Consider the following 71772-nt stretch of genomic DNA (forward strand, 5'->3'; position numbering starts at 1 on the left):
TCTAGGACTCTGGCTGTAAGAGGAAAAAAGCAGTATGCCAGCAAGGGAAGGCGTCGAAGGGCCGGCTGGTTGATGTAGGATGCCCGGGTGGAATATTTATAAGGAGCCAGTGAATAAGGAGAGAGACTGAAAATTAAAGAGAGAAATGGGATGACCAAAGGGTAATCTGCCGGGAAGACAAAGGGGCAAGGAGGCTGGCTCTGGCAAGAAGTCCACCTCATCCTTAGCATCTGAAGCCAAAGGGACCGGGTGATTTTGAAGGGACTTGTAGAGCTGGAGAGAAGCCTCACTTTTTTAGGGAAGTATGTGGAAATCCCAGCGAGGCTTGGGATGAGGATACAAAGGGCGACAAAGACAGACCGCCCCTGCAAAGGAGAAAGATTTCCGGGCGTGGGAATGACAGGGAGTCAGGCAGGGGGCGTGGCCTCAGAGCTGCAATCACGCCGGTCGGAGGCGGGGCCTGAGCTCCGAGGGGACGAGGCTGCGGCGGCTCCGGCGGGAGGCGTGACTCGGCAGCCGGCGAGCCTCGAGGGGCGTGGCTTGGTTGGCAGTCCCGCCCCCGGCGTCCTCGCGGCGGTGGCGACGGCCGCTGGTGAGGTGGGCAGTCGGTTGGAGGCAGCCGGTGTGTCGGTTGGAGCGATGGCGTGCAGCGGGCCTGTGACGGGCTGCGCGGCGCGGCGGCCCCTGCACTCGGCCCGGGCCCCGGACGTCGCCTCGGCCTCCAACTTCCGCGCCTTCGAACTGCTGCACCTGCATCTGACACTGCGTGTGGAGTTCGGGCCGCCGGGCCCGGGCCCCGGCTGCCGCGGCCTCAGCGGCACGGCGGCGCTGGAACTGCGCTTCCTGGGGCCCGAGGGCGCTTCCGAGCTGCACCTGGACTCGCACCCCTGCCTCGAGGTGACAGCGGCGGCCCTGCGGCGGGAGCGGCCCGGCTCCGGGGAGCCGTCCGAGGAGCCCGTGCCCTTCCACACGCGCCCCTTTGCCCACTACGGGCAGGCTCTGAGCGTGGCCTTCCCGCAGCCCTGCCGTCCCGGGGAGCGCTTCCAGCTGCTGCTCACCTACCGCGTGGGCGAGGGGCCCGGGGTGAGTGCGGCGGGGCTCTGGTCCTCCTCTCCTTAACCTCTGTGTACTTCCTGCCGGCGGCCGCCACGCCCTCCCCTCCCCGGACCCCGCGGCCTCCTCCGGTAGTCCCTCTCCTAACTGCCGCGGCGCGTCCTGTTCTTAGTTTGGAATAGATCTGCGGCATGCCGCCCCCCGCCCCGTCAGATTAGAAGCCTCTTGCGGGCTGGGGCTGTGTTTGCCCCTTAGCGCCGCTGTGCTCGGCGAGCGGCAGAGCCTCCTTGGTTCATAGGCTGGGCATGGTCGCCTACTCGGCGCTGGGAAGAGCGAGCCGTCATCCGCCCGACGGGCCCGGAGCCCCCGAACCCCGGGCCGACGGCTGGCTGCCGGCGGCCTTCCCAGCGGTGCGCGCCCCGGGAGCCCCTCGGGCCACCCCACGGCCGCTGTCCGGGTTGTGCGGAACCTTCCACCGGCCCAAGTCCGCCTGAATACCTTGTTTTTCAGCTCGCCTATTGAGATGCTTTTGTCTGTTTTTGATCCTTCCCAAACTTTAGAATTGACTCAGAGGCAGATAATCGCGCTCATAATTGGGATTAATTGAGCTTTGTGCAGGATCTTGGTGGGAAAAAAAGTACTAGCACTTATCCAAAACATGACGGTATCAGAAAAGGGAGACTGGTAAGGCCAGGAAAATCATACTAAAGCGCTTATTAAACCGTCAGTGATTGGCGATTCCGAACTGCTTTCCACAGCTGCTCCTGCCATCCTTGCTGATGTGGTTGGGGTGAGATGAAGCCCGAGGATTGCTTTGATTTATAGATATATATTTTAGTGACTGGGAACATCCCTTGGCTTTCCATTGTTTGTAGTTCTTTTGAGAACCGTTTGTTCGGCTTCACCACTTCTCTATTGAAGAATGGCTATTGGCCACAGATCTGTGTTTGTGTCTATTAATTTCATATTTGGGAAACCGTTAGTAAATCAACTTGCTATGAAGACCTTTTCCCCCCAATTCAGTCACCTTCCTTATCCTAGGTTCAATAATTATGTCTGCAGAAGCTTTTCGGTTTCATATAGTTAAAATGATTTTATTTTCTCTAATTCTGTGCCATACTGGGAGTAGTAGATGAACCGTTTCTCTTGTTTTTTATAGTATGATTTTTAATATTAATGTCACATGTTCATTTTAAGTGTATTGTGAAACATGAGGGAAGACGTTCGGTGTAAACCAGATTACTTTCCAGTTTTCCCAGCAGTTTTTATCAAACAGGAAGTTGCTTCTTTAGAACCTTATAGTTTCTGGTTTATTGAAACTGTACTGTCCAGTTCCATTGTTTCTCATGCTTCCGTTTCTAGTCTGTTCCATTGATTTACTTGGGAGGGGTGTTCTGTCACACCAGTTGGCCTTGAAGTCTTGACAATCATGGCCACAGATTCCTTTTCTCTAGCATTCTTCTCCTCGGCCCGCACGGCAGAGTGCTCCTGTTAGAGCCACAGGGGCACCGGCCTCCTGAAATGTGTGTGTTCTCCCAGGTGTGCTGGCTGACCCCGGAGCAGACGGCAGGGAAGAAGAAGCCCTTTGTCTACACCCAGGGTCAGGCCGTCCTCAACAGAGCCTTTTTCCCCTGCTTTGACACCCCTGCAGTGAAAAGCAAATATTCTGCCCTCATTGAGGTAAGAAATGTCTGTTCTCTGGTTTGGAATAATGTGATTTCAGAGAATGTTACTACATTTAAACGGGTAGCTCTAATATTGAATGCTTAATGTACCTTTGTCCTATAGGAGCGCTTAGTATTATTGTTGCTTGTATGTGTATACATCTTTCTAACAAAAAGGCATGTGACCCTCTAAATTTCAGAAATTTAGTCCCAAAATCTCACCTTATTCTGGGTTGATTTCCAAATTGTGACTTTTCCGTAGTTAAAACCCAACCTTTATTCTTTTGCCAGGTACCAGATGGCTTTACAGCAGTGATGAGTGCTACCACATGGGAAAAACGAGGCCCTAATCAGTTCTTCTTCCAAATGTGTCAGCCTATCCCCTCTTACCTGGTAGCTTTGGCTGTTGGAGATCTGGTGTCGGCTGAAGTTGGACCCAGGTAGGTTACTGAGACTGTCCAGGCAGTCTCTGACTCAGAGAGGTAAATAAGTTCTTATATCACTGGTAGACCCCACTGGAGTAGTTCTTGGGAACAATATGGGATCTTCCTCTTTCTAGAAGGAAAACCAGTAGAACTGTGTTCCTTCTAGTACTTTCCCTCTAGCCCTATTAATATTTGGATTTGAGAATATGCTGCCCATGCTATAAAGTAGGAAAGTGGGTGTTATATCTCTTTCAGAAGTTTCATGTATCAATTTGGCTCATTAAATCCTTTGCCCTCTGAATTCCCCTGCCTCGCAATATGACCATATGTGTCTCAAAGTTTTCGTAATACTATTTTAATTGTTTTTTGCATCCTTGTTGCTTCCAATGGGTGAGGTAGACATCTTTCAAAATTGAGCTACTTTGATTCTGGGTAGTTTAGGAGAAAATGACTGCCATTTGAGCAATGAATTTTGCTTTTTGGAGAGAGGTAAGAGAAAGTTAAGGCTTTCTTTGTACTTCCTGCAAAGAAAAAAACATTGTGCATGGACCCAAACCCTCAATACGAAGGGCTCTCTATATGGTCGGTTTGATTTGGTATTCAAATAAAATTTGAAAAGTTTTTTTGAGAATTTATTAAAGCCAAGAGTTCAGATTTTTCTAGTAACATTTTTTTCCCCATTTCTCCTCTTACTGGAAAGGAGCAAAAGTTGGGTGTAGCATGATAGTCTTCCTGGCTGTAATTCTTTCTTTTATCTTGGGCCATGGCTTTTAGCTTCTAGGAGGATTTTCTTGGGTAGGCTTGGTATTCATTATTAACCTTAAATCTCATTCTGATAAAGTGTTGCATAAATCTCAGTTCCAAGGATGTAATGTGGAATGATAAATAATGACTTCATTTTACTCAGCTCCTAATAAACCAGTTCACAATCAGAGCCATTCAGTATAGGAAAATAGCTTGTCCCACCCATTCAAAGGCCAGTAGTTGGGAAACCTGTAATCCAAGAATGAGGAGGTGTGTGTCATTTCAGAGAATCCACTCTTAAGTTGTTTGGAAGGACCTGGTATGGGAAATCCCCTTTTCTCCTCCCCCACCATATACCAGAAACATCTCTGATTCATTACATGCTTGATTATAATTGATTTTATGTGTGTAATAAATGACAACACTAGAATCCATTATAGAATCCAGTTTAACTAGTGGTGATAGCCTAGCTTTTCCCAAATGGATGTGGGGAATTTTCTTCTTACTAGGCTAGATACTTTGGTTTCATGGTCACAGATATATCCTAAGATTCTGGTTGAATATGCCTTTTACTCAAAAAGAAAAGAAGCCTCTGGCAGAGTAGAACATTGTGAGAAATTAATAGTGATTAGATAATCAATTTGACTAGCTTATCCCGATTTTTTGAAACCTTTTATTGATGTACAAATGTCCTAGGAACACTTCAATTCAGCAAGCAAAAATGTGCATATTTTAAGGATTTTCGTTTTCTTTTTCTTTGAATGGATATTATTAAGTAAGGACAGACAGTAGAGATGGTCAGAAAAGAAAAGAAAGAAAAAAGAGAAATCATTGAAGCATTTTTTTTAATACACTGAAGAGAACTGAAGGAGGACCAAAAGAAATCAAGTTATGTATTGGATTTATTATATACTTTTAAAAAGAAAAGCAAGCTTCACATAATGGTGATTTGTAATTTCATCTATAATTCCATTTTCCCATTTGTAGAAAAGTTTATATAAGTGCTCATTTTGGTTGATATTTAAGATCAGAAATTTTTTTTAACTACATGTATTAAAAAAATCGACAAGAAGTTTATTGAATATTACTTAGTTGTGTCCTGTGATATGGATAGGCTACAACTTCCTATCATCACTGAGGAACCTCAAAGAAAAGGAATAAAAGATGTTTCTAAGACATTTTATGATAGGAAGAGATGGTTTGGTCATATGACAAGGTGGTTGGGTTTCTAAAATGCTCCTCTATATTCTTGAAATGTTAAGAGGAAGAAAGGAAGCTCCCCTACCTTCCCCAAGCATATTAGGTGGACTCCCTATGTTGAACTTTTGGCAGGTTGTGGCCAAGGGTCCAGATGAAAAGATAATCTGCATTGTTAGAAGAGATTCTAATACTGAGTGAAATGAGCAGAACCACAAGAACATGCTGCATTGTAATAACACTGCAATAATTAACTATGATAGACTTTAGCTCTTCTCAGCAATACAAAGATCCAAGACAATTCTTAAGGATTCATGATGAAAAATGCTATCCACATGCAGAGAAGTAATTCTGAAATCTGAATGTACATTGATGTTTTTTGTTTGTTTTGTTTCTTCTTTTACAACATGACAAATGTGGAAATATGTTTAACATGATTGCACATTTATGACCCATCAGATTGCTTGCTGTCTTAGAGAGAAGAGGAAGAGAGATAAATTTGAAACTCAAAGTCTTATAAAAGTGAATATTGAAAGCTTTAAAAAGAAAGGGGGAGGGATTCAGAAATTGAAATCTAAGAACCATTTGGGTATACTGTCTTTGCAAAAGAACATATATGGTCCTGACAGTAAAGTATAAATGCCCAAATAACTGCTTTTTTTTTTTTTTTTTTTCCCCTAAGGCAGTTGGAGTTAAGTGACTTGCCCAGGGTCACACAGCTAGGAAGTGTTAAGTGTCTGAGGCCAGATTTGAACTCGGGTCCTCCTGATTTCAGGGCTGGTGCTCTATCCACTGCGCCACCTAGCTGCCCCTCTCCCCATTTTTAAGAGGTACTTATTCTTTAATGAATCTAAACACTGGTTTTATTAGGTTCAAAGTCCTAGAGACAAGAAAATATATGACAGCACAATTTCATGCCTTTCCTTTGATGCAAAAAGTTTTGTCCTTTACCTAGGAAGTGCCTTGTTCAGTCTCTGATTCTTTCAGACCTTCAAATAGATGCAGACAAACTGAAGTGTAGTAGGGTTACTTTGTGCAACATATGTAAACTAAGCAGGTAATTTGGTAGTCCACATATTATTTCTATTGGTTAACTATTGGTCTGCAATTTGAAACCTTGAATTTATTTCCTAAAGCATTAACCTGTCTTGGGGAAAAAGTGCCTTGGAATCCTCAAATCCTGAAGCCAGATTTTTTCAGGGCAATATTTAAAAATTAGCTGATGGTGGACCAAGATTCTCTCTTTCTTATTGTTATTTTTTAAAATTTTGTTAAAGTATTTTATTTACGAACATTTTTCAACATTGACCCTTGCAAAACTTTCTGTTCCAAATTTTCCCCTCCTCCCAACCCTCTTCCCCTAGATGGAAGGTCATTCAGTACATGTTAAATATGTAAAAATATATGTTAAATCCAATATATGCATACATAGTTATACAGTTATCTTGTGCACAAAAAAAAAAAAAAAAAAAAAAAAAGGATCAAGAAGGAAAAAAAAAACCTGAGAAAGAAAACAAAATGCAAGCAAACATCAACAGAAAGAGTAAAAATTCTATGTTGTGGTCCACACTCAGTTCCCGCTATCCTTTCTCTGAGTGTATATGGCTCTCTTCACTGAACAATTAGAACTGGTTTGAATCATCACATTGTTGAAGAGGTCCACATACATCAGAATTGATGATCATATAATCTTGTTGCTGTGTATAGTGATCTTCTGGTTCTGCTTATTTCATTTAACATCAGTTCGTGTAAGTCTGAGATTCTCTTTCTTGCTACCACTATAGGGTTTGGAGAGGAACAAATGGGGTGGTTTTGTGACTGTTGTTCCCTAATCCTGCTTACTCCCTAGTTTTTCTTCTGTCCTTGCCCTTCCCCATTTCTTACCCTTTTTTGATCCAGAATTGCCACCTTGGTGGCATAGCCACTGTATGCATCATACACCTGTCCTAAAGTCATGGCTCTTCTGATTTGGGCCCTGTGGGTTTGGGACCTAGCTGCATTTTGAGTCTGATTTGTACTTTGGTGGTGTACTTGGTCGTGCTCTGCTGGCTTCTCTGCCACCTAGATACCGGTAATGGCTCCAGCCCATGCTGATAGCTCCTTCCCCCTCTTGCTGTCACTGATGAGACCCTATAGCATATTCGTCTCTTAAGGGCTTTTGGAGGAGGTTGCCTTGACAGCTGGTTTGTCTGTTCTTCTCTTATTAGGAGTCGCGTGTGGGCTGAGCCCTGCTTGATTGAAGCTGCCAAGGATGAGTACAATGGTGTGATAGAAGAATTTCTGGCAACTGGAGAAAAACTGTTTGGACCCTATGTTTGGGGAAGGTGCAGTGTCACATTGGCTCTAACATCTTTGTTTCAAGCTGAGTGTCTCGTTACCCTTTTTACCCATATTCCTGATAAACATTTTTGTGGCTTCTTTTTGTTCCCTCCTTCATCATGACCTCCCCTCAGGTTTATCTCTTCTATCCTCCCTGTCTGAAGAAAATGCTGTAGTCAACCCAAAATCCATTTTTTCCTCTGGTAGCTTCAGAATCCAACCTCTATTAATTAGAGGGTTCATTGATTTGACTTTAAAAACCCTATGTCTGCCTGCCTTTGAAGCTAGAAGGGAGCCGCAGAACCAGTTTCCCTTCTGAGGTAAATGGAAGATCCAGCAAAGAAAAAGGGTGGGAGGACTCCGTACCCAGGAGACCTCCAGCATTCTGTCCTCAGTCCCACTTCTGGGCTCATTAGATCACATGCTATATATTAAAGCGCTCCTTTATGTCGTCTTGAAGCATGTGACACGTTTTTCTCATTAAAAAAATTCAGCTTGTTGTAGGGGGAGCCAAGGCCTCTTTGTAACCTCTCTCTTCTTTTTACAGATATGACTTGCTCTTCATGCCACCCTCTTTTCCCTTTGGGGGCATGGAGAACCCCTGCCTGACTTTCGTTACTCCCTGTCTGTTGGCTGGGGACCGGTCCCTGGCAGACGTTATCATCCATGAGATTTCTCACAGCTGGTTTGGAAATCTGGTCACCAACGCCAACTGGGGCGAATTCTGGCTGAATGAGGGTTTCACTATGTATGCTCAAAGGAGAATCTCCACCATCCTCTTTGGTGAGCCAGCCTCCCGGTGCCATGTTTGTTCAGCCTTTGAGGCCAGCAAAAGCAAGGGTGATCTTGGTTCTACCTACAGACACTTAGTAAAAGCTTACTGTATGCAAGACATTGGGCTAGGGAAATGCAAAGAGGAAATAAAGATGCCACTTCCTCTTTAAGAAATTTATAATCTATTTGTGGACAAAGGGCATCACATACACACAGCTATGTAAAATACAGTGTAGAAAGTGATAGGAATGTGATGCTTCTGGAAAATTTGAGAGAGAAATTTTATTAAACCTGGGGAAATTAAGGAAGGAAAAGGAGGTATCAGACCTGGGTCAGAGAAGAATTTTTCCTGCTCAGTAACAGTCTTCTCCATGGGACCTCATAGCAATTTATTTTGTACATTTCTAACTCAAAATTATCTCAGTATTGCAATGTTGTCCCTCTCCAACACTATAAGCCTTATAAGGGTAAGGAACTATGTCTTAGCTAAGCCCCTGACTTTCAGTAAGTGCTTACTAAGTGCCAGGTACCGTACAAAGCACTGGAGATACAAAGTGAGCAGAACCAGGATCAGGAGTTAGGGTGTAAAGACAGCATGAGAGACACTTTTTAAGGTGACTTCATATAAATGTCAAATGTATACTAATACCTTCTAGAAATACCCAAAATGAAACAGTCTCTTCTCATAAGGAGCATACATTCTAATGGGGAAAATAACAAGGGTGTGTAAAAACAGCATAGATTTAAAGGTACTCAATATAAACATTTATTTTGTATTTGTTAGCTCAGCATAGGGCCATTGCTATTTTATAAGTATAATTATGTGTGTTAGCAGTTAACTAAAGACTCAAAGCTGTAAACTTTGACACAATTTTCAAACATTATTTCTCAGTCACTTAATATGTTTTTACAGTGTGCCAAAGTGTTGTACAGAATGCCAGGGACACTAAAGTTAAAAAAAAAAAAAAAAAAAAAAAACAGTCTCAGTGCTTAAGGAGCTTACATTCTAGGAGTAAATAAGAGATTTATGGAGTAGGTAGTAGATCCCCTTAATGGTGAGGGCATTAGCAGTTTGGGCTGCAGGGACTCAAAATGGTGCCTTCTGAGTAGTCTTGAAGTAGTCAGGGATTTCTGCAAAACAGAGTAGATGAAACAAAGCATCGGAATACAAAGGACTGGTACAAACTCTTACAGAATGGCAAGTAGGCCAGTGTGGCTGCACTAGGGCATGAAGGCAAGGATAGGAAGACCAAGCATATGGGGAGGAGTTGGGTTGTGTAGGCTTTTCAATGCCCAACGGGAATTTGATGCTGAGTAATAGAGAGACATTGAATTTTACTAAGCCAGTGATCATGGGGTGGGTCAGCTCTGGGTAGGGAGTGGATTAGAATTATTAGAGACCTGAGACAAGATGACCAATTGTCATAAGAATGCAGTGATAAGGCACTGAGGTTGAATGGTGAGTCAATGAACTGAAGAAGAGTTAGATTTGCTCACGATGGACACTACTAGGGCTGGATAGATAAAGCTGACAATTACCTGTATTGTGATGCTTCTTGAGTCTGTTGGATTGGGAGAGAATGTAGAGAGAGGTGAGTCACTGCAGAGTTTTGGGGGACACTGCAGTAAATGGGCATGATTGGGGTGAAATATCAAAGGATACAGAGAAGTAGCCGAAGGAAAGAGAGTGACTTAGTGCAGCACTACTGGTTGGGGGTGAAGGGGGATGGTACAAGCTGCAGAGTGGTCAAGGGAGATGAGAACAGAAGACACCATTAGATTTGGTCATTGAGAAATCATTGGCAACTTTTAAAGGGTGAAGGAGACATGTTTGTAGGCAACAAAGAAGGAACTGGTGGATAGGGAAACCCTGAAGCTTAAAAGGGGGGGGGATGGCAGTGAGGGCGGTCAATTGGAGAAGAAAGGTGGAGGTAAGGGGCCTGTAGAATGGTTGGTCTTGGCAAAGAGAAGAACCACATCATCAGCAGGAACCGAGATGAAAGTTGGAGAGTGGGGGGGGGGGGCTGGTGTCAGAAGAGCCAGAGGTGCAAAGTGGGCCCCTCAGCTCAGGATGAGGAAAGAGGTGGCTGTGAGGGATGAAGAGAGATGGAAAGTTTGGAAAAGCTCCTGTGGTGAGTGAAACAGAAATTGCTTTGCAGTTGTGAGATTAAGTAGCATAAACTTGTCCTGGATCCCATCAGCATTTTTTACTTCATGACTTCCTCCAGCTCTATCATCAATACTAGCAAAGGAGATGAATAATGGGAGGAATCCCAGATTGGAATTGGGCAAGCTGTAATTAGAGATAGACCAAAGCGTTGAGGGATTTGAAGGTAGAGGAAGTATTGGGCCAACATTAGTTCCACAGAGTTTGCTATTGAGAAGGGAAGAAAGTGTAACCAGACTTTTACTCCCATTAATCCAGATTCTTTCAGACTCTGATAGCTGGAGGAGAGTCAATGCAACTCTTCTGAATGAGATCTTGTCTGGGCTGCTGACAGAGTATAAAGTAATTTGTAAGATTTGGTACTTGAATTCCAGGACTCCCTATCAGAGATTCTCAGAATTGGAAGGGCCCTTAAAGTTCAACTGAGACCTGGAAATGAATCTCAATAAAACTAATGAGTGATCAGCAACTTGACCTAAAGCATCTGAAGCTCTTCTTCCTCCAGAAGCTATAATTACGTGCTCGTCTTCAGGGGAACATTGGAGGCCTAAATGAACCAGGGATCCCCTGAACCTGTGTTCCTTGGACTCCTTGGGCCACATACCCAAGCATGTGTAGAGCCAGCTAATTTCATGATGGGTCATAGACAGCATTTGTGAAGCCTGAAGGAAGAATCACAGATGCTTAGGGAGAAATTCAGAGCAGTGAATCCTCTTGGTGTCTAAAATAAACAAATGAAAATCCCTTAAGTTCCTACCTCTGAACATAGTTTTGTTTAGAGGAAAATCTGAGTTTGGGGTCAGTTGTGACCAAACCTCAGATTCCTTGGAAGCATGAAGACCCAGTGGAGTCTGAGGCCTGTCAGCCAGGCAGAGGGCCATTCTGGTCTATAGCCCCTGCCAGGTGGGTGCTGTACCCCTGAGCACTATAGGGTCTCCTTCAGCACAGAGGCATTTCCTCTGAGCAACCTGACATGTTGGCATCTTTCTTTTTCTCCAGGTGCTGCTTATACATGCCTGGAAGCTGCCACTGGGAGGGCGCTCCTTCGGCAGCACATGGACATCACTGGAGAGGACCACCCACTGAACAAACTCCGAGTAAAGATTGAGCCAGGTCAGAGAGAAGGCACCTCTGGGTAATCCCTCGGGGACCTGGGTTTTGTAATGGCTGGGGGCCTACCTACTTTTTGGGGAAAGGACTGTTCTTGAGCCATTTCATCAGGATGAATGGATGAAGTTAAAAGCATTTATTAAGCACTTAGCGTATGCTGAGCTCTTTACAAGTCCTGTGGATATAAAAACAAAAATCAAAAAAAAAGGGGGGGTGGCCAGAGAGGAGCACTCTAAATTTTGGGAAATTTTAGACAAGTATGAGTAGGCCAGGAACAATGGCAGAGTTGATTTGAACATGGTTTAGAAGTGGAGTGAGGATGGGTCTAGAGAGTTAGAAATGAAGTGAAGCCTACCTGAAGTAGGGCCAGGAGAAGAGTCGAAACCAGGACAGATAAAACATGGTTCTGACTTGCTCTGAAGATCAACAAGAAGCAACTTCTATAAGTTTGGTATAATGCTATTTAAAATTAGGAAATGAATACTTTTTGCTGTAGTCAAAATCTTTTTTTTTTTTTTTGGTCATGTTTGTCTGTGGAGTTGCATGAAATCTCATCATAGCCAAGAGCAGATTAAAAGATATGATTTGACCCAAATCCCAGAGAATTGATAATGTGTCCTTAGCCACTTTCCAAATTTTTTCATCTCTAGTAAATAATTTTATTAGGGATAAGAGCACCTACAGTTTCTGTGGAAGGTATGTTGGTTTGTGCCTGTTGGTTAGAATTTCCTGTGGTTAATGGTCCTATAAGGACTCCTTTGTAAAAACAAAGTCCTGAAACCTTTTTTGTGATGTAACTCTCTTCTCAGAATAAATACAGAAAATTATTAAAAAATTATTTTGAAATTAAATTAGCAGAATGGGTTTAAGTTCATGGATACAAGGTTAAGAGCACTTCTTTAAATGAATTGCCATGGGCGGAATAAATAGCCTGGGGGAATTTCTTGATCATTTTCTGTAGGACAAACTATATTTTAATCTGCCTGGTTTGGAAAATATAGAATAGGATTGAGGGGTTATGGTGATGAATAATTCAGCCGTTGGGTACTCTCTCTTCTACCAGGTGTTGATCCTGATGATACCTACAATGAAACCCCTTATGAGAAAGGATTCTGCTTTGTCTCCTACCTGGCCCACCTGGTAGGAGACCAGGACAAGTTTGACAATTTCCTTAAGGTATAGTTAACCCCTGATGGAGAAGAAAAAAGAAGAGGAACATGTAGATGGGGCAGTTTGAATAAAGGAGGAGTTAGTGGCAAAATGTTCAAGGTGGGCACATACCTGATGATCACTCCTAGGGGGATCCAGTGATCCTAATTGACCAAACATTTCCCTTGTTACAGGCCTATGTCAATGAATTTAAATTCCAAAGCATCTTGGCTGATGATTTTCTAGAATTCTACTTGGAATATTTCCCTGAATTGAAAAAGAAGAGAGTAGATTCCATACCAGGTAAGGCTGTTGCCCACAGATCCCTGGGAAACTAGGACAGGGAAAGAGAATTATTGAGTGTTTTCATTTGGAAAAACCAGGAAAAAGCAAATGAGTAAAAGTTACCTTTTAAGTGGCACTTCAGCAAATAAAACTTCAGGGCTTTAGTTGGGCTCTAATGGCCTCCCTTGATTTCATTTTGGGCCGTGATGCATGGTTCGTTCCTGTCTTTAGTTTGTTGCTTTCCTTTCCAGCCCTTGGGCATATGTGAACAGGACCTTGACTCTGATGCTCATGCTAAAACTTAAGTAACTGTTTCCCTGACAATAGTTTGGAACCTTGAAGTTGAAAGGAAATTAACTCTCATAAAACAGCTTCTGTGCAAAAGGACATACAAGTGTCTACAATGGCTCACCTGGAAATTGTTTCAACCTTAAGGTGCCATAATGATTGAGATTCCTGGTCCTTAAAAATATATCCCCATCCTCCTCACTCTGGTGGGACTTTAATGAACTGGGATTGTGCAGTGGGAAAGCGATCTCCATCTTTCTGGCCACCACTTTTGTAAGATCCCACAGCAGCTAGTCAGGTATGAGACCCCACATTTCAGGATGCTGAGACTGTATAGGAGCCAGAGGGACCATGATCACTTAGCTGCTGGGAAATGGCCTTAAATGCTCCTCTAAAGCAAAATCCTCTGGCTGCAGAGGGTGTTGTAGAGGGCCAGAACTTTGGAGAAATATACTTGAAGCAAGGATCCTTACAACAAAGTATTAACTCAGTGGAATTGATGAGATGGTGGTCCTCTAGTTCACACATACTTATTGTGCTGTAATAATGTAATCATACCAAGGTTATTTAAGGGCTAAGAGGACTAGAAATAAGACATTACATTTTTGACCATCCTCCTGGTGGCTCTTTGCCTCCTGTACTAAGGTCAAGGCTATTCCCAAGTCCTCCAAAGAGCTAGTACTACATATTGTAAGGTCTGATCCAAGGCCGCATGAAAGCACAGGGGTGATAGGCAGTTGGCATGTAGTTGATGAAGTGAGAGTTTGGGATAGACTCAAGCTTGAAATCAGGGTTTGGAGAGTACAGGGCGTGGCTAGGGGAAGCTTGCTCTTAGGCATAACGGGGATTGGAGCTTTGACGAGAATGACTGAGACCCTTGCCAATACTTTCCTCTTACTCCTACCATACAGGCTTTGAATTTGATAGATGGTTGAACACACCAGGATGGCCCCCTTATCTACCTGACCTTTCTCCTGGTGACTCACTCATGAAGCCTGCTGAAGAACTGGCCCAGCTTTGGACTGCTGAGAATCTAGACATAGGAGCTGTTGCTGTTGTGGATATCTCTACCTGGAAGACCTACCAGCTAGTTTACTTCCTAGATAAGATCCTGCAGAAATCCCCTCTACCTCCTGGTAAGTCCAGGAAAAACAGGCTGTTTAGTCACCACAGTGATCCCCCATAGTTCAGAATTCTGTGCTTTCTAATGCAGAGGAGACTAGAGAAAGGAAATATGATCAATTTATGACACTTGGAAAGCAGACACAAGTACTTACAATAAAACAAAATCATAAAACATGAGCATTATGCGAATATATAAATACTAAGGTTGAGTGCAAGTGTATAAAACAAAGATTGTATAGAAATGGGTTGCTTTTAGTTTTGAAAACAATTTGAAATAGTGTGATATAAAATATGAGATCATGAGTGAAACTTTTTTTGGCAAAGAATTTGACAGATGGGGAGAGTTGAGTGACCCTAGGCAAGTCACTTAACCCCAATTGCCTGGGTGGGGAGGGAATAGAGGTCAGACTAAATGATTTGGGTCTGACCAATTGCCAGAGTTAATAGATGTTCTTTGCCAAAAGGGATCATGGCCATCTGAAATTCTGAGCAGATCTGTCAGATTCTGAGCTTAAAAGCTCCAGTGGTACAAGACCTGTAATTGAAGTTTTAGAGGTTAGGGACTACAAATTTGTTCCGTGTACAGAGTGTTTTATGAGTATGCCTCATTCTCTTATCTTGGAAAGAGGCTGCAGCATGGGGACCAGAGTATATACTGCACCACATGCCTAGACAAATAGCTCCTTTATGACCAACCTTGGAAGCTGATGCTGATGCCCCTACACTAATACCAGGATTAGTCATTAAGGGACTCTAAGATCAGGGTTCTCAATCAACTGGTGATTTTTTTTTCTACAAGTTCCTGCTCCCCTTTTCCATGTTTCTCAAAGTTGCTGCTGGTTTTGGTTCTTTATTCTTCCAATTTCTCCCTGTGTTTTCATACTCTTATCAACCTTAACTCTATCCCTCCACAGTCAACATCCTCCTCTACCTTCCTGTTTGATTGTGTCCCATAGAGTCCGCAATGTTAACAAACTTCCCTTCATTCTAGGATTCTTCTCAATTTCTATGTCACCTTTGTCTATCTCCTTAATTATTCTCAGAATACTCTTTTTCACATGCCTAACACATTGTTCCAGAGACTTCTTGTCTTGAGATTCATTCTTGGGTAGATTTTTCTTTCTAGTCCCATAGGGCAGGCTCCTTCATTTCTCAGAGCTTAGTACCTAGTTGTCACAGTGTTCTCAACCCCAAACCCTTGCTTTACTAGAAACTCAATATATGTTAGTATTCCTTTGAATACTCTTAAATTTCGCAGGATATCAGTTTCCTCAGTTTTCATGCCCTATATCTTCAGTTCATAGGGATTGGATACATCTTAACTATTCCTATTGTTTATTTTACCATTACTGTTATCTCTATGACTTTGGACTTTGAGATTCCTTTCTTTCATTCTAATTTCCTGTTCCATCTCTTACTCTGGCCTCATTCTTTTTAAATCTTGTGTTTACTCTCACCATGTCTTCTATTCCCCATACCTTTCCTTGTTCTCCCAGCATATCATCCCTGCTCTAACCTCATTCCCTTCACATTCTTAACGATCCATTAACCTCTTTCCTTGAATACTTTCTGCCTTTTGTCTTGTCATTGATCATACATAATCATATAATCAGCCCTGATCATCCCCCACCATCCAGTTTTCATATTCCTTGAATGTGAGTGAATCCATCAGAAATGTGTAACTAGGTCCACTAGAGATTGTTTTCACCAAATCTCAAGTGGGTTCTCACTATTGCCCTAGTAACCCTTTTATTCTCTTGATTGGTTCTCTGTTATTTGACTGACAGTGGGTGTTCCAAATCCCTTTGTACCTATTTTCTCTCATTGGAAAATATCACCTTCTTTTAAAATAGTGGCCATCTGCCATGAGTTCCTTTATTTCCCCTATTCCTATATCTAAGTCTCATCTCCTTTGTTGTAGTCTTTGGCAAAGAGATTTAACCCTTATACTTTGAAACTTTGGTTTGCCCCCTTAATCATTCACTCTCATTTTTGATCTCTACTTTGTCATTTAGTTCCTTCTTATTATCTACAAGCAAGCATGCAGAAGTTTTCCCTGTCCTTAAAAAAAACTTAATCCTGCCTCCCCTCAAGCTATTATCCTATTCTTCTTCCTATTTTTACAACCAAATTCCTTGGGAAAGTCCTCTTGTCCCCTTTTCTTCTTCTCCCACTTCCTTCTCTGGATTTAACAATAATGGTATCTGACCTTACCACTTGACTAAAACTTTTCTCTCCAAGCTTACCAGTGATTTCTTAACTACGAAAGCTAATAGCTTTTTCTCAATACTCTTTCTACTTGATCTTTTGACATAGTAGACCACCAGCTCCTCTTGTTAGTGAATTTATAAGATCATATGGATTTAACAGTTGGGTCGCTACAAATCACTGTTGTCTCTAGGATAAAATACCAACTTTTCACCAAAGTTTTTAGGTCTTCCACAGTCTGACTCCATCTTTCTTCTCAGATTCATTTGCACATGATTCCCCTTCATGCAGTCCATATGCCCATCTTCCCCATGTGCCATTACACAATCTTTCCTCCAAGAATGGATGAATGCAATAGAATGTACTAATTTCTTACTATGTACTATGTAAAGAACTTTGTGAAGGGGATTCAAATAGAAAAACATGATGGTCCCTGCTTTTAAGGGACTCACATTATATCAGAGAGAGAGAGTGGTTTTAGAGTCACGTCAGATGGAAAGACTTATGATTCTTCAGGTATAAAAAAGAAAGTAGAGAATAATACATCTTTATTGTCATTTCTGACAGCAAAATCATTTTTATTTCTCATGTTTAATATGTAATGGTATCAAGGATTCTGGTGGCAAGAATTCTTAGGTCTTTTGATAGTAGATACCAAAGAGATAAAAGGTTCAGTCTCCCCCTCTTCTTCCTCCCCCTTTCCATAACTACAAAGATCAAGCTGAGGTTGTAGGGTTCTTGGAAGCTTAAAGCCATGGACTTTTCATTATTGGTAGATAAGGAGAGATGGTCATCAAGGCTTTTTGACCTACTTGCCCCATGTCACTTCTTGTCTTTTCGGATCACTGCTTCTTAAAATCACTAGCTTCTGTTCATTTGTATGCTCAAAGTCTTTTTTAATCTCCAGTTATTAGTTCTCTTTGCTTCCTCAAATTTAACTTGTCTTTATTTGTGCAAATATTGTATACTCCCCATCCCCAATTGAATAGAAGATAAGCTTATTAAAGGCAGTGTCTTTTTCATTTTCACTTTTCTATCTCCACTTAGTGCTTTTCAATGAAATTGAATATGAAAGACAAAAAGAAAATATTGCTTTTGCTTAAGTGATACACATAATCAAATGGTGGCTGTGCTGATGACTCACTTGGTCTGTCTCTAAGTACTTTCTTAGAAGCTTTGAGATCAGTTCCAGAATATCTGGAAAAATTTTTTTGCAGTTTTTCAGAGCTAATATCTTATGCTCGAGTGACTTACAATTCTCACATCCCCTACCTTCTTTCTAGGGAATGTGAAACAAATGGGAGAGACATACCCCAAGATCTCAAATGCCCGAAATGCAGAGCTGCGCTTACGCTGGAGCCAAATCGTCATCAAAAATGACCACCAGGCAGATTTCAAGAAAGTACAGGATTTCCTGCAGAGTCAGGTGAGTTCCTAGGAGCTCCTCCTTACAGTGGCCTCTGTTTCTGTTGCCCAAACATATGTGAGGCAATCCTATAGTTTACCTTAAAGTGAAGGGTTAGTGCCTTATTGGTCTGAGGAAGACTAGGATGTAGTCTTCCTGTAAAAGATGATGTCCTAGAGGGCATGGCTAATTAACAGGATTTATTATTAGGTGATATTAGTTATTATTAAATAAAACTTAGGAAATTCCTGGAAGGAAAAGAAGGGAGATTATGGACTCCTATAGTTCCTTACAAATCAGTTGATAAGAGACTGGGGGGAGGGAAATGGTTAGGGCTTACTGAACTTTGACTGGGAAGGACAGATTATATATGGACTGCCTCTAGGGAAAAACCCAGAGAGAAGAGAGCTGAAAACCAAAAGATAACAGTTAAAATTATAGGTCTTCACTCCCTGGGGAAACACTGGTTGGAGATCACCTAAGACTAGGGACAAGATCATCCTATCTGGAAAACCACAGGGACTGAAAGCCCAGGGGCTCTTGACAGTAACAGTCTTCAGATTCCAGATGGAAGAAAAAAAATTTGTCAGAAGAGAGGAGTCTGATTCCCTCATTCATCCAACTGAGCCAGGGAGCTGTACATCTGTGTGGACCTAAAGGGAGGGAGGACTCACTGACTTTTTAAGTTTTCTTCAAAACAGAATTTTATTAAATTATGTATTGGTTACCCCCATATTTAGGACAGAGATATGCTTTGACTTGTAAATATTTTCCCACTTTGTTAAAACCAGACATTAAAGAGAACCAACTTTATTTCATGGAGTGTTCATATCTAATTACCAACTTAATAGATAACTTTCCAGAAATGGAGTTCTATTGTATCTGTGTCCTTCTTCCCTACCCCAATTTGTATCTTCTTACTAATGATCTAATGGGTTGGATTGAGCTCTGAAGAATGTTAGAATTAGAGTACTTGGCAACCAGTAAGTAGGCCAGATGACTGCCACTCTTGCTAATATTCTTATCTCCTGCATATTGTGCATGTGTCTCTTGGGACAGATCACAAGTCTGCAGCAGGAAGGTAGGGTTGAAAGGGTGAAAAGTTTATAGTATCTGACTACTTGAATCATGTTTTTGCTCACTACAGGGAAAACAGAAGTATACCCTTCCACTGTACCATGCCATGATGAGTGGCAGTGAGGCAGCCCGCCTCCTAGCCAAAGAGACCTTTTCTATCACCGCCCCCCAGCTCCACAGCAATGTTGTCAATTATGTCCGGCAGATCATGGAATCGAAGAGTTAAGAGCTCCAGGATGGGGTCCTTACTTCCTTTAGGTATTATGGACCTTGAGAAGAATGGTGTGTCCCCATTCTCCATTTTCCCGGCTGATGTCTTGTATTCCAGGACTCTGCTCTGCATGGGGACCTTCCCTGAAAGCTGAATTCTGGAACGGGGAGTCTTCCCACAGTTTTCAGTGGGTCATGGCATGAGTTGGGGGAGAAGGCATTTCTACTCTCCCTTGATCTGACATAGGAAGAAGAGAGGGTGTTGTGCTGACTCTTCAGGTGCTGTGCAAAGGGTTGGCAGCTTGACTATTTTTCAGGTTCAGTATTTTAAATAAAATTTTTAGATGAAAAATATGGAAGCTGCTGTTTGGCCAGTGGAAAGTGTGTGTGTTATTCCAAACTCAGTAGGGAGACAGAGAAACTCATACATGGATATGAAAAAGGATATGAGAAAGAAGTGAAACCTGCCAACAAAGTGCATGTGCATGAACACTTAGTGCACTGCTAAGGGCCTGCTGTTCACCAGGCATTGTGCTAAGTGCTTTATAAACATTTTTTCAAGGCTGTAGTTACCCATTTTATTCTTGAAGAAACTTAAGGAAAGCAGGTCATAAGACTTTCCCAGGGTCAAACACCTATTAAATATCTTTTGACAACTGGATTTGAATTCAGGTCTTATTCTAGATCCAGAGTGCTCTCCACTGCAACACCTGTCTGTGGCTTAATGAATTATTAGCATCAGGCGTAGCCTCATTCTTTTCATTTTGGTCCCCACATACCTTAAAATCCTATTAGAGCTATGACCACAGTGGGACTTGGGACTTAAACTGAAATTTCCTTCAAGTTACTAGGATTTCTGTTTTGCTAATAAGTGGGGTACAGTTACCAGGGATTGGAATATTCAGTTAAATATTAAATGCCTACTGAAATCCTCAACTAGAACTTGGGGATGCAAAGTCCCTCCTCAGAGGACTTGCACTTTTAGTAGAGAATTAAGACAAGTAAGTTGGAGAAGTGAAATGTGATACTGGAAAAGGAAGGCTCTGAACCAGCCGGCAGTTAAGTGCTCACATTTTTTATGTTATGGATCCCTCTGGCAGTCCAGGGAAGCCTGTGGACTTTTTCTTGCAATAATGTTTTTAAATGATTGAGCTATATATAGGATTGCAAAGGAAACCAAGTACATTGAAGTAGTTATCAAAATATTAAAGTCAAGTTCAAGGACCCCAGGTTAAGAATTGGAGGACAGTGCCTAAACTATATTTTGAAGGAAGAATTTCTCTGTGTAGGAAGAGAGTATATTATGGCATAGCTAAAGCCCAGAATAGGGATGTGTAGAGTCCACAAGGGAGTGGGTTGTGTTGAGTGGATCACAGGAAGAGTGTGAGAAGGAGAAATAATGTGTAATGTAGAGAGGTTGGGATAAATAAGGCTGAGTTTATATTTGATCCTGGAGGTAACAAGGAGCCATTGGAATTAATGCAGCAGAAGATTGGTGTGGAAGGTCTGTGATGAAGACAGTGGCTCAACCTGATATGGGGCGAGACAAACCCAGAGGTGGCTGTGGGGCTACACTGAGTGGTAGTTTTGTGAATTGAAAGGGCTTATATGAGAGAGATGGCAATGGAGATAGGAAGAGGGGTTGCCGTCAGGGTTAGAGAGTCAAGGTCTAGTTTCATTGAAAATGGATCATCCACAGACCCAGCCATGGTGGGAGGTGGCCCTCTGGAGTCCCAGGACACAGGACCCATGTCATGCCAGAAGAGAGCTCAGTGGTGGTCATGGCCCCACCAACAGTGAGTTACTGAGCCAGCCCTGGGCAGAACTAAGGCTCCAGACCGCCAATGGCAGCACTGATTTGTAGCAGTAGTTTCCCGATTTGCCAAGAAGTACATGGACCCCTCCTGGTGCTGCTGATCAGTCATTGGACTATTGGAAGAAGTTCTCTGCAGACTTGCAGCCGGCCTCCATTCCAGCTGCTGCTGCTGCCTTTCTGTTTGGTCTGAGCCCATGAAGCCGTTGGCACCTGAGCTTCCAGGAAGCCTTTGTGCCTCGTAGCCCCAGGATGGGGTCTCTGGTGGAATGTTGCATGGGGAGAGAAAGCTGGGAAAATCATTTAGCCATTGGTGCAGGTGAGATATGGCTGACTTCTTCAGCATCAACCCTTCTCCACTTAAGAATCAACCATTTCTTTTTCTAATGCCCAAATTTTGACTTGTCTGACCCGTTAGTTTTATTGGTGTTGGTTTGTGAAACAAATGAGGCCCCTCCATGGTGTCAGACCTTCTTCCTGGAAAAGAGGGGCGTTCTGGAGAAAGAACTGTTTCCCCCTTGTGGCAGAGGCACAGGACAGGCCCGAGGACCCAATAAGTTGGTGCCTGAAGCTCAACTCCATCCCTGGGGGGGTAAAGGGCTGTGTTTTCTCTGTGATTGGTGTCCCAATATTGGTTACCCACCAGTATTAATAAGTAACTAATCTCAACATTTACTGAAGGGAAGTAACAAGCCAAATTAGAAAAGAGGTGCTCCCTCTTCTGCCCCTCAGCCCCGAGGACACAGTGGCTGCCAGACCTTGGCTTCCCCCAGTTTGCTTCCTTCAGAGCCAGTGAGGGGAGCTGCTCCCTTGCTTGGAGGAGCAGCTGGGCCGGGTCCTACTGCTCACTTGGGGCTTTGGCTGCTGATAAACTCTGGTAGGGACTACACTTTGTGAGTGAGGAGCTCCTATCTCATCCCCCGAAGAACTGGAAGGAATGAAACAATGATGGAAAAACATGGTGCCCTAGTGTAGGAAGCTCGAGCTTCCTCTGGCAGTCCTCCAGCAGCCCTTGGCTTTTGTGCCTGAGTGAGAGCTGCTGTGGCTGTCAAGTGCCTTTTGTAGTCTTGGCCCAACCTCTGGTTAGAAGGCTTAGATCTGAAATGGGTCTAAAAGATTTGTGCATGCTCTGAATTAGGGAACCCCGGATCCATCACAAGCAATTGTGGAAGAACTCAATGCCCCTTTCTTCCCTCCATTTCTCTTTCTGCCTCCCCTTCCTCCATTTACTAGGCTTTACTTGGGTGGAAGCCACCACTCCTTGCACAAGAGGAGTAAGGTGGAATGATTGTGCTAGAATTAATGGCATCAGAACGTTTTAAATAGCGATTCAAATTTTTATCAGCAAAAATCTTTTAAAAAGCTCTTCAGGAATGAGGAGAGGAATTACAGAGGGATTGAACAAGCTTTTAAAATAAACTTTATCTAATACTTATTACCTATAGACCTATACCTATAGTTATAATCCCTTTCACTAAAAGAAGCTAAAAAAAAGGCTTGTTACCTTTGGTTTTTATCACAAAATCATTTCTCCTTAAGGTGAACACCCCACTCAGGTAAACCTTTCCTTGCACAGAAAAATAGTAAGGCTTAGTTTGTGATCTGATGCGTTTATTTGCCATCCCTACCTTTTCCAAAGGAAAGAGTATTTTATCAGTTCTTTGGAACTACTCATTACTATTTTGTCAGTTTGACTCCTTTTCAGAGATACCTTTAATATTATTTTAGTTCTTTTGCTCTTTATGAATCAACAATTACAGACCCTTACCCAGCCATTTCATCTGTCTTGCTGAATCCTTTTTCCTCACAGGCCTCCCAACTGAACTTTGGACTCTGTCCCTAGACTCCCTATCTCTGATAAGTGAACTTGCACTTTACCCTGCTCCCTCCCAGGACTTCCTTTCCCATCATCTCTACACCACCTGTCCTTGATTCCTCCATCATCTTTCCAGCATCGCTTAGGAGTTGTCTTCCTCCATTAGAATGTGAGCACCTTGGGACCAGGAAAGGACTAGATTTTATTTTGTATCCCCACTATTTAGCATTGGGATGGCCTTTAGTAAACAAGTACTTATCTACAATATTCCTAGCATTGTGTTAAGGACTGGGAATAATGACCAAAGTTAGTGCTTCTCCTCAAGGAACTTACTTTCTAATAGGGAAGAAACAAGATAAATATAAAGATTTCTTTAATAAAAATACTCATTTTGTTATATGGGAGAATACATGAAATAATATGGTGATGTAAGAAAAATCAATAAAAATGTCATTCCGTGATCCATAACCATATAACATGGTCTGAAGACCATCGATGTTTAAGATAGATGGTTATGTATGTATGTCATAAAGCTTGGAATCATGGAAAGCATTGCAAGATTTCCTCAGCGTTATCAAACTTGCTTTGTGTCAACCTCTCTGAGCCTGTTTTGTCATCAGCGAAATGCTGTGTTGTAAATCTTTGATCCTATGCTCATCCTTTCTCAAATCCAGACCAAGCCCACTGTCAATCAACAAACAGAAATTTATCTCTATTAATAGATGAATGTCATGGATTTCCAACTGTATGCCGGTTATCCTTTGTGGCTTTTTGTAGCAATCCCTCTTGAGAGGTCACAGATGATCTTCAGAAGCTCATGTTGTGCTCTTGACAAACAGTCCCATAGAGAGAAGCTTACTATTCATAAGCAATACTTGTTCTCTCTGGCGCTTTCTCAGGACATCTTTTAAGAAATGTTTCCCTGTATCATTTAAAGGATTGTTCAAGTTTGTCTGGAAATCTTTTGTGATCTTGGTATAAGAACCACTTTGCTTGAGGGAGAACATTAAGGTTGTCTTTTGTCCTGACCCACTAACTATATAAAGTCAACAAACTGCATGCAAGAGATGGGATCTCATTTGATTTTTCCATCACATACCAAAAATTTCTCTCTTCTCTACCCAAACACCCACCACCCTAGTTCAGGATCTTAATATCTCTAGGCTAGATTCTGGCAATAAACTATTTAGTATTCTTCCTTCCTTCCTTCTCTCCCTCCCTCTTTCTTTCCTTTCTTCCCTGCCTACCTGTCTTTTTTTTTTTTTCTTTCTCTTTCAAAGAGTATTCCATTTTTTCCAATTACATGTGAAGATAGGTCTCAACATTAATTTTTCATAAGATTTTGAGTTTCAAATTTTTCTCCTCCCCTGTCTCCCCTCTCAAGCAATCTGATATAGGTTATACATATGCAGTTAGGTTAAATATATTTCCACATTGGTCTTGTTGTGAAAGAACAATCAGAACTACCAAAACAAAAAAAAAAAAGAAAAGAAAAAAAATGCTATACTTCTGTCTGCATTCAGACTCCAAAGTTCTTTAGATGTGGTCATGAGTCTTTTAGAATTGTCTTGGACTGCTGAGTGAAATGAGCAGAACCAGGAGATTATACACTTCAACAATGATACTGTATGAGGATGTATTCTGATGGAAGTGGATATCTTCAACAAAGAGAAGATCTAATTCAGTTCAGTTTGATCAATGATGGACAGAATCAACTACACCCGGAGAAGGAACACTGAGAAATGAATGTAAACTGTTTGCATTTCTCGGGTTATTTTTACCTTCTGGATCCAATTCTTCCTGTGCAACAAGAAATTCGGTTCTGCACACATATATTGTATTGAGGATATACTATAACATATTTAACATGTATGGGAATGATTGCCATCTAGGGGAGGGGGCAGAGAGAGGGAAGGGAAAAATTGGAACAGAAGTGAGTGCAAGGGACAATGTTGTAAAAATTACCCATGCATGTGTTCTGTCAATAATAAAAGAGAAAGAATTGTCTTGGATTTGCTGAGAAGATTTAAGGGTATCATGGCTTATCATCCCACAATGTTACTGTTTCTGTGTCCAATGTTCTTACAGTACAATAGTATGTCATTACATTCATATAATTTGTTCAGCCATCACCCAATTGATGGGCCTTCCTTCAATTTCCAATTCTTTGCCACCACAATAAGAGCTGCTATAAATATTTTCGTATATTTTGGTCCTTTTCCATTTTTTATAATTTCTTTGAATGCACAACTAGCAGTGGTAATTGCTAGATCAAAAGGTATGCACAGTTATTTATCATTTGGGGAATTGCCAATGTGATTTTCCTAAAAATAAAAGCCTGACCATGCCATTCCTTTATTCAATAAACTTCTTTTCTGAAGCCCTTCATGTCTTGGTCCCAACCTACTTTTTCATCCTGATTATACATTATTTTCTTTTTTAAATGATTTTTAAAATATATCTTTTTTTTTTTTTTTTTTTTTTTTTACTGTTTTATATAAACTCCATTTCCATGCCTTGGCCTTGGTTCTGTTCCATAACTGGATTGCATTCCTGTATTAGAATCCCTGGTTTCCTTCAAAACTTAGCTCAAGCTCCAATATCAGTAATCAGCTATCCAAAGTACAGTCTATTTCATTTTTTGCTACTATATTTCAGTCCTAAAATATGCCTGACATTTTACAAGTCTCTTCTTGGATAACATTTGTGTCATAGAAGTGTGAAGTGACTGAGGCATCAAAAAATCTCATTTCTTAAATCATGAATCGTATTTTCTAATATTTATTTCAAAGTACTCTCCTATGCCTACCTTTTCTTTGAAATCTCATAGTATAATTTATAGGATCATTCCACATTCTTCATTGAATATCTCTTACTACCACAGATTTTGACAAATGAGTTTTTTCAAATTTTCAATATTTTATTTTTTCAAAAACATGTAAAGATAATTTTAAACATTTATTTTTTGTAAGATCAAATTTTTGTCCCTCCCTCCCTTACCTCTCCCTTTCCCAAGATAGCAAGCAATCTGATATAAATTAAATATGTGCAATCCTTTTTAAATATTTCCATGTTTGTCATATTGTGCAAGGAAAATCTAAAAGGGAAAACAAACAAAAAAGGTGAAAACATGCTTCAATCCACATTCAGTCTCTACAGTTCTCTCATCTCTGGATTCAGATAGTATTTTTCTTCCTAAGTCTATTGGAATTGCCTTAAATCACTGCATTGTTCAGATGGTTACTACTATTTTCATGGTGGTCTTTTTACCTTATACATTTCAAGGTAAACAATCACCTCATGAAATGAATTTTGTTACATATGGGTACACAATTTTCTCTATAGAGAGCCAGTGAACAGTCCTGTTTCTTACAAGATTTTTATATATAAAATATCAAATATAAAGAAAAATATCAAATATATCAAAAATATCACAAATCACTATTGATCAGAGAAATGCAAATTAAGACAACTCTGAGGTATCATTACACACCTGTCAGATTGGCTAAGATGACAGGAACAAATAACGTTGAATGTTGGAGGGGCTGTGGGAAAACTGGGACACTGATGCATTGTTGGTGGAGTTGTGAAAGAATCCAACCATTCTGGAGAGCAATCTGGAATTATGCCCAAAAAGTTATCAAAATGTGCATACCCTTTGACCCAGACATACTACTACTGGGCTTATACCCCAAGGAACTACTAGAGAAGGGAAAGGGTCCTCTATGTGCCAAAATGTTTGTGGCAGCCCTTTTCATAGTGGCTAGAAGCTGGAAGATGAATGGATGTCCATCAATTGGAGAATGGTTGGGTAAACTATGGTATATGAATATTATGGAATATTATTGTTCTGTAAGAAATGACCAACAAGAGAAATACAGAGAGGCTTGGAGAGACTTACATCAACTGATGCTGAGTGAAACGAGCAGAACCAGAAGATCATTATACACTTCAACAATGATACTGTATGAGGATGTATGCTGATGGAAGTGGATTTCTTCAACATAGAGAAGAACTAATCCAATTCCAATTGATTAATGATGGACAGAACCAGCTACATCCAGAAAAGGAACACTGGGAAATGAATGTAAACTGTTATTTTTACCTTCTGAATCCAATTCTTCCTGTGCAACAAAAAATTCAGTTCTACACACATATATTGTATCTAAATTATACTGTAATATATTTAACATATATAAGACTGCTTGCCATCTGGGGGAGGGGGTTGGGGGAGGAAGGGAAAAAATCTGAATAGAAGTAAGTGCAAGGGATAATGTTGTAAAAAATTACCCATGCATATGTACTGTCAAAAAATGTTATAATTATAAAATAAAATAAAAAATTTAAAAAAAAAATAAAATATCAAAATATCAGAAATATAGCAAAAAATAAAGATCAAACTTCATTGTGGCCTAATGGATAGGCCACTTCCACTCAGAGGAAACTGTAGACCTCAGTTTCCTCATTTATAAAATGAAGAGCCCTAACATTCCTTACAAGTCTAAATCTATGACCCTATGTTATTAAATGTGATAAGGACATTCCAGCTTCCTTGCTGGGGCTGACATACTAACATAGTATTGTTCGCCCAGTATGTCAGATATCTAGCCCCAAAAGATTCAGATCCCAGAGCAGAGACAAATATTGAGGAATAAGAATGTCATATGATGGGAAGGGTTCCCCTGCCTAGAGCATCTGGTTTGGGACAGTCAAAGTTATGCTGGAGCACTTCAAGTATGGTCCAACAAGATTACAAAACATTATCAGGACACCCCTGAAGAGTGGAGTATTAGAAAAAAGTATCGAAGGAAAACCCTGACTTGGGCTTGTCTCCTGGTCATTTAGAGTTGATATTGAAATAAAATGAAACACGAATGAAGAATTGACAGCTAACAAATGAGATTGGCTTGACCACTTCCAAGGAAGAGGATTCAACAAAGGTACTCATTGAGCTTGATTTCTGAAGACCTTGCCACATATACTGGGAATTACCTGTTGATTTTGCACACCTTGATATTAGTGAGATTAAAATGAACATTTCCCCCCACAACTCTGAAGATCCCAGGTTTTTTTTTTTTTACACTGAAAGTGTATATTGAATATGCAAGTGAATATTATAGTCAGGTAAAGCATCATCTTGATCTGTTGTGACCTTTATCAGTTTTGTATTGAAATTGTAGCATTGACACCTGTCAGATTGGCTAAGATGACAGGAACAAATAATGATGAATGTTGGAGGGGATGTGGGGAAACTGGGACACTAATACATTGCTGGTGGAGTTGCGAAAGAATCCAGCCATTCTGGAGAGCAATCTGGAATTATGCCCAAAAAGTTATCAAACTGTGCATACCCTTTGACCCAGCAGCGCTACTACTGGGATTATATCCCAAAGAAATACTAAAGAGCGGAAAGAGACATATGTGTCAAAATGTTTGTGGCAGCTCTTTTTGTTGTAGCTAGAAACTGGAAGATGAATGGATGTCCATCAGTTGGAGAATGGTTGGGTAAATTGTGGTATATGAATGTTATGGAATATTATTGCTCTGTAAGAAATGACCAGCAGGAGGAATACAGAGAGGCCTGGAGAGACTTACATCAACTGATGCTGAGTGAAATGAGCAGAACCAGAAGATCACTGTATACTTCAACAACAATACTGTATGAGGATGTATTCTGATGGAAGTGGAAATCTTCAACATAAAGAAGAGCCAACTCACTTCCAGTTGATCAATGATGGACAGAGGTAGCTACACCCAGAGAAGAAACACTGGGAAGTGAATGTAAATTGTTAGCACTAATATCTGTCTGCCCAGGTTGCATGTACCTTTGGATTCTAATGTTGATTGTGCAACAAGAAAATGATATTCACACACATGTATTGTACCTAGACTATATTGTAACACATGTAAAATGTATGGGATTGCCTGTCATCGGGGGGAGGGAATAGAGGGAGGGGGGGATAATTTGGAAAAATGAATACAAGGGATAATATTATAAAAATATATATATAATAAAAAATAAAAAATAAAAAAAGAGGTAATCAGTACCTCTTGACCAACAAAAAAAATAAAATAAAATACATATTTTAAAATTAAAAAAAAAAAAAAAAGAAATTGTAGCATTGCTTTTATGTATTTACACTTAGAGATTTTTATATAATGACTACATAGCTAGTTCTGGCTAGTACTTTAATTCATGCCATGGCTTTTCATGATCCCATGTCACTTTATAAAAATCAATCTATATGCTAATATAAGAAAAGCAGGATTATCATTAAAATAACAAATTTAATTTTTCAGATTTGATTCTGTTTTGAGAAATAGGAATGTTATATGTGAAAGGTGTAGTGAATAACAAAATTAGAACAATGGTGAATGGACATGCCTCAATATGTGAAAGAAAAAGCAACAGCACTGTAGGAACAAAGAACTAATATTTATGGTGTCTACAATCAGAAAATTATCAAATACAAAATTAAGAAATCACATACCTCACAATGTAAACACTATCATGTATTCTTCAGTACTGAATTTCTTAATTACATCTTAAATTCACCATCCCATTTTATAGATGAAACTGAGAAAAAGAACGAATTATAAAACTTTAAAACAATCAGGTAATACTATACATAGAGAAGTTAAATGAAAAGAATAGTTACATAACTGTACTTAAATTGACTCAGCAAGACGTTTTATTTTATTTTATTTTATTATTTTTTTAAATAGCTTTTTATTTACAAGATATATGCATGGGTAATTTTTCAGCACCTTTTGTTCCAACTTTTCCCCTCTTTCCCCCAACACCTTCCCCCAGATGGCAGGTTGACCAATACATGTTAAATATGTTAAAGTATAAGTTAAATGCAATATGTGTATACATGTCCATACAATTATTTTGCTGTACAAAAAGAATCGGACTTTGAAATAGTGTACAATTAACTGTGAGGGACATCAAAAATGCAGGCGGACAAAAATAGAGGGAATGGGAATTCTATGTAGTGGTTCATAGTCTTCTCCCAGATTTCTTTCTCAGCAAGACATTTTAAAAGATCGAAGGGAATATTCCTGAGAAAATATCTGGGGAATCAAAATTTTTTCTAGAAAAAATACCATTTTATAGTTAAAGGAAACTATATTGCCTCAAGTTTTCAGAACAGTTTAAAATTGCATTGTTTTCATTTTTTTTAAACTATCAGGTAAAACAGACAAACATTCTTTCAAAAGAGGTGTCTAAATATATTACTAATTTTGTATATGGCCTTAGGTTTTGCAACCAATAAAAAGCCATTATCATATACTTAAAAAAAAAAAAAATACCATGTTGATTCAGCTCCTGGGTCTCCATGTTGCTCATGGCAGTCAACAATCAAGCTTTAGCTCTTAGCTCCTTATCACTTTTTGTATTTAGAGGACCAGGATGCCACATTAACAGCCTTCATTTTAATCCTCTAAAGCAATTAAATCTCAAGGACAGTTCAATACATTTTAAGAAAAAACTACCTTTTGTGGAGTCTTAGAATATTGCTTACATATAAAGAGGGGTCCTATTTTTCTATGGAGCTTTGACCAGAAGCTGCATCATATTTTGTACAGCATTTTCTAATCCAATTGCGAATCTACTACTTGTATCTAGCTTCCATCTTATGGTGGTATGACATTTGAATTCCTGGTTAGCTTTCTTCCCCATTCAGTGTTCTGGCTAGAAGAGAAAAAAAGATATGGATTGCATTTCAAATGCAGCTTTTGATTTGGGGGAGAGGGGATGATTATTTTGGAAATCAAGTAGAATGTACTGTCGGTCACATGACTCTACTTTTACTCTGAATTTGATAATCTAATTAAATTGTCAATAGTAATCAAGACCTTTAGGGAAAGCCAAGGAAAGGGAGTGGCCAAGTAGATTATGAGACAGAATTAGACAAGCTAATTAAAGGAGTCATGCTCCTAATAGGAAAGATTAAAAGTGATGTGATATTGAGGGTAGGATATTAGCTTGATTGACAATTCCCCCTGTTCGTAGTCCTATTTTTGAAGGAGCATTTAGACACTGTCAGGAAGATTCTTATAAAGGTAGCTCCAGAGATAGCTCTTTATGGTCCCTTTTTCATTTATACCAGGACTGTGGGACTGGTAGGGACAATTATCTATGCAAATTCTTACTTTAGGAGCTCTAATGCTGCTTTTACCACCTCCAATGCTGCTTTTACCAGATCACTCCAGTTAACTTTAAATTCAAAGGAAAGATAACAAAACAAAGTAGATAAAATCGGGAAACTGAATCAATTATTAATTTTTAGAGACTTGCCTTGAGTAATGAGAAATTCTTGTCCAGATAACAAAAAAGCAAAAGTTGTGTGACCTGATTAAATCATTTGATCTCTTTTTTCATCTAAAAAATGAGGATAATAGCATCTATCTCACAGATTTGTTGAGAAGCTCAAATGAGATATTTACAAAGTGTCTTTATAAATACTATTAAGTTTATTTAGAAGATTTATAGTTTTGCAAATTATCCATTTCATTTTAATTCTCTAATCCTTTTAGCCCACAACTGCATAATGTCCTTTGTTGTCATTGAGTCACTTTTCAATCTTATCTGAATTTTCATGACTTTGGAAGAGTTTCCACATCTGGAGTTTGCTTACAATTATAATTTTCCCATTTTATGGGAATGATACAGGCCCCATTAAGTGACTTATTTGTGATCACACAACTAGCATATATCTGAATCAAGTTTTGATCCTAGCTCTAACGCCAACTTCAGTGCTCTTTCCCTACATTCACTCAGAAAGAAATAAAAGAAAAAATAAAGTTAATGAAAATAGAGTATTAACTTTTAAAAAATTGAATAAGCTAAGGGCTGATTAAGGAAAAGTAAGATTTGTCAGTCTTTTAACAATTCAAAACAGGAGAGGAAAACAAGGTTTAAAAGGAGAAATCAAATAGAATTCTATTCTTTTAAGATTTACACTTTAAAAATATATTTTGTTATCACAACAATCCTGGGAGAGGTTAGTATCATCAGTAAGGATATCAGGTGGGACACCTAGGTAACACCATAGTTCATAGAGTGTTTGCAGTCAGGAAGATTCATTTTACTAAATTCAAATCTGATCTCTGGCATTGTGTGACCCTAGGCAAATGTGTTAATCCTATTTGCCTCAGTTTTCTCCTCTGTACATAAGCTAGAGAAGGAAATGGCAAATCATTCCAATATCTAGGCCAAGAAAACCCCAAATGGGGTCATGAAAATTCAGATAAGATTGAAAAGTGACTCAATGACAACAAAGGACATTATGCAGTTGTGGGCTAAAAGGATTAGAGAATTAAAATGAAATGGATAATAATTTGCAAAACTATAAATCTTCTAAATAAACTTAATAGTATTTATAAAGACACTTTGTAAATATCTCATTTGAGCTTCTCAACAAATCTGTGAGATAGATGCTATTATCCTCATTTTTTAGATGAAAAAAGAGATCAAATGATTTAATCAGGCCACACAACTTTGAAATATCTGAGGTAGAATTTGAACTCAGGTCTTCCTGAATCAAGACTCGGTGCTTTATCTTTTGTAGCACCTCATTGTTATTTTTCATGCTCAGAGAATGCCAAAATAATATGTTGGGGTCAAGGTAGAGTGTTTCGGATTGTGGCTGAGTAGACCAATATGAACTATGGAAGTCAGGCACAAATAGTTCATATGAACATTTGGGAGGGAAATGTCTCTAGATTTGTGCTTTTCTTGTTTCCTTTAAGCTACTGCAATACTGCATTGCACATAGAGCTCCTTCTTTGATGCAGGTACACTATATTGAATGGTCCTGTGTCTCCTAATCCATTCCAAAGTTCTTCAGAGAGCTCTTGTGTGTGTTCTCCAATAAATAGTCTTTTAGGTAAGTGTGGGTTTGGCATTTGAACAACATGGCCATCCCATCGGAGTTATGCTCTTTGCAATAGGGTTGAATACTTGGCAGTTGAGCTTGAGACCTCAGAATCTAGTACCTCATCCTGCCAGGTGATCTTCACAATCTAAGACAATTCAAATGAAGTGATTCAGTTTCCTGGCATGGCACTAACACATTTTATAGACATACACAGCAATGAAATCAGGACAAAAGCTCTGTAGACCTCCAGCAACCTTATATCTATTTTCTCCCACACTTTTTTCAGGAGCCCTCCAAACATTGAGCTGACTCTGGCAATGCATGTTCCTTTTCATAATCTATGTGGACATCCTTGGAAAGTTTCCTGCCAAGATAAGTGAACAGAATTCAAAACATCTCCATTTGCTACTTATGGTTCCACATATTGATAGTGTGGTCCTGGGTGGTAGAGAACCTGTTTTCTTAATTGACAGGCCAAAGTTAGGACACTTTGCAGAGAATTAATCTGTATTTTGTTGCATTTCATCTTCAGAGGCTGTGTATTAAGTGCAAACAAAAGCAATTCTCCTACTTTAGTCTTGGCTTGAAGCCTTTTCAAATTAGATAATTTATTGTCAGTGTGGTAGCTGACCTTGATGCCATTTTTTTCCTTCATGAAGCCATCCAACAACATCACTGAAAACAAAACATGTGAGCCAAGCACACAGCCCTGCTTCATTCCATTGGTGACTGGGAAAGCAAGAGATCATCATCCATTATCCAAAACTTGTGCAAGTGTGCATCCTAGAATTGGCAGACAATACTGATAAACTTGTCCAGGCAACCAATTGCACCATGAACTTCCACAAACTCCCATGACTGACAGTATCCAAAGCCTTGCTTGGTGATTGAGGAACATGGTGTCCAGAACTTTGTTTTGCTCGGGGCATTTTTCTTGGAGTTGTTGGGCAACACACACCATTCTTTGTGTCTTTTTAACACAACTTTGGCTCTTGGGTTGGTGATCATCTTCCAAGTGAAGAACCAGCCTATTAAGGCAGACTGTGACAAAAATCTTACCAGCAATGACTGAGATAGACACTCCTGTGATTGTCACAAGGGCACCTATTTTCTTTTCCTTTGCACAATTAGGCAATGGAGGTGTCCTTGGTATCCTGAGGTCTTTTCTGTATAACCTGGAAGATTTTAGTCAGATTTTATATGACCAGTGGACCCCCTGACTTGTAGATCTGAACTGGAATAGAACTAGTACCTGGAGTCTAATAGTATTCAAAACCTCTTCAACTGGAAGTTTGGCTAGAGATGGACTGACTTCATCCCGAGGTGTTGGTTGATGACAGTCTGCTGAGAACATTATGGAAGTGTCCAGACCATCTCTCCAGGGTACCACCTAGGTGCTTATATAGAAAAAAAGCTAACAAGTTGATACCCAAAGGGATCTATGCTCTCCCTGGTTGGGGAATTCCCTCCAGTGATGCTATCACACCTCATTTAAGCCTACTTATCTTGTGCTATTCTTTTTTATGCTCTCCCACAAGTTTGTTGCATAGAGTCAACCCATAGAATCAGAGGTTTTCCTCACTTTCTCCTGACATTGCTAGGGCATCAGTGCTGTACTAGTTGTCCACCTCTCGTTCCTAGTTTTGTTGTGGGACTAAACAACCTTCCTTTCCCTTAAATAATTCCTTGATGTTATCTTTGACATCTTTTCCTCTTTCTCATGGATTATGTGCTGAAACCAGCTCATACCCATCTCTCTCTTACCCTTTGGCTTAAAAACAAGTCTTTGAAGGCAGTTTTGTTCCATGTTTCACAACATTTAGCATCTCCTGGAGGTTAGTATCAAAAAGAACAACTTTTGCTTTCATAGAAAGCTTAAAGATCAGTAGAGGAACTTTGTAATTTCCTGAAGTCAATTCTTACTCTCCTTTTCCTGATTAAATCTTATTATCCATTTGTACTCTCTGTCCCAGAGAAATGCATGACAAGCTCTATAAGTTATCTAGACAAATGCATGGCAAGCTCTATAAGTTATCTAGCCAAATGCATATTGAAATCTGCCAATCAATTTCTCCAAGGATGGAAAGACCATATTCTTCCAATTTGGTTTTACACACACATATATTGTATCTACGTTATATTGTAATACATTTAATATATATGGGATTGCCTGTCATCTAGGGGAAGAAGTAGAGGGAGGGAGGGGAAAATTTGGAAAAATGAATACAAAGGATAAGGTTGTAAAAAAGAAAAAATTACCCATGCATATGCACTGTCAAAAAATATATAAATATAAAATTAAAAAAAAAAAAAAAGAAAAGAAATGTCTTCTAGGAATTTTAGCAGTTTTCTAGGATTCAATTTAATCAGCACAATGTCTTTCACAAACAGGAACATCATCCAACCCTCTCCAGGGAATTTCTCTTTGACTTGGATTCTGGGTTGGATTTTCTCCATTTTTTGGTGAGCTTACATCACTTTGTCTTATGCTTTGAGCTATGTTTATCATAAGAAGGCCATTGAACAGTGCTATTTCTGTTTCTACATCTTCCAATAAAACTTGAATGATTTTAATGTAGAAGTGGAAGACACCTTATTGGGAAAAAAAAATGTCTCTAGGGTAACACATGCTTCTGTTGGATCAAATGGATTCCCCCCACCCCCAAAATGAATAAACAATAAGTATCCTGTGATTCTATAATCCCTACATCTCTAAACTAGTCCTTATCTACATTGTTTTTGATTCTTATATTTCTATTTACTTATATAAGAGATGAACAACTCTAAAATTTTACATGTGGTAGCTTCATGGTAAATTATGAAGAATTTGTCATAGAAATTTTTATAGAATTTTTCCATTTTTCAATGTCTTCCTTCCAGTTTCATCTTGAAGTATCCTTGGATAATTTGACTTCATTGGTTCTCTTCCCAAAGCTTTTTGGTAAATCTGTTTTTCTCTCTATTGCTTTTTGCCCTTTTGTGAGGTGATACTCTTCATAATCATCCCCTGTATTCTTCTGTAAATTTTTATAGAGTTTATATTCTAAACCAGTGTAACCTTTGGCTGCTACATTTATTCACTTGTCAAAAATCATAAAGACATAGATTTAAATCTGGAAAGAAGTCTAAAAGTCATTCTACTGATTTTGGAGTTGAGAGAATGATAGAGAAATGAAGAGTTCTTGCTACTCTACCAATCATCCTGCCCATAATGATTATATTTGATAGATGAATCAGTTACTAAACTCTTGATCTCCTTGCTATAGTAATCACTTTTTTTTTTTAATACTTCCTTAAGAAATGGAGATAATTTAGGTTATATTGTAACACATGTAAAATGTATGGGATTGCCTGTCATGGGGGGGGGATAATTTGGAAAAATGAATACAAGGGATAATATTATAAAAAAAATTACTCGTGCATATATACTATGGAAAAAATTCTAAATAAATAAAAAAATAAATAAATAAAATAAGAAATGGAGATAATTATTCAAATACCATTCTTTTATATATCATTTGTTTAAGCTAAGTTTAATGTTTGAAACACATTAATATTTGGATTCAATCTAGAGATTGGGTGTTTTTTAATGCCTTCTGTCCCCTTTACTGCCTCTCTGCAATCATCACTGCAGGACTAGAAGGGGCCATAAAATGAAGTGCCATTTTGTAGTTTTTGAATTTTTCTTTGTTTCATGAGTTGCCATGTCAAAAACTTCTGCAAAAAGAGGTCAGCCAACTAGTGATAAGCCTGCTCCTATCTAGACCAATCCTCAGAATGCAAAAGTAATCTCTTAATTTGGGTCTCCCAAACCTACTTTCTATATAAGAGTTCTTCCTTGGGCAACTTTTCTTCAATGTCAGATTTGATCAATAGTGTACAGTATCTTTATTTTTTAAGTGCTATTTTAATTTCCATTGTTGTAATCACTGTGTAAGTTGTTTTCCTTGTTCAATTTACTTCACTTTAGTGAGCAGAATCAAGAGAATATTGTGTACAGTAACAAGATTACGTGATGATCAATTATGATGGAAGTGGCTCTTTTCAACAGTGAAGTGATTCAGGTCAATTCCAATGGACTTATGAAGGAGAAAGCCATCTGTGTCCAGAGAGAGGACTGTAGGGACTGAGTGTGGATCACAACATAGTATTTTCAACTTTTTTATTATTTTTCCCTTGCTTTTTGTTTTCTTTCTCATCTTTTTCCCTTTTTTAATCTGAATTTTCTTGTGCAGCATAACTGTGAAAATATATGTAGAAGAATTGTTTAATATTTATTGAGTCATTCCACTATTACCATTGTATTAATGATGCTAATTTTGGCAATAAGAGATGAAAAAGAGATTAAAGAATAATTATTGGATTATTTGCTAAGGGAGGGCATAGGGAAAAGGGATGGAGAAAAAAGTTGTTACACAAGTTTTGGCAAGGGTGAATTTTAAAAACTATGCATGTATTTTGAAAATAAAAAGCTAAAATAAATAAAAATTGATATTGAAGCATTTAAAAAAAAGAAAAATTACTTCACTGCACCAGTTTTCATGTCGTATGCTATTTAAATTGTCTTCATTGTTTCTTAAGGTGTAGTAATATTCCATTGCATTCTTTTGCAACAGTTTATTTACTCATTTCCCAATCAATGGGCATCCATTACTAGTTCAAATGCTACCATAAAAAGTACTGCTACGAATATTTTGGCATATATGGAATTTTTCTGTTTTGACTTTCTTGCATATGTCCAGCCATAAGTCATGACCATTTTGGTCAAAGGGTATTTTTTTTTTTGCATAATTCTAAATAACTTTTCAGAATATTGGGACCAATTCATAACATTACCATATTAGTATGCCTATGGTATGAAGCCTCAGAATTGTTTTGATTTGCATATCTCTATTAATGATTTGGAATATATTTCATTTGGTTGTTAATCTTGTGCATTTCTTCTTTAAAAACTGTCCATACTGTAGTGATCGGAACAATCTATAGATCAAAACCTAATGGGGGTTGAGGTCCCTTTAAGATTCCTTTCTAATTGCCCAACCCATGGCTGACCTTGATTCACAAATCCTGATCAAAGGCACCCTTTGAATATCCGGGCCCAGCCCCACCATCAGCTCAGCTTCCCCCAGCCCTCGCCTGATCTGAACTAACTTAAAAGCCCTCCAAGAACTTAGGGGTACTGCCCATCATCTTCTAGGTATAAAAGAAATGAGCCAGAGCACTCTCTTTGCAGGAACCCTCCCAGCCAACACATGGTATCCTTCCAGCCATGTAAGGGTTCCTGCCCGCCCAGCGGCCACCTCTGGCCCTGGCGTCTTTCTAACTGAGCTTTACTTCTAAATTTCTACAATAAACCTTTTATTTATAAATCTAGGTTTTCGGGCCTGTAAATTCATTTACAAGGGACACTGTGCCTCATGGGATTATCTTATTATCTATGCCCCGAGAAATGGGGTTCCCCCTTTCCTTTCCCTCATTAAACCCACTCAGAATCATAGTTTATTATCCTCCCTCACGGATATGTTTATTTTTCCTAGTCAGCTAGAGGACACATCAGTTTAAAACAAAATTTGGGGCAGCTAGGTGGGGGAGTGGATAGAGCACCAGCCCTGAATTCAGGAGGACCCGAGTTCAAATTTGGTCTCAGACACTTAACACTTCCTAGCTGTGTGACCCTGGGCAAGTCACTTAACCCCAGCCTCAGGGAAAAAAAAAAAAGACATTTAATTTTATTTTATTTTATTTTTTTTTATTATATATATATATATATATTTTATAATATTATCCCTTGTATTCATTTTTCCAAATTACCCCCCCTCCCTCTATTCCCTCCCCCCGACGACAGGCAATACCATACATTTTACATGTGTTACAATATAGTCTAGGTACAATACATGTATGTGAATATCATTTTCTTGTTGCACAATAAACATTAGAATCCGAAGGTACATGCAACCTGGGCAGACAGATATTAGTGCTAACAATTTTCATTCCCCTCCCAGTGTTTCTTCTCTGGGTGCAGCTACCCCTGTCCATCATTGATCAACTGGAAGTGAGTTGGATCTTCTTTATGTTGAAGATTTCCACTTCCATCAGAATACATCCCCATACAGTATTGTTGTTGAAGTGTACAGTGATCTTCTGGTTCTGCTCATTTCACTCAGCATCAGTTGATTTAAGTCTCTCCAAGCCTCTCTGTATTCCTCCTGCTGGTCATTTCTTACCGAGCAATAATATTCCATAACCTTCATATACCACAATTTACCCAACCATTCTCCAACTGATGGACATCCATTCATCTTCCATTTTCTAGCTACAACAAAAAGAGCTGCCACAAACATTTTGGCACATATATGTCTCTTTCCGCTCTTTAGTATTTCTTTGGGATATAATCCCAGTAGTAGCGCTGCTGGGTCAAAGGGTATGCACAGTTTGATAACTTTTTGGGCATAATTCCAGATTGCTCTCCAGAATGGCTGGATTCTTTCACAACTCCACCAGCAATGTATTAGTGTCCCAATTTCCCCACATCCCCTCCAACATTTGTCATTATTTGTTCCTGTCATCTTAGCCAATCTGACAGGTGTGTAGTGGTATCTCAGAATGGTCTTAATTTGCATTTCTCTGATCAGTAGTGATTTGGAACACTCTTTCATGTGAGTGGATATAGTTTCAATTTCTTCCTCTGAGAATTAAGACATTTAATTTTAAAAAATTCAAAAATTCAAATGAAAAGATAAGGGGGAAAAATCCCTTCATATACTCATAGGGTATACTTTCTTACAAGTTATCATACCATCAACGGAGACAGGATACAAATGAGAATATGTATGAGAAGGGGACACAAATGGAAAGTATAAGCACAGGTACATGTGTGATCACAGCATACTTGTGACTTCAAAAATTACTCCTATGATGCTGTAGATCGCCCATGTTCTCCAGCAACGCCAATACATTGCTTATTCCTACTCTGCAATAAGCATCATTTCTCTATTCTCTATGGACTGAATTTATTATCTGCTGATTTCGTAGTCACCAAAATGCCATCTACCTTTTGCTATCTACTGGGTCTCCAACTATTTAATGCTTTTAAGGCACCTGGAAAATTGTGGCTCCCTGTAATTATTCACTGGGGTATTGTGTCTAGAAAGATTCTTCCTGGGAGGGAGACAGGCCCACAACTGTTAGCATGTAAATCAACAAAAACAATGCTAAATATTCCAGTTAGAATTAAGTATTTTTTCACCTACTTTTCTCTTATTCAAGTCCTTGATACCAGATAATTATATGACTTGGGGTTAGAAAGTTTCTCTTAGAGTTCCTGATTGTGACTCTTTATCCCCCAAACCATCTTGGGGGTTTTGTTCCCCTACCAAAAAGCCACAAAAGTTCTTTGGAGGCCTAAGTGAGGAGCCTCACCTCATTCCCAAGATCCTTCTTGATTGGAATGCAAGTAAAGATAAGATCAGAAACAAAAGACTGAGTGAATCCTGCAAAGACATCAATCTTGGTCTTTGTTTCATATTCCTGCCTTTATTATTCATGCCTATTATCCACTTCTGTATTACATGTTATCTAGCAACAAACCTTGGTCTGCCCAGTAATACCCTCTTCTACATAGATCACATCTATTTTATAGATAAGCGAACCAAGGTCAATAAAGATTAAGTTGCTTGCCAGGTATTAGATTGTTGGTTTGTTGGTTTTTTTAATTGGGGGGAAGCAAAATTCCCAAGGCAGTTTTGGGGATAAATATTCAAAATCAGAGATTCTAAAAGCAATTGTGAATCTTTATCCCCAAACCATCTTGGGGATTTTATCCCCCTAGGAAAAAAAGTACTAAATGTCAAGGATTTGAAATAAGAGGTCTTCCCAGGCTTAGTCTAATTTGCTTTCTATGACAATAGCCTTTGTTAGGTGACATAGGGCATAGAACATTGGTGCTGAAATCCGGAGACTTAACTGCTTGGGTTCAAAATCTGGCTTCAGAAACTTACCTCTGTGTGACCCTGGGCAAGTCATTTATTCCAGTTTGCCTCAGTTTCCTCATCTGTAAAATGAGCTGGAGAAGAAAAAATCCCTCTAGTGTCTTTGCCATGAAAAATTCAAATGAATTATGAAGAATCGGACGTAACTGATTAACAACAAAAATACAATTCCTGTTAAAGAAGCAATAGTCTGGAGAAAAATGACAAAACTGAGCTGATTTCATCCAATACAGATTCATGGCATAAAAGCCTTAGGTGAACCTATGTGCCTCCTAAACTATCCTTTTTCTATACCCTTATGGATTTCTCATCCCTCTATATATCTTTCTGACACTCTCCCAAAGTTGTCTCACAATAGGATATTATCTACTTAATCCAGATGCAAAGTGTCCAATTTTTTTTTTTTTAAAGAAGTCTCAATTCTAATAGACTTATGATGGAAAGTGTCATCCCATCCTGAGAAAGAACTTTAAAGATTGAATGTGGATCAAAGCATAGTATTTTCACTGTTTTTTTTTTGGTTTTTTTTTTTTTATGTTGTTTACTTGGTTTTTTCCCCTTTAGATCTCTTTTTGTGTGTGTGTGTGCAACATGAATAATATGGAAATATGTTTCGAAAAATTGCACATTGCACATATTTAACCTATATCAGATTACTTGCTGTCTAGGAGAGAAGGGTGGAGGGAGGGAGGGAGAAAATTTTGGAACACAAAGTTTGCTAAGATGAATGTTGAAATTTATCTTTGCATGTATTTGGTGTTTTGGGAAAAATAAAAATCTATTAAAAAAAAATTGGAGAGAAGCCTTTACCCAAAGGCAAGCCAACAGAATACAGATAAAACTAGGAGGCAGACACAAACAGCAGCAGATAGAAAAAGCAGGCACAGCAGCAGGCACAGAGAGAACAGACAGTAGCAGACATCAGGCACAGAAATACCCAAGAGATAGACACATAATTCTCCATGAGAAGGACAGGTGGAATCTGGAGAGAGGCCTTGAACATCTTGTTGATGAGGGAGAAAAGCAGACAGCCCAGTATGTAAATGACCAACAAAACCTTACATCCTCTGGAGAAAAATTCCTTCCTTATACAAACTTCAAAGAACTTAAAGTCTCTGGAGAAACTCCTTTGATATACAAACTTCTCCATATCCTCTGGAAGTAGAAAAGTCTTATCAGATACAAATCCTGTTCTATTATCCTGTTGTGTATAAAATAAAGTTCTCAAGCTATGCTTCTTGCAATATGGCTTTTCTCTGGAAGCAGATATTGCCCGCCAAGACATCTTGGTGTTCTTTCCTAATCAATAAAGCCTTTCTTGTCACAGCTTTGAGTATGCGAATTCTTTCTCCGTAGACCCATCCTTAGCACTTTGGAGAGGAGAGAGAGAGAAACCTACAGACCCATCTCTGCCTAGTACCGCACCCTCTTCATTGTAATATCTGGCAGCTGTCACCAGAGAGATGAGGGTCTCAACAATTGAGAGAGGCTAGGAGATTTAGAATTTCAATTGCAGAAGGAAGGAAAATCAAGTCAATTCAGCAAGCATTTATTAAATGATCACCCTGAACCAGATTCTGTGCTAAGTGTTGGAAATATAAATAGAAGAAAAAAGAAACAACAGTCCCTGACCTCAAAAGGCTTATACTCTAATGAGAGAAAAGGAAGCAGGAAAGTGGGGGTAAGGATAGAGAAGTGGGGGAGCAAGACAGAGAAAAATATCCAGTCAGGAAATTAAATTAGTGGCCAATAGGGTTCTTTCAAGCTTGAAGTCCATGATTTGTGATGAGACAGAAATGATCACCTTCATTTGAACTTGGAAAGAGAACCATAGCATGGGCTGTTTCATCTCCAAGTTCCTAAAGAAGAACGAACATTCCAAGGAACTATGGGTGTTAAGGAGCAAATTACACTGATTTTTTTTCCCCACTATGTTTTATAGTATACATGAATACAAAATAACTACCCTTTATAATAGTGATTTGTGGGCAGCTGGGTAGCTTAGTGGATAGAGTGCTGGGCCTGAAATCAGAAAGAACTCAAGAAGATGAGTTCAAATTCAGCCTCAGACATTTAGTAGTTATATGACCCTAAGTAAGTCACTTACTCTGCCTCAGTTTCTTCATCTGTAAAATGAGCTGAAGATAGAATTGACAAATAATTCTAGTATCTTTTTCCCACCCCCAAATGTTAGACACAGAGAGGTTTTTTCTTAAAGTTTTTTATTTTCAAAATATATGCATGGATAATTTTTCAAGATTGATCCATACAAAAACTTGTGTTTTAAATTTTCCTCCATTTCCCCCCAGCCCCTTCCCTAGATGTCAAGTAATTCAATATATGTTAAATCCAATATATGTATACATATTTATACAATTATCTTGCAGCACAAGAAAAATCAGATCAAAAAGGGAAAAAAAATGAGAAAGAAAATAAAATGCAAGCAAACCCCAACAAAAAGAGTGAGAATGCTATGTTGTGTTCACCATCAGTTCCCGTGGTCCTCTCTCTGGGTGTAGATGGCTCCCTTCATCACAAGATCATTGGAATTGGTCTCAATCATTTCATTATTGAAAAAGAGCCACGTCCAACAGAATGATCATCATATAATCTTGTTGCTGTGTACAATGATCTCCTGGTTGTGCTCATTTCACTCAGCATCAGTTCATGTAAGTCTCTCCAAGCCTTTTTGTATTCATCCTGCTGGTCATTTCTTACAGAACAAAAATATGCCAAAATATTCATATACCATAACTTATTCAGCCATTCTCCAATTGATGGGCATCCATTCAGTTTCCAATTTCTAGCCACAACAAAGAGGGCTGCCACAAACTTTTCCCTTTTTTATGATCTCCTTGGGACATAAACCTAGTAGAAACATTGCTAGATTAAAGGGTATGCACAGTTTAATAGCCCTTTGGGCATAGTTCCATATTGCTCTTCAGAATGGTTGGATCATTTTATAACTCCACCAACAGTGTATTGGTGTCCCAGTTTTCCCACATTCCCTCCAACATTCCAGACACAGAGAGTTTAACACAGCTGAACAACAGCTGAACTGAAATTATAATGCTTTCCAAAGGGTTATAAAACTTTGTCCAGCACTCTCACTGCTCAGGTCTTTATCCCAAATAAATCATAAAAAAGGAAAAAGGGCCCAAATGTGAAAAATGTTTGTGGCAACCATTTTTGTAGTGGCAAGAAACTGGAAACTGAGTGGATGCCCATCAGTTGAAGAATGGCTGAATAAATTGTGGTATATGAATGTTATGGAATATTATTGTTCTGTAAGAAACGACCACCAGGATGATTTCAGAAAGGCCTAGAGAGACTTACATGAAGTAAGTAGAATCAAAGAACACTGTATACACAGCAATAACAAGATTATGTGATGATCACCTGTGATAGACTTGGTTCTCTTCAACAATGAAGTGATTCAAGGCAATTCCAATGGACTTAAGATGGAAAATGCCATCTGCATCTAGAGAGAAAACCATGGAGACTGAATGTGAATCACAGAATAGTATTTTCAACTTTTTTGTTTGTCTGTTTGTTTGCTTTTTCTCCCTCATATTGTTTTCCCTCTTGGTGTGATTTTTCTTGCACAAGATGACAAATATGGAAATATGTTTAAAAGAATTGCATATGTTTTAAAGAAGATCCAACTCACTTCCAGTTGATCAATGATGGACAGAAATAACTATACCCAGAGAAGGAACACTGGGAAGCGAATGTAAATTGTTAGCACTACTGTCTATCTACCCAGGTTACTTATACCTTCAGAAGCTAATAATTAATGTGCAACAAGAAAATGGTATTTACACACATGTATTGTATCTAGGTTATATTGTAACACATGTAAAATGTATGGGATTACCTGCCATGGGGGGGGGGGGGGAGTGGAGGGAGGGAGGGGATAATTTGGAAAAATGAATTAAAAAAAAATTGCATATGTTTGACATATTAGATTGCTCTTTTGGGGAGAAAGAAGATAAGGGAGGGAGGAAGAAAAATCTGGAACACAAAGTCTTACAAAAATGAATGTTGAAAACCATCTTTTTATGTATTTTTGGAAAAATAAAGCACTACTGAGGGGGAAAAAAAAACAACAAATACTATCTTCTGCAGGGGTCCTTTCCTGGTCTTCTCCATCTCCTCCCTGCATCTCTCTCTCTCTCTCTCTCTTTCTTTTTTTTCTGAAATCACTTTCCATTCATATTCTGTTTTATTATCAAGTTGTTTTAGTTGTGGCCCAGTGCTCTGTAGTGCCACCTATCTGCCCACTATACATAGTACATGTAGGATTTTGTTGGTGTGCCATCTCCCACTCCAGAATGTAGGGCATCCCCCATGAGGGCAAGGACTGTGCTTTCATTTTTTTTTATCCCAGCCCTTAATGTTGTGCCATAGGTAATAAATAATACTTAATAAATGATCGATTTAATAAATCCTTATTCACTGAATAAACTCTTTTCCCCCCAGCAACTGTACTGAACTTTCCTAAGTGTAGAATCCTACACTTAGATAAATAAGGGACTTTAGAAGCCAGCTGGTCCAACTTCCCTTATCTTGCACATGAGCCAGCTGAGGCCCAGGGAAGCTTCCTTTCCCCAAATTATACAAGTTCTAAGTCTGAGGGGCAGGGGCTGTGGGGTCCTCTAACTCAGGGTTAGAGCTTGGGCACTTACACTGTCCCTGGTCTCCTGTTGGATGTCCTTTTTTACACCTTCAGCAATTAGAGGGCTCAGGAAATCAGAGTTAAACTTTCTGAGCTGCTTTTTACTAATTTTGTCTATCTCTGCCTAAATCTCTCCATCTTTCTCTCTTTCTCTTTCTATCTTCCTGTCCTTCCTCTCTCTTTCAGTCTCTCTTTCTCCTTCTCTCCTTTCCCTCCCTTTTTTCTCTCTTCTTTTTCTCCCTCTTTTTCTTTCCCTCACTATTGCTCTTCTCTCCCTCTCTCCTTCCTTCCCTCTTTGTATCTGTCTCTGTTTCTGTCTCCATCTCTCTCTTCCCTCTCTCTTATTATTCTCTTTTCTTCTTCTTTCTTCCATCTCTCCCTCTCTATTCTCTTTCCTCCCTTTCTATATCTGGCTCTCTGTCTCTATCTTCTCTTTTTCTCTCTCTTCCCCTCACTATTGTCTTCTCTCTCTCTCTCTCTCTCTCTCTCTCTCTCTCTCTCTCTCTCTCTCTCTCTCTCTCTCTCTCTCTCTCTCTCTCTCTCCCTCCTTTCCACCTGATTTATATGTGTCTCTCTGTCTCTGCCTCTATCTCTTTATCTCTTTTTTTTCTGTCTCTCTTTTCTTTTTTCTTCTCATTTCTTTTCTCTCTCCTCTTTTTATTTTATTTTTTCCCCTCTTTCTTTTGTCTTTTCTACATCTTTTGCTTCTTTTTTTCCCTCCTCCCTCTCTCTGTCTTTCTCTCCTCCTTCCCTCAGGTCACAAGAGAAGATAGTCCCCAAGGCTTAAGCTATACTCTTGATTCCACTTTCTCCCCCTTTTTCCAGGACCTTCCTCTGTCAATTCTCTACACCCTCCTCCTCCCTACACCACCCCCCATCATCCAACAATGTACTTCAATTTCTCTCTTTTCCATGGTACCGTCTCTTGGGGACAAACTGGACTACTGAAGGAGCATAATGGATCATTCTCTAGATGGGGATGGGGGGATAAGTTGGAAAGGAGGAGAGAGCTCCACTGTTACATTTTATCTGCCATATTCTTTGGAACCCCTAGGTGATACAGTGCCAGACTTGGATTCATGAAGACTTGGATGTCTATTGTAAAAAGGGTATAATAATATAATAATACCTACCTCTCAGGATTATTGTGAGGGCCAAATGATGTATATAATGAATAATAAAGTATTTGTGTTGTGATATATATGAAGTATATGTGATGTATGCAAATATATGAGACATACAATGATATATTTTTATGTTTATATATTTGAAGCATTTATATATATTTGAAGCATTCTGGAAACTTTTAAGTGTTCAGTGTTAATTATCATTATTTCTATTTTCCCCCGTAACTCCTCCCTTCTACAAAACTGCCTTCAAATTCAAGCCCTACTTTGCTCTCCTTTTTCTTCCCACTCCCTTCTCACTGGCTCCCCTCAACCCCTCCCCCTCAGTCCCAGCCAGCCTCTCTGGGAGTAGGGAGTGGCAGAGTGAAAAGAATACGGAGCTTAAACCTGAACCCTGAGAGTGGAGAGTGGGAACTGTATATGGATCATAACGTAGTATTTTCATTCTTTTTGTTGTTGTTGATTTTCATTTTCTTTCTCATTTTTTCCCTTTTTGATTTGATTTTTCTTGTGCAGCATGATAATTGTAGAAATATGCATAGAAGAATTGCACATGTTTTAACATATTATGGATACTTACCTAGAATTCTAGGGTTTGGGGAGGGGGGTAGGGAGAAGGGAGGGAGAAAAATTAGAGCACAAGGTTTTGTAAGGCTGAATGTTGAAAATTATCCAGGTATATATCTTGAAAATAAAAAGCTTTAATTAAAAAAAAAAAGAACACGAGCTTAAGATTGGAGTTGGATTTGATAGCAACTGCTACTTATGTTCTGCTACTTATCTTGGCGGGGTTCCTCATCTGTTTATTTTCTTTTAAAAAAATAATAGTTTTATTGTAACACATTTAATATGTATGGGATTGCCTGTCATCTAGGGGAGGGAGTAGAAAGAGGGAGGGGAAAATTTGGAAAAATGAATACAAGGGATAATGTAAAAAAAAAAGAAAAACAACAACCTCATGCATATGTACTGTCAAAAAAATTATAATTATAAAATTAATTTTAAAAGACTTTATAAACCCTAAAAATAGTTTTTTCTTTATATTAATGCAAAATTTTATTTTATTACAGCTTTTTCTTTTAAAAATATGTACATGAATAATTTTTCAACACTGACCCTTGCAAAACCTTGTGCTCCAAATTTTTCCCTCCCTTCTTCCATCCCCTCCCCTAAATGGCAAGTAATCCAATATTTGTTAAACGTGTTAAAATATGTGTAAAATCCAAATATGTACATATTTATATACAATTATCGTGCTGCGCAAGAAAAAATCAGATCAAACAAAATACAAGACTTTTTTCCCCAAATAGACGCAAAGATAGTTTTCAGCAGTCACTCTTGCAAAGCCTGGTACTCCAAGTGGTCTGTATATAAAATCGGGCCGGTTTCTGGGGCCGCTTCTAGCCCGGGCTCGGAGTCCGGGACTCTCCCAGGCCTTCTCCCTCCCAGAGGGCCAGCAGGGCTCTCCTCGGGGCAAAGGACACGTGAGCCAGGCCCCGGGCCCGGAGCAGGTTCTCCCGCATTCCTGGCCCGGTGTTAGGATGAGGGAGTGCCTGCCTCGGGCTGCGGGGGGAGGCCCCCAAGGGCTGGGGAAAATCCTGTGACCGGAGCCCCCGGCCCGGGGACTGGGACGTTAACTCCTCCAGTCCCGGTGGCCTCCGCGGGGGAGCTTCTGAGCCCCTCGGCTCCCGACGGGGACCCAGACTCCCCGCACCCCCGGAGCTCTCGTAAACCGAAAGTTGGGTTTTTCCCATTTTTTGTTCAGGGGAGGGGAGAGAAAATAAATGCTCGTTAATTGACAATTTTAAATTTTGTTTGGGAAAAAAAGTGTCCTACTTGAAAAAGCACTAATTATTGGGATGGACACCCCCCCCCCCACTGTTTCCTTTCTCCTCAAGTTTCCTCTTCCCAGTCGCGTCCCCTCTAATCCCCGCGAGGAGCCTGGCTTGCCCACCGTGAGAAAGGGGCACTTCCCCGCCTTCCAGTCCCATCTCAGAAGTAAGGTCGCAGCCCCTGAGGAGCTTTGGGGAAAGCCTTGACCACCAGGGGGCAGCAGGCAAGCATCACGGAGTCCTCGGACCATCGGAGCAGGGATGGAGTGGGGGGCGAGCTGCTGAGTAGAAGGGAGGGGAGAGACTGGAGGCCGTCGGGACCTAGGCTGCTTCCAGCCTCTTTGGATTGTGGGGCGGGGGCCGAGGCTGTGGAGGGGGAGGGAAGAGTGATAATAACCTCCGGCAGCTTACCAGTTTTGTGTATTGTTAACAAAAACATAAATTCCTTAAAAATATTCATTGCCAGACTGGAGACTCCCAATAGGCCCGGAGGTTCGCCCATTTTGCAGATAAGAAACCAGGGGCTCCCGAAGGTTTAAGTGCTTGGCCCCTGGGCACATAGTAAGTGGCCAGCCCCAGAATTCAAAGGGACAGCCTTCGGGCTTCCAGAGCCCAGCCGGGGGGTGGGCACGGACCCAGAGCCCTCCGCGTTCTCTCGGCTCCGTTTTCGGCTGAGCTGAGAGCCCTGCACCCGGCCAGGAGATGGACATCTGGTCCCTTGCCCAGCCTCCCTCCAGAATTCGAGTAGAGTCTGTCCAGGGATGAGGAATCCGATTGTGACTATCAGCTTTCTCAGCCCCCCCCCCCTCCAATTTTAGATCTCCAAGCACTTACAGGACTCCTCCGTGACATAAGGGCGGTGGGGGGCACGTCCCCCAACCACTCTGACCCCAGACCCGCGGAGGTACTGCAGGAATCCCGCAACCCACCCCATTATCTTTCTCCGGGCCCCCGGGGAATTTCCCGAATCCGAGGGTGGTACCGCCAGCCGTGTCCACCCCGTCTCAGGCCAATTTACGTCCACCCCAGAGAGTGAGAGATGACAGACGCTGTCAATCATTAAACCAGCCCAGCCTGATTTCCCAGCACCCTCCCGCCCGCCAGCCTGGTATAATATGCAAATCACCGAGGGCAGGGAGCCTGGGTCCCGAGGCCAGGAAATCCCCTTGGTCCAATGAGGCTGCCCGCCTCAAGGCTAACCCGCTCAGGTTACAGCAGGGAGCTGCCTATAAAACGCTTCTGTCCGGGGAGGAGTCTGCCTTAGGCTTTATGTAGGTGGAGGGAGAAGGGCAGCCAGCGGGAGGGAGGTAGTACTGCGCTCCCTTACCTGCCGGACTTAACTTGCTACCTGGATTACTTACCTGCTGCAGGCTCCGCTGCGTTCTCCGTGTCCTGGCTTCATACTCTGGTAGGTCCCCAACTCATCCCCCAGGGAGCTTGCGCGTCTCGGCACCATGGGGCGCCCCAAAGATTCGGGGGGACTTGGGGAGCGGAACATGAGGTTCCCATGGAGGGATTTTCAGGCCCTTTTTACTGACCCGTCCAGTGCCCGAATCCCAGGACTCTCCAGACTGGGGGGGAAGGGCTTTAATTTGGGATGTCTCTCCATCCCAATTTGCCCCCAGAACATCACTTCTCCAGGAAAAGAAAAATCAGCTTTAGAGAAATTGCCTTTCCTTTCCCAGCCTAGAGTGAATTTTTTTTTTTTCTTTCCTGATCTGGACAATATAAATTCTGCCCACCCACACCAGCCAATTCTTTCCCATCTTGAATCAGCCGTATTGAGAGTTTTTGATCAGAGTCCCTAAAGATTTGGCAGCCACTCCCCAACCACCTGAAGTGGAGAGAACAGATCCTGACTGATGTCCCCGCTGTTTTCTGTAACTAGATGAATGACCTTGAGCAAGTGACTGGATTTATATCTGAGAACCTCCCATTGTACATATACACCCTGAGCCGTTGGGAGAACTGAACTCCTTCCAGATTGGAAACTTTAGCTCCTGTGGGGAGTCCTTGAGGAAGATGGGAATGGGATATCGGGGTTTTATTATGCCCGAGATCGCTACCATAGTTCAAACCTCTGGAGTTTTGAGGGTTACAAACTATGTCTAACACTCCAACTGGAGAGCCTTGGTCTCTGTTCTCTGACCCAGTTTTTCATCTTTTTCTCGACTTTAACCGCAGAGAGGGAACCTCATGGCTGCATCCTGTGATATGAGTAACATTTTCACCAACTACATCAACGCCATGTACCATGCAGAAGACCCAGCTCCTGCCCCATCAGCCACCTTGGGTGGGGATGACTTGGTGCTGACCCTGAGCAATCCTCAGATGCCCCTAGAGGGCACAGGTGGGTGCTCGGGGAGTCTGGGGAAGGGAGCTTGGGGTGTCAGAAAGGCAAAGGTGAAGGGAGACTTAGAAGCCTTCATCACCCCGAAAAAGAGTGTAAGAAAAAATGAAGGGTAGAAGAAGTGAGAATAACTTAATACAAGAGAGTGACTTTTGAAGGGATGGGGATGGACATGGGGGGAATGCCACAGGGCAGCGGCATAGGTCTGTGGGAATGGAGAGGCAGAGGTGAGATTCTGGGCATCCATTTCCCCTCCCTGTTAATCTAGTCACCTCTTCCATTGTTAGACAAAGCCAGTTGGGCAGGGATACTGCCCCAATTGTGGTCTAAGACCCAGGTCCTAGACTGGATCAGCTATCAGGTGGAGAAGAATAAATACGATGCTAGCGCCATTGACTTTTCCCGATGCAACATGGATGGTGCCATCTTGTGCTGCTGTTCCCGGGAAGAGCTGAGCCAGGTCTTTGGATCGCTGGGGGATGAGCTCTATACCCAGCTGCAGGACCTCTGTGAGTGTCCCCCCACATATCCCAGGGTGGGGCCCAGCCTTTCTCTGATGGCCAACTCAGGCAAGGGGGGGAGTTCAGTTTCACCAAAACATTAAGGAAGATTGGTCTGGGGGTACCAGTTTGACACACTAGTTTGTTTAAATAGAGGCTGAGGTTGGTATTTAAGTCATGGCTTAGGGATAAATTTAGGGAAGGTGGACCTTTAAGTAGAATCTCCCAACCAGAACCCTAGGAAAAAGGAAAGCAGAGGAGCTATCTAAATGCCCCTCCCCCCTTCTAATCTCTTCTCTCATCCCTCTCCAATTCCCTTCTTTTTTTTTTTTCCCTCTAGCATCCGGCCCATCTGATGAGCTAAGCTGGATCATTGAACTCCTGGAGAAAGATGGACTTGCTACCCAGGACATCATCGGGGACTCCACCTTTGGTAAGAGTCCTCTTTACCTTTACTTCCACCATCTTGACTTAGCCCCAGGAGCTTTAACCAGCCTGGAATGGATTGAATTTCAAATCTCCATGACAGATGCTCTTTTAGAAACAAACCATGGATGGGAAATGGTGTGAGGGGGGAGAGAAATTTAGATAAGCTGATCTCTGAGGATCTTTGGGACTCAATCTAGGACCTGAAAAGACCTAGCCTGCATCCTCTCCCTTACCTGAAAAACTTAGAATGTTCTGTCTTCCCGGACCTGCATGAATGTTTTATTGTCTGAGGTAGCCCCACCCAGTTCCTGATCTAACCCAACTAATCTCTGCTATTTGCTATCTTCTCTCCCCCAGATCATGGCAGCCCCTTCAACCAAGATATCCTGGATGACTCAAGGTTGGCCAGTCCCTATTACCCAGGAAGCTATGGGGCAGGGGCTCCATCTCCAGGCTGCTCAGATGTCTCCACTTCAGGTAAGAAGCTTGTAACTCCAAGCCTTCAGCCCTTCTATACTCCAAGTGACCTTTTAAGGGAGAGAAACCAGCTCTAGATTCTCAATTAAGGCTCATTTAAAAGTCAGGATTTGTAGGTTTCAAGTTTCAAGATAGCCCTGGATTATGGTGAAAGAGGAGATTGGTGGGAGTTGTTTTAGTTATTTTGCTTTTATCCAACTAGTTAATCAATAAGCAATTAAGAGCTATTGCACTGAGCATAGACAAGAAATGAGACCATGCTAGATGGCATAATGGCTAAGGAGAAACACAGTTAAACTTGGGTTAAAAGTATTCATAAGCCCTGGATGAAGATAGCCAAGAAATTGTTTGTTTGCTAGCTTGGAATTCACTTCCCTTCCTTCCGTGATCTAGGTACTGGAACCTCTCAAAGTCCCCATTCAGATTCTGGGGCAAGTGACGTGGATTTAGATCCCACGGACAGCAAGCTGTTTTTTCCCAGTGGTAAGTGAGGGGAGGAGGGTGTGGAGGTGGTTTTCCCAGTGTGGAAGGGGGCGCAGTTCCTGATCTATTTGAAGGGGGAGTGGTAGGATTCAGCTATTTAGAGATAGCTAAGAAAGGTCCAACTTTATTAAGGGACGCTTTTATCTCGATCTTGGCTGGGCTGGCATGGATATGGGACTGGTGGAAATGAGATTGAGGAGTGAGAGGGAAAGGATGGGTGCTTTAAGTGCCCCCAAGGAAGCTGTCTGATTGGATTGAGGCCTAGGGGAGGGGAGCTCCCCCTGAAAAACCTGAGTGTATGAGAAAACAACAGGAATGGACAGAATGGTCATGGACCTAAGGAGTCTTAAACCTGCTTGAGTTTGGATTCCTGGCTAGTGAAGATGGGAAGGAAGAAAAAGTAATGACAGATTTAATTCTTAGACATTCAGATACATTTCCAGAGAAGCTGGAAAATAAGATTGGACTTTGAACGTTACTCACATTTTTTTCTTCCTTCCCCCTCTCCTAAGATACCTTCTCTGACTATAAGAAAGGAGACCTAAAATATGGGAAGAGGAAACGAGGAAGACCCCGGAAACTGAGCAAGGAGACCCGAGAGTGCCTGGAGAGCAAAAAAAGCAAACATGGTAAGAATGACCCCATTTCCTATGGTTGGCTGCCACTGGGGGCCCAGGCAGGCTGCTTCTGTTTGGAGTAGCAGGTGATAAACTGTCCCTTGCACTTCGAAGATCTTTCTTAGCTTTATGATTTCACAGTTAGGTAGACCCATGGCTAAACTATATCTGTAAAATTACAGCTAATGAGACCTAACCTGTGTGAACTTCTTTTCATAAGGTTTAACCAAGTTAAATCCCTTGGGGAAAAAAGTCAAATCGCCTGGGAAAGTGATTTTCCCAAGGTCACACAGCTGCTCTGTGGCAGAACCAGGAATCAGTCACAGAATGTTAGAGCCAGATGGAAGGAACCTTCTCTTCGTGCTTCTCTAGTCCACCCCTTATATTATAGACATGAGGAAACTGAGGCATAAGAGCAGTCATGATTTGTCTTAAAGAAAGGCCTGGCCCATGAAGGGTTAGCAACCAGAGTTAGAAAGGCCCCATGTTTCTTTGTGCTGAGCACTACTTAAGCTTGTTTGGCTGGGATGAACATAGGGACAAATCATCCTTGGATCATTGAATTTGGAACCATAGAGCAGCTAGGGCAGGGGGAGGAAAGCTCCTGGCTATATTAGAAAGAAAATTGGATTGGGACTGAGTTTAAATTTCTGCCAATTAGATAATTATCACCAGGGACTATTTTATTTCCCTTGGGAGTTTCAGTTTTTTCTTTCAACTATAAAATGAAGAATAATATTTCTCTGAGAGTGACTAAATACCCTACTAATCATAATTGGTACCTATAGTTATCATAAGTTTTTGTTCTGTTTTTTTACTGTGGTCTTCTTTGAAAGTCAGGAGTTGTAGGTTTTAATTTTCAGAGGAGATTAGTGGAAGTTTTAGCTACCTTGCTTTTATCCAACCAGTTAATCAATAAGCATTTATTAAGAGCTGTTACACTGAGGATAGATGAGAAATGAAACAGTCCTTGACCTTAAGATACTTAACAGAATAAATATGTATAAAGGAAATGCAAAGGAAGTCCAAGACGGTCAAAAGAACTAACAATGACTTGTTCCAGTGTTCATTGGGTCAGTATCTCAGTCTTTCAAAAAGTCTTTGGAGGCCTTCCAGAGGGCAGAGCCTAGAATAGACACCTGGGGAGCAAAGTAAGGAAAACAAACACTGATCTCATGTTTAAAAGCAATAAAACAAATGGGAATATACCAAACTTGTAAAAACAGAAGCACAATAATTAGAATGAAATAAGGAAAAAAGTAGGCTATTGGGGAATGGAATGGGAGGAGTTAGTCTGAAGCTGTCAAGGAGTTGAGTGCCAGGCAGATGAGGTGATTTTGGGTCCCAGACAGTGCTGGATACAGGGCTGAACTAGAATGGAGAGGAAGCACCTGTTTCTCCACTGGCCTTTGGGGAAACTGAGGTTCTGGGAAGGGTTCTCACTGAGTAAGATCAAGAGCAAATTGGGGCTTTTCATCCTTTCTCTGAGATTGATAGGCTTGGGACAGAGAAGGATGTCCTTGCTTGGCTCCTTAACTGTGACTGGTTCTTTGTTCACAGCTCCAAGAGGGACACACCTATGGGAGTTTATAAGGGACATCCTCATCCACCCAGAGCTCAACGAGGGCCTTATGAAGTGGGAGAACAGGCACGAGGGTGTCTTTAAGTTCCTCCGATCCGAGGCTGTGGCCCAGCTGTGGGGTCAGAAGAAGAAAAATAACAGCATGACTTATGAGAAACTCAGCCGGGCCATGAGGTGAGCTGTTTAGAAGTTACCAGCTTTGGGGCAGGGCCAGCATTGTTGGGGGATGGGGGGAAATCATATGGTTGTGGAGCTCTTGGGATGATAGAGATGACTTAATCTTATCTACACCCAGATAAAGAGTTGATTGTGTGAATTGAATGAAATATGCTCTTTCCCCCCCCCCCCTTTTTACTTTATTTTTCTTGGTGTTTTTTTTTTGAAGAGTACAGAGCTATGTTTTCTTAAAATGTTTTGCTTAACTTTACATGTGCTGCCTTTTTTTTTTTTTTTAAATTTTAATTTTTTTGCTGAGGCAATTGGGGTTGTGACTTGCTCAGGGTCACACAGCTAGGAAGTGTCAGATTTTCAAATTCAGGGTCCTTTTGACTTCAAGGCTGGTGCTTTACAGCACCACCTAGCTGCCCCTACCTGTGCTTTCTTAATGGGGATAGGGGAATAACTGAGGGGATCTGGAACTCAATTTTTTAAAAACATAAATTAAAAAATTGTTTTAAATGTAACTGGGGAGAAAAATGAAAATATCAAGAAAATGACTTGAAACCACTTCTAATTCATAAAAACAAAGAATATTGAGAGACAGAAGGGATCTTCATTTCTGGCCAACTTCATGATTTTACAGCTGGAGAAATAGGGGCTCAGAAAGATAATCTTCTGAGTGACTTACAAATAACTTCTACAAGGTCATAGCTAATAGATTAAATTAGAGTTAGATTTCAACCCAGAGCTTCTGACTACCAAATCCAGTCCCCTTTCCAAGCTGCCTCAATCTTCAGGTGTCCTTAGTTAGAAAGACATATAGGGCAACCCTTAGAAGTGGACAGATTATTGGAAGGAATTCAGGAGGCCCTGGGTTCTAGACCCATTTCTGCCACTGAGTACAGCTGCTAGATACCCTAAGTCATTTCTTTTCTGGCTTCTCAGTGTCCTGTCAAATAAAGAGAAGGGGGAAATTGAATTGAGATTTCTTATTTCTATCATACTATATATATAACTCAATAACCTACCCCCAGTCCCTAAATCAGAGCCTTAACAAAGAGAAACAAGGACAGAGCTGGTCATAAGCAGAAAAAAAGGATGGATGACCTTGACCAAAGTTGCATTAGTTTAGCTCAGGAAGGCTTCCTGAAGCAGGGAAAGGTTATGGTCAGAGACAAGTCGGACACTGGGGGGAAGAGAGGGAAAGTGGGAGAAGAGTTAAATTGTAGAGAGGATGGTTGGATGGGAAGAGCCTGTGGGAAATTGGAGGTATTTGTTGAGAGGGGATTATATAAAGCTGAAGTGAATCTCAAATAGAGAGGACACAGACCAGAGGGAAACCACTCCAGTGGTTCTGATTAGAGAGCAAAGTATCATGGAAAGAATACTGGATTTGGAAATGAAGGATCTGGGTAAAATCTTAACTATTGTGTTGACGCTAAGAAAAGGACTTAGTTCTTCTGGCCATAGTTTCCTTATCTATAAAATGAAGAGGTTAGATTAGATGACCTTTCAGAAGCCTCCAGGTCTAATTAGTAGTTCTGTAAGCTGGAAGGGACACCAGATATCATCTAGTCCAGTCTCATTTTGTAGAAGATATAAGTGAGACCTGGAGGGAGTTAAAAGGACTTGCCCAAAGTCACCCCCTCACATAGGAGGAGCAGCTGCTCCAGGGAAACTCTTAGGATCTTGCTTAATTTTTTTTTTTTTTTTTTGCCTCTATTCCCTGACAGATACTACTACAAACGGGAGATCTTGGAACGGGTCGACGGCCGAAGACTAGTCTATAAATTTGGCAAGAACTCGAGTGGTTGGAAGGAGGAGGAGGTCGAGGTCGTCTTGAGCCGAAACTGAGGAACTGAGCAAAAGAGCCATGGAGCAATGAGCTTGCCCCTGGACCAGAAACTTGTTCAGACATTCCTGGACCCTGGCCCTCCAAGCCCCTTCAGGGAGGGTGGGTGCCCGCGTTGGCGCTGGAAGCCAGTGGGTGTGCCCCAGTGGAGAGAAACTGAACTTTGGCCGTCATGGGATATGGAGACCTCGGCCCCTCCCTCCACTTTTTCCTCTTGGAATGACTACCCCTCTGAATGGAAGGTAGTCGTGGTGCTGGGATCCTGGATAAACCGTGGGAGTCAAGAATCCTCTTCTCCAGGAACCCTGACTAGTGGTAGTTGGGGGATAATGGATGTCCTGTGAAGAAAGCCATAGACAGAGAAGACCTGCCAGCACCTCGTCTCCAGTCTTGCCATTTTCCTAAGCGTGGACTCCGCGGGTCGTGGGTCAGAACATTCGCTAATTTATGTGGTATAAATATGTAATATGTACATAGAAGTCTATTTTTTCAATGATGTCCCTTCCTTATACACTCCCTGAGCTCTTGTCTGTGATGATGAAGACCAAAGACAATTGTTCTGAGGCCATGACTGCAGAGACTTCAGCTATTAAAGCTACTTATGGCCTTCCCTTGGATCAGAATGGATTCACTTCTTTTGCCATATCTGCAGCAGGGGCTAGGGAGGTGAAACTGGTCCCCAGAACTCCTGCCTGGTCACTCCTCTTGTCTCCAGAATGGATCAAAAAATTACAATAAAGCATCTTCTGGGGGGTTTTGTTTTTAACCTATGGCTTTGCCTGTGTGTGTATTGGGGAGCTTGCCTTTTTGTCATTCAATAGGATCAAGGGAATGGTGATAATGGGGGATAATGGTGATTGGGGTGGGGGGAATTGATAAGCATACCAAGGGAGGAAGGAAAAGTCTGATCAAAGAAAGTGTGAGACTGGGGGAAATGAGTTGTTAGGAATTCCAGATAGCTGGATGGGAGGAAAACAGGAGACAGTAGCACTTGTTTCCACTCTGAGGAGTAATCTTTGGCAGAATTGCCTTCAATATTTAATTCAGATCCATAAACCTTAAGGGACTATCAAGTAAGTGCTAGGCTCATGGTCCTGTGGAGCAAAAGGAACAACAGATGCAAAAGCTATCTGGCCATAAATGTCAGGTCTGGTTCCTATGATTGATGCTTGTCCAAGAACAGCATGAAGAACAGTAGATTCGAAGTCAGGAGACATGGGTTCAAGTTGCTCCTTAGTATCTGCTTCACCTTGGGGAAGCTCACTGTCAGGATCTCAGCACCATTTATACAATGAGGAATTTGAACTCCCTAACTTCGGACTTCCCTTCTAGGAATCTCTAAACCTATGTTCCTATTCTAGCTCAAGCTTGTCCTTGTCGACTGAAAAAAGACCTGACATTTCATTTGATTCTCACAATCCTGGGAGAATGGTTCTACAACTATTAACCATTTTACTAGGACTGGCCTCCAAACTGGGGAGATGGATTCAAGCCCTGCACGACACTGTTGTCTGTCACCTTGAGAGCTCTAGACAACTCCTGGAGATTGCACTGGTGGAAGGAGGTTTTTTTTGTGGTTTTTTTTTTTTTTTTTTTTAATATATGCAGTTTTCAACATTCATCCTTGTAAAACCTTATATTCCACCATCCCCTCCCCTAGACAGCAAGTAATCCAATATATGTTAAACATGAGCAATTCTTCAAAACATTTACACATTTTATCATGCTGCACAAGAAAAATCGGATCAAAAAGGGAAAAAAACAACACAAAATATGAAAGTATTATTTTGTGATCCACATTCAGTGAGGGAGTTTATGAGCATGGAGATTTGAACTTGGCTCTTCTTGACTCCCTACCCCCCTCTTATCCCCTCCATTGTGCTCAGTAGATTGGTAAAAGTCAGGACATAATTTCAGTTTGGGTCGATTTGAAAACCAGCCTATAGTAGGTCATTGGTAATATGGGGCTGAGGGAGTTGAGTATGCAGTACCCTGGATTAACTGTCTTGGTTATTGATTTCTTTCTTTTTTTTTTTTCCCCCAGTTGCTAAGTCCATAGACAGAGAGCTCACTTTTTTTTTTAAATTTTATTTATAATTTTTTTTGACAGTATATATGCAGGAGTAATTTTTTTTTAAATAACATTATCCCTTGTATTCATTTTTCCAAATTATCCCCTCCCTCCCTCTACTCCCTCCCCTTGATGACAGGCAATCCCATACATTTTGCATGTGTTACAATATATTGGTTATTGATTTCAAATAATTGTAGAAAATCTGTCCAGGAGTCATGGAGAGCATTGGATCAGAATTCAGGAAACTTAAGTCCTGATCCCAACTCTTATCACTTGAGCTATGAGACACTTATTTTCCAGATAAAGTCAAATCCAGAAAAATAGTGATTTTTCTAGAGGAAGTCCCAAGTTCTTTTTTACTTCAAATCTGTTACTCCAACCATTATGAGATAACATTTCAAAACTCTAAGAATGCCAGAATATGGCATGTTAGAACCACGAGTTTGACTTGTCATGACACCTGCATTCCTACACTTGGGCTATTAGGGGAACAATTGTAATGTGAATTCCTTTTTCCATAAAACTGCCATTATAAAATCAAATTTTCTCCTGGGGGGGGGGGGGAACTTCTTTATTGAATGGAGAAATCTTGGAAAAAGAGGTATTATCCAGGGCAATATATCACAGCATCGGGCTAGTTAGGATCAGCATTTACTCAATAGTTTGTATTTCTTACTTTTATTAAAGGATTTTTCCTTTCCCTAGATTTCAAGAGTTTCTCCTACACTTAGGAATCTCTTAACTCTTCATAAAATTATAAAAGTAATTTTTATATAAGTGAGACACTTTGTAATCCTATGGATTTTATTTCACTTAAAATAGACTATTGTGAGAAGCAGTCCATAAATTTCACCAATTTGCCCCAGGGACCCATCACATAAAAAAGTTAAGAACCCCTCTTATAATCTAATACCTTCATGAAATGATTTACCATATTCCTTCAGATAGCAAGAAGCAAAGTCAAAGACCCCAAATGCTGTATTCTTGCCATGATAGAATACAAGGATGCTTCACTATCATGGTACTCTCCCTCCTTCTCTATCAAACTGTCTCTCCTGGGTTGGGGAAGGCATATTGGCTCAACAGTTGGAGGATTTTGCTCAAATTGGGCCTCTGCCCAGCAAGCCTATTGTCCCATGCAACGGTCAATTCCACATCACAGGGTGGGGAAAGACAAAGTAGTGTTGTGAAAAAAAATTTTTCTCATTTTAATACAGGATCTGGGTTTCATTTTCCTGATCTGGGAGTCAAGGCAAGTGACCACCCAATGTCATGGCACCAGAAAATGAGTAACAATTTTAGTGGGGCAAGAACTCCAAGGTCCAACTCAGTGACCCATATTCTCATGACAAGGTAGAAAAGAACTCAGGATTTGGAGTCAGAGACCTCAACGTCACGTCCTCACTCTGCTCTGATTCTGTAAACCTTAGCTAAGTGAATTCATCTCCCTATTCTGTTTTCTCATTTGTAAGATGAAGGGCTTAGTCTAGGTAACTTCTGAAATTTCTTTCATTTCTTGATCTGTGACCTAATGAGCCAACATCTAGGAATTTGCAACATGTGATACAGCTGTCCTTCGAAGCTGCACATCCATGTTACTGTTCTTGGCTCTCTAGTTATAGAAAGAAACCAAACTTTCTTCTTGGTCCATTCTTTCAATCTGAAGTTCTATGTGTTGATTGTGCTAAGAAAAAGTGATAATCAGTTTGTTGGTGTGGAAAGGATACAGAAAAAAGGCAATAAAGGGGTAAAGGAAATTTGGAAAGAAGTTGGAGTCTTCAGGGAACTTTACTGATGATGACAGTGAAAGAAAAGAGGTGGTAAAGGCCACTTCAAAGAGGAGTTTTAAAACAGAAGATAGCACCCCATCCCTAAAACCATCTGTAAGCCATTATAAATTTGCAGATAAGGAGAAAATTGTCTGAGAGATGGAGGACCCCAAAAAGTGAATGTAGGATGCTATGAATTCCAAGAAGATATAACTGCTCCTGGCAAATGCCTCTCTCCATATAGGCATTCCTTCTGCTGTTTTCATACCAACTTTATGGACTCCTGGTTTTTCCATGGTTAAGGGAATGTTAGGAATTGTCTTCAGGGCTAAGAGATGCTATAGAAGTATGGGAAATAATTACAGAGAGGTGAAACTAATCACTAGGAGGGAGGGAAGGGAGAGAGTTTGAAAAAAAATAAGATTGTGAGATTAATTTTATGACAAATGATTGGCCAATCTATTCTAGTATATACTTCTCTCCTTGCACTATAACAGGGCTTCTTAAATTTTTATACTCATGATTTGAGAAATGTTTATGTGATCCCAGATATATAGAAATATAAAATAGGTATACAAATCAAGCATTTACTGATAATAAATTATAATTTTGCAACCGCACATTCCGTTTCAAAGCCCCATATGGGGTGATGAACTACAGTTTAAGAAGCTGGGCACTGTAAGATTCACTTCCCTCCCCTGCCAAAAGGAGGGTCTTTCATTTTAATAAACTGAGGACCATCAGTGGAGAACATTTCTAGAAGGGTGACAATCAGATACTAAAAGGAGGGAACTGGGCTCTGAAAGCAGGTGAAGGACAAACCAAAGGTTAGAGGTGACTAAGTGTCTCTGATCCCTGGCACTCTTCCTATAGTGGACTTTAGTTTATAGGTCACAAGATTTAGAGCTGGAAAAGACCCACATCCCTTCTCCCCATTTTACAGATAAGGAAACAGTTCTGGAAAGTGACTGGCCCAAGTGTCTCTGAACATCTCTTTTGCCCACAAACCTACAGCCTCCCTTCCTTGCCTTTCTTCCTTTCTCTCTCTCTCTCTCTCTCTCTCTCTCTCTCTCTCTCTCTCTCTCTCTCTCTCTCTCTCTCTCTCTCTCTCTTTCTTTCTTTGTCAATTGGGCTTAAGTGACTTGCCCAGGGTCACACAGCTAGGAAGTGTTAAGTATCTGAGGCCAAATTTGAACTCAGATCGTCCTGACTTCAGGGCTGGTGCTCTATCTAAATGTGCTCTTTTTATCTTTCACAGTAAACCTGCACTCTTTCATATAGGATTTTTCATTAAGTAATCCCTCCAACCTAGGAAGGGGGAATTCCTTCATTATTCTTGACTCCCAGAAGTTCCAGATTGAGCTTTACTGCTTAAGAGAAAGGGAGGAAGGAAGAGACCCCAAGAGGTGACTGGGAAAAGGAATAAGGTTACACCCAATTGGGGAAGCTGCCCCTCCACCCTGTACCCTGTTTGCCCAGAAATAGGGTGGGTAACAAGGTAAGAAACTCATAAAGTTCATTTTCTTCCCTTCCTTTGATTGCTATGTGGGTGTGCCCTGGGTGTGGGGTAGCACTGTGAGTATGAGCTGGGGGCATGGGGGTGGAGAAAGGGGGTGTTGATGGTATCACCGGACTGTTGCATTGAGCCGGTGGTTGCTGGGGTGCTATCTGCTCGGTGTCTGTGTTGCATGCTACCTAGCCATTTGGGTCAGAGAGCGGTCAAGCAGCTTCTTTGTTTGGGTGTGCCCGTTCGGGCTGGCCCTGTTGCTCCCTGTCTCCACACACATGCCTGATATGGATTGTCTCTGGCTGTTCACTGACCTGCTGGCCTCTATGCTCTTATTACTGAGCTGTGAGTCATGCAGTGAGGTGGACTCTGGGTCAGAAGACCTGGGATCAAATCATAACTTTGATACTTTTAGCTTGGAGGATTTTTAATCCTCCTTTTAAGGCTATCAGGATATGGAAAAATGCAAAGGATTTGAAAGGTGTTATAGAGAAAGAATGGGCAAGATGTGAAGATCAAAAGGTAATGAGGACTAGGAATTATAAAATCAACCACAAAATTCTGCATTTTGTTAAAAAAAAAAAATTGTGTGCAGACAATCAAGGATAAATGGCTTGCCCAGGATCACCCAGTTTATAAATCTCTGAGCTGGATTTGAACTCTTGATTCCAGGACCAGTGTTCTATCCATCTGCCCCTATTTTACAAATTTGACACTAGTGATTTTGGTCAAGCCCTCTACCCTTACCTGTAGAGTAGGGCAATATCTCTTTCCCAGAGTTGATAGATTTGGAGTAGATTTCATTTTATAGAGGTGGCCCAGAAAGACCACACAGGTACTTATTTAGTAGCAGAATCAGGATTCAAATCCAGATGCTTTGAATCCTCTTCTCAAGATTTGTTATCAGGAAAGTGCTTTGTAAACCCTCAGATCAATAGACTTCAACAAATATTTATTATTGCCTGCTTTGTTCAGGGTACTGTTGGACCGGGAATACAAATGAAATAGTTTCTACCCTAAAGAAGCTTCCTTGGGGGGAGGATATTGCAAAGAAAGAGGAGATAGAATACATGGAAGTATAAGTATATATTCCAAATTAATGTGGTCATTTGAAGAGGGAGAAGATACCAGTAAGAGGGAGAAAGTAGGAAAGGCCTGATGGATGTAAGAAGTAGCACCTGAACTGAGCTTGAAAAGAAAATAGGGATTCTCCAAGGCAACAGTGAGTAAAGAAGTACAGTTCAGACATGGGGGACCAATTGGGAGATGGATGTTCTGTTGAAAAACTAGCTAAGCAGGCTAGTTGGACTGGAATGGAAAGAAAGGGGACAGAATTATGAATTGACTGTAAATTCAGGTAGCAATGAAACTGCAGTTTTTCATTTTATCCTTGAGGAAACTAGGATCCATTTAAGATGTTTTTAGTGTATGAATGGGGGATGGGTGGGAGGGTAACATGGTTATATTCGTATTTTAGGGACATCGATTTGGAGATAATGTGCAGCATTGGAGAGGATTGGAGAGATTGGAGAGGAAAGAAATTGGAGTCTGGAAGGCCAATTAGGAGGCTATTGCTATAGTCCAGACAAAAAGCAGAGGCTATTAGGATAGGGTATATGGAAAGAATTTGAAAGATGTTAGAGGCAGAATCAACAAGTCCCAAGATTGATTAGATTACAGGGACCGGGAATTGTAAAGCCAACAACAAAATTTGGCATTTTATTAAAATTTGACTAAAATTGTACTGAAAACTGCAGGATCTCAGAAGTATACAATGTTAAACAACCATTCTATTATTTTAATCTCTCAACAAGAAAGGATTGTGACCTTGGAGCAGGATAGTGATATGAGACCACTATCTGATTTTCCTCACTCTCTACCCTGTGATTTTTCCCTTGATGACCTGATCAGACCACACTACTCGATTATACCCCCATCCCAGACCAGTGATTTTTGTCTTCTTAACCCCTGCTGCCTATGTCCAACCCAGCTGAGTTCTAACCGTGCTCCCACGTATACATGTATACTGGTCTGCTTTCTTAGGAAGAATATATCCACATTTACAATCTAGAACTGTTTGTCCCTTTTAGTTCGAACTCAGAAGAAGATTGACAGCAGCTATCCCGACCAAATTCCTACAATTCACTTGGCATCTGTAACAGCTCCAGTTTTCTGTGCCTGGTTTCTGTACCAAGTCCATCAGAGTTGTTTTGATCTTTCATTCCATAGGCAGTCACCAGAGTACTCGGTGACTCTAAGGTCACAAATAGGTGGCTGGAATGGTGTATCAACAGAAAAAGGAGGTTTGGCAGTTTGGGGGTTTGAAGAAGAAAAAGATGAAGAATTCTGTTTGGGAAATATTGAGTTTGAAATGTCTGAGGAAAAAACAACCATATATCACTGAGAGTGTTCTAAAGATGGGAGATTTGGTTGAATTTAATAATACTTTATTCAATAATTGATTTCCAGACTCAACCAGATCTCAACATTTCCCACTGATTCAGTACTTTTCATTTTTAATCCAAGAAGAATAACTTAGGTTCTTTCCTATTATCATCTAGGGTCTACAAGCAAGTCAACAACTGTTTCTCTTTTATCTGTTGTTTTGCTGTTGTCAGCCAGTCATTTTCAGTCACATAGGATCCTTTGTGATCCCATTTGGAGTTTTCTTGGCAAAGATATTGGTGTGGCTTGTCATTTCCTTCACCATATCATTTTACAGATGAGGAAACTGAGGCAAACAGGGTTACAAGAGTTGTCCAGGGTATCTGTGCCTAATTTGAATTCATATTCTTCTGACTCCAGACCTGGGCAAGCTGTCCACTTCCATACCTAGGCACCTAGCTGTCCTGTTGCTTTACTAAGCATCCACTTTGGAGTATAGGAAATATAAAGAAAGTCAAAATCAGTCCCTGCCATCAAAAAAGTAACAATCCAAAGAGGGAGACAATGAGGCAATTATTTATAAACCACACAAATACAGGTTAAATTGGGGATACTCTCAGAGAGAAGGCACTAGCTTGAGGGAGTGAACTAGAAAGGCTTTTTCTCGGTTAAGAAAGAATGAAAAAAACACTTTTTAAGTGCATGCTAGAAGCCCACAATTTACTACAATGCTGGGAAACAAATTCTGAAAGAAAAGATAGTTCCTGCCTTCAGGGAGTTTGCATTTCTATAGAGGGCAATGCATAGAAAGCCTGGGAAAGAGGGAAGGGTGATTTGGTGGGGGAGTCTCTAGGGTTAGCAGGCTAGGGAATGGACCCCTAGGGAAGTCAAATGACACACCCTTCTCAGTAGATTTAATTACTATTGTTCCCCCTAAAACTGACCTCAGAAGTGGAAAATATGTGGAGGGGGTGGTGGGGCTGGGGTTAAAAAGGTAAGGATGTGCTTGGGGGCACATCCTGAGAGAGAGGTCCAGAGGGAGCTCAAAGTATTATAGTCAAGCTTATACACCAGCTAAAGGGATCTCAGTTGAGAACCAGCTGGAGCTTAGGTTGAAGTCACTGAAAGATTGACAAATCTTGCTTCAGATCATTCCCCTGTCACTAACTGTGTGACTTTCCATAAGTCACTTCACTTCTGAGTCTGGACAGTTCCCTCAATTGTAGAACATGGGGGTTGGACCTGTGGATCTCTGAAGTGTAAAGCAGCTCCAAATCCATAGGTAGTGGGAATGAATTAGGCCTTTGAAAATGCTAAGAATTCATTTGAATACTCAATTTGCATTTTAAATTGTAGTTGGGCTGGGGCTGAGGGGGGGTGGGGAAGGTGCGCCCGGAGGGGGAGGGGCAAAAGCGTAGGCCGGTAGCCGAGGAAGGATTCTAGTTTGTTGTCCCTTTTCTGTTCTGTAGTCCCTAAAAGTTCATGGTGCACCTAGCTCCGGCCGTCCCTTTCCTACTGGGCTTCTTCTACTGAGTATGGGGCAAGGTCAGCTCGGGGTAGCCCGGGCAGCAATTAGCCCAGCTTGGCCGCCCGTTACTGGAACCTTCGTGTCAACTCTGGAACTCTTCCAACAACCCACACCCTGAACTGCCTGACTCAGCTTGGGTTTGCTCCACCCCTTAACACCTGCTTAACAGAGACTTGAAAACCCCACCCCCACCTCCAGGGCCCGGGACCCAAAGAAAGGTACTGCTCAGGAAAACTACAGCTCCCACCAGGCATTATTCTCTCCAGATCCTACTCCCACGCTGACCCAACACTTTTCCTCTGGGTGGACCCCTGAGGTTTACTAGGGGATTTTTTTTGGGGGGGTGGCTAATCCCTCCGTCCCATTGTATGGACTACGGGCTTCTTCTGGGTAATCCTGAAGGTTGGGGACCAGAAAAGGGAGCTCTTTGAGAGTGTTTCCTATAGCAACCAGTTCATAGAATTTTAGAATTTAGAACTGAAAGGGACTTTAAGGTCAACTAGTCCTACTGGCTGGAGCTGTTGGTTTGCATAATAAAAGTTATAGATAGTACCTTTGTCTAAAGCTTTCACATAATAAAAAGACAGATCGAATTTAGATAAGTGCTTTCTTCCCAACCACCCCTTCCTTTAGGCCAAGACTGTACATATTATTGCCCCATTCTTAGTCTGTAGAAACTAAGGTTCTTTGAGGGGAAGGACCGACTTTAGGTCACTCTGCCGTGGTGTCTGGTTTCAAACTCAGGTCCTCTGAGTATATTTGATCCTCACTACTTGGTTAATGAGTCCTGCGAGGAAATTGTGGCTCCGCGTGGCAACTTTGCTCAAGGTCACCTGAGAGTGAGTGGAATAGGTAAATTTAGAACCCAGGTCTTCAGATGGTGCTGAATTCTTTCCCACGTATTTTGAACGTCTAATAGCATGGTACACAAAGAACTCTTCTAGCCTTTCTAGGTCTGCCTCATGCTTTCATTACTTCCCCTTCAAATTCTATTTACTGAATGGCAAATATCCATGGCCACAATGTGCAGTGCACAGTAGTAGGTGCTGGGGATTACATGAAAGAAAATTGCAACAAAGAGGAATAGTTTAGGTCTAATATATGAGATAAAGCATGCTACCATGTAACTATTCTAGAAAACAGTAGCAAGTGCGGGATAATGGAAAGAATGTTGAATTCCCTACTATAAGCAAAAGAATGAAGTCCTATGAGAGTTCAGAGGAGGGGGAAACTTTCTAGTTGGATGAGAAGTCTAGGAAGATTTTTATGAGGCATTTGAATCGTTCCTTGGGGAATAGATAGCATTTCCACAGGTAGGGATGGTGACATCCCAGGATGAAGAAATTTCATGAAGCTAAGGAGTGGAGTTGGGAAAATTTAAGGCAGATTTTTTTTCCCCCTATAAAACAAGGTTTCCCTCCACAATTTAATTTATTTCAATTAGCAAAAACGAATTTTACTCTCTCCTTTCATTTACTATCCTCCCTCCAGGCAAAACTCTTGCAACAAATATGCATGATCAAGGAAAACAATCTCTTGCCTTGGCCAAGTTTAAAAAATATATGGCTCATTCTGTAGTCCGTTCATCCTGTCTTATGTATGTTTTATCATTAGTTCTCTGGAATCATAGGTTTTATCATTAGTTTCCTGGAACCAAAGGTTTTATCATCAGTTCTCTGGAATCACGGATAGTCAATTCATTAATCAGAGTTCCTAGTAATTCTTTTCCATGACTAAAATGATATTTCTCCATCTTTATGTTGTCTCTCTCTCACATCCATCCTTCTACATGAGCTGTATCCTTGTGCTTATGGTGGCTTCTCTTCAAAGCTCAACTTAAGCGCCACCTCCTATTGGGAGTTTATCCTAATCTCCACAATTGCTATTACCCCCAAATACTTTGTAATTATAGAACTTTGCATATATTTTGTTTTTCCTCTGTGTTCATTGTTTTCCTTCCATGGAGTGTGGTGAACTCATTGAGAGCAGGGATTATTTTGTATTTGTAAATTCAGCATCTTGCACATTAACTGGGGAGAGCAGGGATATATTTGTATTTGTAAATTCAGCATCTTGCACATTAACTGGCACTTAGTAGATACTTGCTGAATGCTTACTGTGTGGACAGATGAATGAATCCAAGAACAGGGAATAACCCAGTTTGGATAGAGCATAGAGTTCCTGTGAGGGGATTGTGGGTTTGACATTCAAAGCCCTTGGTGGTGGACATTCTTAGCTGTTAACTTGCTGACCATGTTACATCAAACTTCACTCATCTGACTCCCAGAGTCTTCTCTAAAATGGCTAGGTCTGGTCTAGAATGATCTTTTAGGTTTCTTCTTTATCCTAAGAGTAGTGATCTGGGTTTTTAAATTGCCTCTTAACTAGTTGTGTGACAGTAAGAAACTTAAGGCTTCTCAGTGTCCTGGGCAACTTTCAGTAGATAATGCTCCCTAGAAGTCATATCTGTGCATCAACAAGGGACATTTCTACACTTTGGGGTTCCCTCACTGATGAAATTACTGGTCATGACTCCCACAATGTGGAAGATGAGGCTAGAAAAGAATGTTTAAGTAAGACCTGATCATGGAGATCTTTGAATACTAGAGCAAGACCTTTACCCTACTAGTCCTCCAGGCCTAAACCCTTTTCCTATGTATGTAAGGTTACTCAGGTGCAGGCAATGGATAGAAAATCATTGCCAAGAAAGCACTAGCCCTCATCTCTCTCTCTCTCTCTCTCTCTCTCTCTCTCTCTCTCTCTCTCTCTCTCTCTCTCTCTCTCTCTCTCTCTCTCTCTCTTTCTCTCTCTCTCTCTCTCTCTGTCTTTTTGTCTCTCTCTCTCTCTCTCTCTCTCCGTCTTTTTGTCTCTCTCTTTCTTTCTCTCTCTCTCTGTCTTTTTGTCTCTCTCTTTCTTTCTCTCTTTCTCTGTCTGTGTGTGTGTGTCTGTCTGTGTCTCTATTTCTCTGTGTGTCTTTTTGTCTCTCAGTCCTTCTTTCTTCCTCTTCCTCCTGCTGCTTCTCTCCCCTCCCCTCTCCTTCTCTCCTCTTCTTTCTCTCTCTCTCTCCTTTCTACGGCCAGGCCTAAGGATGACCAGGCTTGGGGGATAGCCTGCCCCAGAAGGAGAGAGCCTCAGGGATGGGTGATGTCAACTCTGGTGGTTCAGGCTGGGCTTGTTTACCAGCCCAGTTCATCTCTCTCCCCAGAGGATCTGATTACCTCACTGAGCTGAGCAAATGTTTAACCAGCCGCTGTTCTGCCTGGCAGGCTGGCCAGCAGGCAGATGGGCGGGGCTGCCTCTGCAGCTTTAGAGATCTCACCCCAGGCAGACTGTTCCCTCTCTCTCCCCAGTCCCCAGAGGGCCCTGGTCTCCAGGGAAAAGCAATTGTGTACTGGAAGGGTCTACAATCCTTTAAGGCTCTGAGACTAGATCCTTAACCTGGATCCCAGAGACTTGAATTTATAAAGGGAAAAGAATCCCAAACTTGGAATCTTGGGAGACCCAGATTCAAATCCTTTGACCTACTGGGGCCAAGCTTCATAAAATCTTTGAGCTGCAAGAGATGGTACTTGGCACATCCTGTAGGTGTTTAGTTAAATATCTGTTGAAGGTTGCATGAAGGTACTTGAGGGGTTTTTAAAACCAATCTATCTGAAGTAGGATTTCCAAACTTACCAGCCTCCAGTTCTCCCAGCATCATAGAATTTAGGGCTGAAGGTTGCAGGTAGAGAGGTTATTTTATTGTATTTTATTGCTTACAGATGAAGAAGCCAAGCCCAAAGAAGTACAGGGAGTGACTTATGTAAGATCATACAGATAGGCTATCAGGATTTGAATCCAGACCTATTTTGCCATTCATGTCTCTGAATCTCAGATCAAGGCTCTAGTCACAACTAGCTTTCACCCAATCACATGTTGCTAAGACCCTTTATGGTCATCTTGGTCCCTTCTACCTTCCCTTGACTCCCAGGTCAGTGACAATAAAGTTTAAACCCCAAATTCAGGGCTCTTTCCATTACACGATGCTGAATCTCCCCATCTTGCAGTATAGAACTGGCTGCTAAATAAAAGGGAGGTTTTGGGAGAACATGAATGTGCTCACCTTTCCCATGGGACAAAGATCGGGCTGAATAAACACCTGAGGTCAAGTATGTCTCCCTAAGTCAAAGCTGTGGTGGCCAAGATTTGGGCTGATTTCCAGCTTTCAACTTGTATGACCTTGGACAAAATGCTTCATCAGTTTTTCCATCTGTTAAATAAAGGATGGAGCTAGGTGACCACTAAGAACTCTTCAGGTCACTTCATCTTTCTGAGCCTCACTTTCCTTCTGTAAAAGGAGATAGTTGAATTAGTTGATGTCTGAGGATCCTCCCACCTCTAAATCCCATGAGCCTCTGATGAGAACAGTGACTGAAGTGCTAGCATAATCCTCTTGGACTCTTACCTCTCACCTCCCCTGAACAGGATCTAAGGTCTCCTAGTGGATATTCTCTCTGGACAGAAGTGTCAAGAATGTTACATCCTCATCAGTGGGAGAGACTCCAAGCTCAGGGACACAGCACAGCCTAGTAGATGGAGGCACCAAACAGATCTGGCTTTGAGACTAGATGTGTGCAAATCATTTAGTTTCCCTAAAACCTCAGGTACTTCACCTTTAAATGAGGAGGTTGGATCGGATTGGTTGGTTCGCCTCTAAAGGCCCCTTCCAGATCTAAGCCTCTGATTCCATGAAATCATGGATAGATCCAGGGACAGCCAAAGGAAGGGAGTTTAAGTGGATGACCAAGTCACAGAAGGTTTGGGCTGCATGCCCAGGTGCTGAGACTATGACAGTTAGTGGTTGAAGAGGTGTGTTTGATGGGCACCACTGGGTAACAGCTGGCAATGTAGGAGGTGTGCCCCTCTGGTGACTCTGGCCCTGTTGCATGTCACAAGAAAGATTGGGACACCTGTTCCCAAGAGGTTTGATTATTCCCTTGCTTTTGAAATAGGGTAAAGGATTCTCCCTGAGAGAGCCAAAAGGAATATTGAGAATAAAACCTTATATCCCATACTCTAGAAATGGTGATCCAAGATAGTGCGTGTCCACACGCCCATCATTTTTCAGTAAGGCAATGAATATTTTTGTCAAGCACTTGCTATTTGCTGGGCACTATGTTTAGAGCTAAAAATAAAAAGAAAGATAAAAGACATTCTCTGCTTTTAAGTAATTCAGTCTAATGGAAGAGTTAACATGGAAACAGCAACATATAAACAATATTTATATAAGAAAATTGAGAAAGTCATAGGAAAAAGTACTAGTATTAAAGGGGGATTGGAAAAAGCTTATTGCAAAAAGTGGAGACTTATTGGAAATCGGGAAGAAGAGGAGAGGAAGAGAATTCCCAGACTGGAAGATAGGCAGTAAAAATCCCCAGAATTCAGCGTCTTGTTTGAGGAATAGGAAAGCATTAGTGTCACTGAATTGCAAAACTGGTGAGGGGCATAGCGTGTAAGAAAACTGGAAAAGGAGAAAGAGGGCAGTGTATGCAGAGATGTCCAAAGTTCTTTTAAGGCTGGGTCTCAGGAATCTCCAGGCCTTGCTCCGTTCAATGGCTACTGATGGGGCCTGATTAGATTTACCTCACTAAGCAAAATCATCATAATGTCTGTTCTCTTTCTAAATTTCTTTCATGTATCTCTTCTCTAATCCTTGTAAGATCAGGACTTGGAAAACAGC

The 71772-nt window shown here is 40.9% G+C and overlaps 2 protein-coding genes across 2 annotated transcripts; both read left to right on the top strand.

Annotated features, from left to right (window-relative positions):
• Positions 1–510: 510 nt before the first annotated feature.
• RNPEP (arginyl aminopeptidase) lies at positions 511–19552 on the top strand. The gene is made up of 11 exons (XM_074308780.1): positions 511–1083; positions 2593–2733; positions 3009–3157; positions 7291–7407; positions 7950–8185; positions 11343–11456; positions 12517–12629; positions 12797–12905; positions 14087–14311; positions 17792–17934; positions 19061–19552. The coding sequence occupies exons 1-11, from the start codon at positions 640–642 to the stop codon at positions 19214–19216; spliced, it is 1947 nt and encodes a 648-aa protein (XP_074164881.1). The 5' UTR covers positions 511–639; the 3' UTR covers positions 19217–19552.
• Positions 19553–49470: 29918 nt separating this feature from the next.
• On the top strand, positions 49471–57556 carry ELF3 (E74 like ETS transcription factor 3). The gene is made up of 9 exons (XM_074308778.1): positions 49471–49749; positions 50526–50691; positions 50979–51200; positions 51532–51624; positions 51978–52097; positions 52491–52580; positions 53093–53209; positions 54758–54953; positions 56672–57556. The coding sequence occupies exons 2-9, from the start codon at positions 50538–50540 to the stop codon at positions 56790–56792; spliced, it is 1113 nt and encodes a 370-aa protein (XP_074164879.1). The 5' UTR covers positions 49471–49749; positions 50526–50537; the 3' UTR covers positions 56793–57556.
• Positions 57557–71772: the final 14216 nt, after the last annotated feature.

This window comes from Sminthopsis crassicaudata, chromosome 4 (genome assembly GCF_048593235.1).
Source record: "Sminthopsis crassicaudata isolate SCR6 chromosome 4, ASM4859323v1, whole genome shotgun sequence".
Classification (NCBI taxonomy): domain Eukaryota; kingdom Metazoa; phylum Chordata; class Mammalia; order Dasyuromorphia; family Dasyuridae; genus Sminthopsis; species Sminthopsis crassicaudata.

Excerpts from the sequence above, each read along its gene's own strand:
- RNPEP (XM_074308780.1), top strand. The coding sequence starts at position 640 with ATGGCGTGCAGCGGGCCTGTGACGGGCTGCGCGGCGCGGCGGCCCCTG. Across the intron at positions 1,084-2,592 it reads GCGTGGGCGAGGGGCCCGGG|GTGTGCTGGCTGACCCCGGA; the intron begins GTGAGTGCGGCG and ends GTGTTCTCCCAG. Across the intron at positions 11,457-12,516 it reads CCGAGTAAAGATTGAGCCAG|GTGTTGATCCTGATGATACC; the intron begins GTCAGAGAGAAG and ends CTCTTCTACCAG.
- ELF3 (XM_074308778.1), top strand. The coding sequence starts at position 50,538 with ATGGCTGCATCCTGTGATATGAGTAACATTTTCACCAACTACATCAAC. Across the intron at positions 50,692-50,978 it reads GATGCCCCTAGAGGGCACAG|ACAAAGCCAGTTGGGCAGGG; the intron begins GTGGGTGCTCGG and ends TTCCATTGTTAG. Across the intron at positions 53,210-54,757 it reads GAGCAAAAAAAGCAAACATG|CTCCAAGAGGGACACACCTA; the intron begins GTAAGAATGACC and ends CTTTGTTCACAG.